The sequence below is a fragment of the Helianthus annuus genome, chromosome 10 (assembly GCF_002127325.2).
Source record: "Helianthus annuus cultivar XRQ/B chromosome 10, HanXRQr2.0-SUNRISE, whole genome shotgun sequence".
In the NCBI taxonomy this organism is placed as follows: domain Eukaryota; kingdom Viridiplantae; phylum Streptophyta; class Magnoliopsida; order Asterales; family Asteraceae; genus Helianthus; species Helianthus annuus.
In genome coordinates, this window is record NC_035442.2 from 152920732 (window position 1) to 152992820 (window position 72089).

The 72089-nt window shown below is 38.6% G+C and overlaps 4 protein-coding genes across 4 annotated transcripts; 2 read left to right on the plus strand and 2 right to left on the minus strand.

Annotated features, from left to right (window-relative positions):
• Positions 1–19265: 19265 nt before the first annotated feature.
• Positions 19266–20569, minus strand: LOC118483167. The gene is made up of 2 exons (XM_035978704.1): positions 20141–20569; positions 19266–19590 (listed from the first exon to the last, which is right to left on the minus strand). Exons 1-2 carry the CDS (start codon positions 20522–20524, stop codon positions 19528–19530), a joined length of 447 nt encoding a protein of 148 aa, XP_035834597.1. The 5' UTR covers positions 20525–20569; the 3' UTR covers positions 19266–19527.
• Positions 20570–27607: 7038 nt separating this feature from the next.
• On the minus strand, positions 27608–29265 carry LOC110885983 (3-ketoacyl-CoA synthase 9). The gene has a single exon (XM_022133728.2). It carries the CDS (start codon positions 29200–29202, stop codon positions 27664–27666), a length of 1539 nt encoding a protein of 512 aa, XP_021989420.1. The 5' UTR covers positions 29203–29265; the 3' UTR covers positions 27608–27663.
• Positions 29266–42106: 12841 nt separating this feature from the next.
• Positions 42107–47028, plus strand: LOC110882835. Its single transcript, XM_022130754.1, has 2 exons — positions 42107–42623; positions 46889–47028. Exons 1-2 carry the CDS (start codon positions 42107–42109, stop codon positions 47026–47028), a joined length of 657 nt encoding a protein of 218 aa, XP_021986446.1.
• Positions 47029–65073: 18045 nt separating this feature from the next.
• LOC110882871 lies at positions 65074–67042 on the plus strand. Its single transcript, XM_022130775.2, has 3 exons — positions 65074–65224; positions 66256–66458; positions 66788–67042. The coding sequence occupies exons 2-3, from the start codon at positions 66273–66275 to the stop codon at positions 66878–66880; spliced, it is 279 nt and encodes a 92-aa protein (XP_021986467.1). The 5' UTR covers positions 65074–65224; positions 66256–66272; the 3' UTR covers positions 66881–67042.
• Positions 67043–72089: the final 5047 nt, after the last annotated feature.

The following is a 72089-nucleotide window of genomic DNA, read 5'->3' on the forward strand; positions in this document are numbered from 1 at the left end:
AAAACATGGGTTTATCCCATCTATTTAAATAAAATCCGATGTTTTCTAAACTCTGATATTTTTCCTAACTCACGGTCCTGATGAAATTTCCGCTGCAATGTTTTTCAAAATAATCACCGGTACCACTGGGACTGCTCATGGCGCCCGGTTCCGTCCAGGATGGGGACGGGGGTCGTGACATTACTGATGTTACATTTATCCAATAATGTATTATTTAGAAGAAGTTACGAACAAATGCCGAATGCACGTCGAAGAGACGCATGTCTTCACGATTGAATAAAACACAAGATGTAAGTTTACCATGTTAAAAGATTGTTATATTACTATGGTTATTAAAGTCACTCTATGACAACAGGTTAAGAAGAAAGGTAAAGTTACTTCTGAGAGAAAGGAGACGGTCAAGAATATGACTAAGGGAAATGCTGCCTTACCTGTCGACACAAGTGATCATATTGGATGTTCTTCATCTGCTCACAAAGTTAAGGTATCTATCCTGGCCACTTAATCAGTATATTTTATATAAACTGTTTTTTTTTTTGTTCATATATTCAACATTCCTTTAATTCACATGTATATGTTACTTTTTCATCAAGGAGAAGAGAGCCGCCAACGTTCAGAAAAAGCTTATCTGTAGAAATAAGATTATAAAGACTACAAAAAAAACGTTCTGGACATCTTCTCGACCCTGAGTTCTTTCATTTTGATCGCAAAGGAAACTATAGGCTGGTATACCGTTTTTTATAACAAACTAATGATTTATGTTTATTTTTCTGACTATTATTTTTTTCCACACAATACATGTAGCGTCTTCCTGTTGAAGTTGCCAGACGAGCAGGTCTTTCTGTTGATCTTCATCCTTTGAAAGTTCAAAATATGGTTGGAGTTGTGGAGGTTTATGATGTTAAGTCGGAGTTAAATGATTTGAAGCCACGTTATGCGTTGGACGGTTGGCGAAAGTTTATGACTGAGAATAAGTTGAGATTTGGTGATATGTTGCACTTCACATACGTGTCTTCGAAACAGAAGATCATATTAAATCAAGTTACCTCAGTTTAACAACGACATTTAAGTATGTTCTGATATCAGATATTATAATTATGAATTTTTTGATGGTGAAATTGTATATTATTAACTTGATGTTTTGCTGCTATGTATAACTAACATGATAAAACACTGTTATTAGCACTTTATGTTTTATATATAGATGATATCATGCTTCTTTTTTGCTAATAGTAACTGCAATTAGTAGAAACTTTGTTTATTAATCGCAAATGTGACATTCTTCTGCATTTATGGGTTTATGAATTCAGAATAATGGATGGATGTATATGACTGTATTTGGCATGATGATGTTGTGTTTCATGTTGTCAAAACTAGGGTTTGAACATTTGTTTGACTTTTGGTCAATAGTTAATGGAAATACAATAACAAACAGTGGTTTAAACATCTGTTTGACTTTTGGTCAATAGTTAATAGAAACCCATGTTAGGTTCAACAGTGTTTTGAAGAGGAAAATAGTGTGAGAAGACAGTAGATCTGATTAAGTTAAACATCTGCTCAGATTTAAACAGATGTTTGGCCTTAAATAGATGTTTGTCCTTTAACAGATGTTTGGCCTTTTATATCAGAGGTTTGGACTTAAACAGATGTTTGTGCTTAAACAGATGTTTGGTCATAAACATATGTTTCACCTTAAACAGATGTTTTGCCTTAAACAGATGTTTGGCCTTCTATATCAGATATTTCGACTTAAACAGATGTTTGGCCATAAACAGATCTGTGGCGTTAAACCAAACATCTGTTTAAGGTCAACATCTGTTTGACTATTGATCAACATCTGATTGACTTTTGGTCAACATCTGTTTTAATTTTGGTCAACATCTCATTTAGTATTCAACAGAACTTTGAATAACTCAATATCTGTTTAATTTGTTGTTTTGTTTTCTTGAATTTTATGTAATTTTGTAAAGTAGTACAAAAACAAACATTTTTAAAAAATCCCAAGTCACCCTATCATTAAAGTAATTTTGTGTCACACCCCAACCGATGGCGGAAACATCGGGATGAGACGAACAAATTGCTCAAAGACATCATAACACTAAATGTGACAATATAATTAAAATTTCATTTATTAAAATTGCAAAGTTTCATACATTGTCATAAAAGGAAATAACAAGCATTAAACATAGTTTATTTCAAAAGTGGGTTTCTAGGCCATCCTATTCATTTCTTCAAATCTTGACTTCCTCACCCTGCAGTATGCATTTAAAATAAAGTCAACAAAAAATGTTGGCGAGTATACAAGTTTGAATATAGTATAATATGTTTGAAATAGTTTAACATGCTCAAATCCACGTGACTACATGAGTTCATATTAACAGTTATACTCGTAACGATGAAATCTATGTGTTCAAACCAAAGTTTAACGCAATTAACATAGCCTAACCCTAAAAGGGTGGTAACATGAGTAACATAGAATAAACCTAACAATACCCATAATATTATGGGAGGGGCGTTTCTCAACCTACAGCGCTGCCATTGTTAGGGGAGGCTTGCAAAGTTAATGAACACACAGTCATAAATGTTTAACAGTAGCATAACGTGATTAACATGAGTCAAATAGATTCACATGAAATGTGGATTGAGGGTGCAAAAATGTTTAACATGGTGTGTTTGATATAGAAATGCATACAGCACCCAAAATGTGATAAAATAGAAAATGGGTCATGTATACTCACCTTAGGTTGCGTTGCGTTTTTATTGGAAAAGATTAAATCAAGAGGTTGCCCAAGAGAATGTGCACAAGAGATTTACCCTATTAATTTTGAGGATTCGTTAAATATTGGGAATGGTTATTAAATAACAAGAACATTTACAAAATAATATTAATAATTCTAGAGTGAAGTAATAATAATATGCCTTATTTTTATATCTTGTATTTAATGCAATAAATGTCAATTTATTTTATAAATAAGTGAGTAAGAATAAATACTGATTTTTATATACTATTAAAATAATATTTCTGATTTTTACTAAAGTATTATAAATATTATTACTAAAATTTTGGATTATATAAATAATAATTCCTGATTATTATGCACTTAAAAATAATAATTCTGTTATATATATAAATATTATAGATTAATAATTCTAAATTAAAATAATAAATCTGATTATTATATATAAAATAATAATTCTAATCTAAATAAAATAGTAAATCTGTTTATTATATAATAATTCTGATTTAGATAAAATAAAATAATAAATCTGATTATGTAAAATAATAAATCTGATTAATAATTCGAATTTAAATAGTAAAATAATAATTCTGTTAATTAATTCTGATTTTATATATAAAATCTGAAAATCTAAAATAATCTGATTATTATAATAATTCTGAATAAAATAGTAAATCTGATTAAATAAAGAATAATAATTCAGATTTTAAATAATAATTTAAATAATAATTCTGAAAATTTAAAAATAAATCTGATTTATTTTGTTGTAAAAATTCTGATTATATATAAAAAAACAGAAATATTAATTCTGTTATAAAATTTCAGATTTAAAAATATATTAATAAATCTGTTTAATAATAATAATAATAATTATATTAATAAATCTGTTTAATAATAATAATTATTCTGAATAAATCTAGTAATAATATATTTGTTTAATATTATTGAATATATCTGATTATTATAAATATAGATGAATAAATAAATAAAGATTATAATAATAATATTAATAATCTAATAATAATAATAATATTAATAATAATAATACTAATAAGTAATAATAATATTAATAATATTAACAATAATATTATCAATTACTGTAAGAAAATAATAACACAAAAAAATATCGAAATAAAAAAAATGTAAAGTCGGAAAAAGGAGAGTACCGGGCCGGTTGCAGGTGGCGGCAGACGGCGGTGGTTGGTGGTTCCCGGCGGCGAAGGTGGTGGTGTAGGATTCCGGCGAAGTCGTGACGGAGACGCGAGCCGGTTACGGTTTGCTTCGGGGATCGGGGTGAAAGGACCGAGCATGAATATTTGGTCGGGTTTATATAGGGATGTCGGACGTCGGTTACGAACAGGAAAGGTCGAGTTTCCGGTCGTCAACCCAACAGTCGGAGATGACGATAGGTTGGGCGGTTTTTTTTTTATTTTTTTTAAATTCTGCGCGTTTAATTTGTGGTTAAATATAATTAGACTTCAAGATATGCCGGATGTGGCATGCCCGGCTGAGTGGTTAGTCGTTTGCTTGTTAAGCGCATGGTCCCGAGTTCGAGCCTTGTTCCGCGCGGTTCAAACCCCCTTTTTTTACTAATAGTTAGTCTGACTAACTGGGTTAGTCACTAACTGAGTTTTCTAACTCAGTTAGTGCTGTCCTTTGATAAAATTAACCTGGTTAGCTGATTTAACCAGGATTTAGCTAACCAGGTTAGTTTAACTAACCAAAATACTCAAAAAAATCATTAAAAATTCAGTTTTAAAATATTTATTTATTTAATTTTAATTATTAGCTTATTTATTTAAAATATTAATAAAATAATATAAAAATTATTTTAACCCAATTTTGATATTTTCACCGAATTAACGTATAAATTCCCGATTTTTGTACGGTTTAGGGTAATCTCTTGGCAATGATGAATTTGAGAGCTGAGATTAAGATGTAATTTCATTGTTTTTACGTGTTTAACATAGTTTATCATGTTTTTAATTGTTTTGACAATACATAGCATTCAAACACAAATATGAATAAAATAATGCACTTTCATTATGATTTCAAGTCTCGAGTACAATTTGGGAATAAAACCAAATACAACAAAGGTACAACTTGCAAAAATAGAAAGTACAAGTAGACTTGCCAAAAATGGAAAGATTGAAAATACGAGGTGTCACAGTCTTCCCTACTTTAGGAGATTTCGTCCTCGAAATCTTAAAGAGAAAGGACTGAACGAAGAGTAAAGTAATGGTCACAACATGGATGTTGAGTGCGAGGAAGTAATAACGAGAAACGTAAAATCAACAGTGATGGACTTGCCATCAGAAATTTTGACTAGGAATGACTTGGGGAGTTTCGAGTGAGTAAAGTTTAACATAGATTCAAATTTAACAAATACAAATCCTTACGCGAGTATCGAGGTAATAGGGTTGTTAAAGAAAAAGCGTACCATCAGTGACTTCGTTGTCGTCTTGGGTTTGCTGTCGTTCTTGATTCCATAGAGGACATTGTGGGCGAAGGTGTGTAGTGTCTCCACACTTGTAGCATGCGCGTACTTTGTTGACTGACTCTTGGTGTTGGAACTTTCGTTTCCTGCCTTCGCTGCCACTTGCTTGGGCTTCAGTGTTAGTGGTAATCTGGTTGGCTATCTTGGTGGATGTTGCAATTTGTTTATCGCGAACGCGATTGTTGTTCATACTTGCCGCGAGGCGATACACATCCTCAATATTACCCAACCTAGCCGCCTCGATGGTATCACGCATCGTAGGAGGCAACCCATTAATATATTTCCGAATGGTGCGTTCTGTGGTCAACACCAAATGAGGCACGATAAAACACAACTGCTTGAACCGGGTAGTGTATGCAAGGTTTTCATCTCCAATTTGTTTGAGAGTCCAGAACTCTTCTTCTAACTTCTGCTGCTCATGAGGAGGGCAGAATTCCTCCATCATAAGCTGTTTGAGTTCTTCCCAAGACAACGCGTAGGCTAGTTCATTGGATCGAATGTTTCTCTCGTTAGTCTACCAGTCTAGTGCCCTGGCTTGGAAGACACCAGTGGCACTTCGAACCTTGAGTTCCTCTGGGCATTCAGTATTTATGAATGTGACCTCTATGCTGTCAAACCATTCCAACATAGCTGTCACACCATCCTTCCCAGTGAAAGTTTTGGGGTTACAGGCAGTGAAGTGTTTGTAGTTGAATGAGACTGGTTTAGGCTGAACTACGCGAGAATCACCAGAATGATTTGGAGTGCTGGAGGCTTGAATCTCAGACACTATCTTTGGCACGATTCTGGCAATCTGATTTGCCATGAACGTCATCATTTTCTTTTTGGAATTAGCCTTGGATTTTCTAGGAGAGTGAGAGAACTGACGAGATGACGACATCTAGAAATTCAAAACAAGAAATGGATGAGACTTTAATCATAATGTTTTTGTTTAGGAAAAATTGATTTCATGTATGCATCACATAGCACATTGTTTTTCACATAAATTGTCAAATAGTTTCACATAGAATAACATAGTATTGCACATAGAGTAACATAATGTTACACATAGAATATCATGTATGATGAAAGCAAGATAAATTTAGTTTGTTTACGATGGAGTAATTATTAATTGTTTTAGATTGCGATAATAACGTGATTCGTGTTTCCAAATTTGAATTGAAGATAACGCTCAAATGTAAATCACATGATAATTGAGATAACATAAAAAGAGATTTATCATAAAAACATGGATTGTCACGGAACGTAACATAAGACTATTCCAAAGTGAATCGGAATCCTTTTCGAATTAAGGAGACGTGCTTTGGCCTAATAGACAAATACTCTCATCGAGGAGCGACTAACGATATTTGTCCTTCCAGTTACTACACGTCCTTAATCGATTGGGAAAATCGAAACTTTGGCGAGATCGAAAATCAAGGAATGGGACTAGTTAACAAGATGCGAGTTTCACCTCTAACTTGATAACATCGTACCCTGATGTGGTTGGTACTCATCCAATGATGAGGGTCCACTAGAATATGAAATGGAAATTCCCATCAAGGTTTGGATGTCACTCCTAACTTGAGGGTAGATTTCGTGCAAAATCAAATTTAAGCTGAATGAAAGTCATCACCAAATATGGGAATCACCCCTGTTTTGATGAATCATTTCGATTGTGTTACATGAGTGTCTTCAAAGCTTCCATGTGTGTATTGTGTTAGCCTTAGGAAAGGCTTGTATATTAGAAGTCCAAAAGAATAGAGGGAAGCAAGGAAGAGAGAAGGGAATATTGTCTTAAACAGCAAATAATGAGAAAGCTCCTAAACTATAGACTAGGCAAAGCAAGGCATTCCTACTTTTCCTAATTCCCTATAGTTATGGCTCTGATACCAATCTGTCACACCCCAACCGATGGCGGAAACATCGGGATGAGACGAACAAATTGCTCAAAGACATCATAACACTAAATGTGACAATATAATTAAAATTTCATTTATTAAAATTGCAAAGTTTCATACATTGTCATAAAAGGAAATAACAAGCATTAAACATAGTTTATTTCAAAAGTGGGTTTCTAGGCCATCCTATTCATTTCTTCAAATCTTGACTTCCTCACCCTGCAGTATGCATTTAAAATAAAGTCAACAAAACATGTTGGCGAGTATACAAGTTTGAATATAGTATAATATGTTTGAAATAGTTTAACATGCTCAAATCCACGTGACTACATGAGTTCATATTAACAGTTATACTCGTAACGATGAAATCTATGTGTTCAAACCAAAGTTTAACGCAATTAACATAGCCTAACCCTAGAAGGGTGGTAACATGAGTAACATAGAATAAACCTAACAACACCCATAATATTATGGGAGGGGCGTTTCTCAACCTACAGCGCTGCCATTGTTAGGGGAGGCTTGCAAAGTTAATGAACACACAGTCATAAATGTTTAACAGTAGCATAACGTGATTAACATGAGTCAAATAGATTCACATGAAATGTGGATTGAGGGTGCAAAAATGTTTAACATAGTGTGTTTGATATAGAAATGCATACAGCACCCAAAATGTGATAAAATAGAAAATGGGTCATGTATACTCACCTTAGGTTGCGTTGCGTTTTTATTGGAAAAGATTAAATCAAGAAGTTGCCCAAGAGAATGTGCACAAGAGATTTACCCTATTAATTTTGAGGATTCGTTAAATATTGGAAATTCAATGGTTATTAAATAACAAGAACATTTACAAAATAATATTAATAATTCTAGAGTGAAGTAATAATAATATGCCTTATTTTTATATCTTGTATTTAATGCAATAAATGTCAATTTATTTTATAAATAAGTGAGTAAGAATAAATACTGATTTTTATATACTATTAAAATAATATTTCTGATTTTTACTAAAGTATTATAAATATTATTACTAAAATTTTGGATTATATAAATAAAAATTCCTGATTATTATGCACTTAAAAATAATATATATATAAATATTACAGATTAATAATTCTGATTTAAAATAATAAATCTGATTATTATATATAAAATAATAATTCTAATCTAAATAAAATAGTAAATCTGTTTATTATATAATAATTCTGATTTAGATAAAATAAAATAATAAATCTGATTATATAAAATAATAAATCTGATTAATAATTCAAATTTAAATAGTAAAATAATAATTCTGTTAATTAATTCTGATTTTATATATAAATTCTGAAAATCTAAAATAATCTGATTATTATAATAATTCTGAATAAAATAGTAAATCTGATTAAATAAAGAATAATAATTCAGATTTTAAATAATAATTTAAATAATAATTCTGAAAATTTAAAAATAAATCTGATTTATTTTGTTGTAAAAATTCTGATTATATATAAAAAAAACAGAAATAATAATTCTGTTATAAAATTTCAGATTTAAAAATATATTAATAAATCTGTTTAATAATAATAATAACAATTATATTAATAAATCTGTTTAATAATAATAATTATTCTGAATAAATCTAGTAATAATATATTTGTTTAATATTATTAAATATATCTGATTATTATAAATATAGATGAATAAATAAATAAAGATTATAATAATAATATTAATAATCTAATAATAATAATAATATTAATAATAATACTAATAAGTAATAATAATATTAATAATATTAACAATAATATTATCAATTACTGTAACAAAATAATAACACAAAAAAAATCGAAATAAAAAAAATGTAAAGCCGGAAAAAGGAGAGTACCGGGCCGGTTGCAGGTGGCGGCAGACGGCGGTGGTTGGTGGTTCCCGGCGGCGAAGGTGGTGGTGTAGGATTCCGGCGAAGTCGTGACGGAGACGCGAGCCGGTTACGGTTTGCTTCGGGGATCGGGGTGAAAGGACCGAGCATGACTATTTGGTCGGGTTTATATAGGGATGTCGGACGTCGGTTACGAACAGGAAAGGTCGAGTTTCCGGTCGTCAACCCAACAGTCGGAGAAGATGATCGGTTGGGCGGTTTTTTTTTTATTTTTTTAAATTCTGCGCATTTAATTTGTGGTTAAATATAATTAGACTTCAAGATATGCCGGATCTGGCATGCCCGGCCGAGTGGTTAGTCGTTTGCTTGTTAAGCGCATGGTCCCGAGTTCGAGCCTTGTTCCGCGCGGTTCAAATCCCCTTTTTTTACTAATAGTGTAGATCCCAAAACGTATCCGGATCACAGTGGTTGGTTGTTTTAGTCCAAAACACCTATTGATTAAGTGTTTGAACTATGAATAGTCAAGAAATGTCAAGAATGAAGATGAAGGTGAAGCTAATGGATTGATGAATACAACTAGTGTTGTATTGAATCCAAACAGAAAGATATAACAATACACAACCTTGGAAATCAGATTAAAGTTCAACAAGAATGTAAACAACACTTCTATTGCACCAAGAGCCAAAAGCTTGAGAATGTTACAATGCTTGGGGTATTTATACTAGAGTCCTGACTAACCAGCAAATTTATAAATTTGCTGGTATCTTAACTACACTAGGTCAGGAATATAACTTCTAGATAATTACAAAAACAACCCCTAAACATTCAAAATGCATACAAACTACAATTAAACTGATCCAGCACAAGTACCAACGATCTCATATGCTCTAACAATATCCCCCCTAGATCGTTGCGTGCTTGTCTTCTCATTCTTCTGCGGTAGTCTTTGGATCTTCAGTAGTAACCGCTGGATCTTCTGTTGTAACCACTGGATCTTCTGTAGTTTGTTTCTCTGGCTCGGTGGGATTTTCTTCCACAATGATCGTTTCTGGTGGTGCGACAACCTCCGTTGATGCTACTGGAGGTTCTTGGTTAATGACAGCTTCACTTGATTTTGGATCCTCCTTGGTGGCCTCATATGTGGATGAGACCGGAGGTGTTGATGTGACTTGAGATTCAGTGGTGGTTGGATTTGCAGTTGAGGCGGAACTTCCTTCCATGGTTTTCTCATGTTTCTTTTTCTTTCGACCTTCTTTCTTTTTCTGCTCTTTTTCTTTTCGCTTCTGTATTTTGTCTACCATGTCGAGCATCTCCCTCTTTAGACTCCAGGCACGTTCCACTGCACGCTGAAACAGTGCTGCCTCTTCAAGATTTGCGTTTCCAGCTCCGACATTGATACGCCTAGCGTTTAACATGGTGAGATCAGAGAGTCCAAATTGAAATACATCCATAGGATCCAGTATTCGAATATCAACATTGTCGTTCGATCTTATCACAGCTTCACCGGTCTGACTGTCGTAGAACCATTTCTTGAAATCCTTAAGTGCCACAGGGATTTCTTCCGGAAGCTTGACTCTGGTGACTACTTTAGCAGGGTTAACAACCCACGTCACCTTTCCCTTGCCTGTTACTGGATCAAACGTAGTTTTGGACACTCGGCGTCTTGGGCGCTGTGGAGCATGATTCGGGAAGTTCTTGTCACATTCGCTTGTAATTAAACGTTCAAAGTCTCTTCCGATGCCCCTGTCACCATGATTGAGCAAATCCAGACGCCCAAGCTCTCTTAAATCCCACCTTGGAAGCGAGAAGAGATCAAACCCAGTTGCGAAATATTGTATCACACCACCCCGTCTCTTTACAACGAACATGCCCCTTAGGTTGTCATACATCCAGCTTATTATTTTCTCAGTCTCTTCCGATTTAGCAACCTTTATCACTTGATGCAGAACAGGGAGCTTTTCTCGTTCTTTTCTGAACCACTCAGGATGTTCAGGAGCGAAGGTCTTGCCATCTTCTTGCTCATATAAAACCTCGTCTTCTAGCCCCCATTCAACGAAGGTTGGTGGCATAATTTCTCGATCTACTTCCTCTTCGTCGCTTTCGTTTCCCTCCAATGCCTTGTCAACCGATTCCAATCTCTTTTTCTTCGCTTCGGCTTCTTTTTCTTTTCGAGCCGTTTCTTCTTGAATGAAAGCTTCAAAATCGAAGATTTCATCAAATGTAAACATCGGCTCAATGTTTGCTTTTTCACATATTCCCCTCATCATTCGATAGAGCTTCTCTAAGCTGGATTGTTGAAATCTGACGAACTTGGCTTGCTTGGCCATGTATTCTTTCATTTCCTTGTTTTTCTTTCTTTGATCCTTGAGTTTCTCTCTTAGGATGTTTGTATCATTGACTTGATTCTTCAACAAGCAAATTTCTTTCGCCACAGAAGGCCCGGTGTCTTTTATGAGCCTATCATACAGATCTTGAAATGGACGTAGCCTTTGTGGAACAACGGGTGGTTTTGAGATTCTGGTGGGTTTGACTGGGGAAACCTTTGAAGTACCCTCGCGAGCATGTGCCTCGTCAGGATCAACAAGAATCTGATCAACGAAGTCATTTAGGTCTTGAACTTCTTCAGGAATTACTTCGGGCATCTCCGAAGAAGATATTTCTTTACGCTTCAGGCTCTTTTCTCGTTTCTCTTTCTCCTGCATTACATGCATGGCTTTTAGATCTTGAATATTTTTGCGTTGCTCTTCAGTTTGTGCCGCCCTGATTGCAGAACTCATTAAACGTTCAGAACCTCCTGTTGTCTTTTTCTTCTTAGGAGGTTCTTCACCTGCAGGTTGCTTGCCCTTTCGTTTTTCTTTGCTACTTCCTTCTTTGGCGGCTGCTTCGGCCTGTGCTTGTGCTGCTCTCTGTTGTTTAGCTTTGACCCCTTCTTTATACTTTTGATATGCAGCTTTCACGATGGGTAGTCTTTCAGCTCTGTACATCCAGTCGTGCAACAAAACCCATTCGTTGGTTTTGATTTCAGTATATTGTCTACTTGTGGGCACGTGGAATTTGTAGGTATTTCCATCGTTTGGAAGGTCTTTTTCCTGATCATTAATGAGCATTTGAATAAATCTCGGGTACATTGCCCAAGTCGCTCCATTTGCATTTTCTCTCATATAATTGAAAATTAATCCAGAGAGATTGAATTTTTGATTTGTGCACAGGCTTAGCATAGCTGCAGACCATTCCAAATTTAAGCCATCAAACCCGCCTTTTCGATGCGCTAGACTTGTCGAAATTACATAAACAATGAACCTCCAATCCTGAGTTAGACCGCCCCTTTTAATCTCCTTCTTATTTCTGAAATCTCCTGCGTATCCCATTCCTTTGAAACCGTCAAGAATATCGTCTTGACTCATGCTTTGTGGTTCATTATCGTTGTCGTTGAGCTTCAGAACTTTACGTACCCTTTCCTCTGTCACTTCCACTCTTTTGTTGCGTACTGTTGAAGAGATTCCTGGTTTGTTGTTTATTGACTCCAGCTTTACGTTTTCCCAGAATTCTCGAATGTGAAGAGGATAGACAGGAACGGAAGTCTCTACTGCATGACCAATTCTGCTATTGCGAACCCATTTCGATACATCTTCAAAGTCAGTTGGTACGTGATCGAGATTTATGCTCTGGTTATGCTTGAGGGTTTTATCCCATTCGAGTACTTTCACCATACTGCACAGAAAAACGAAGCAAGTTAGAGTGTTTGGATGCCAGATAAACTATGTACGAGACAAGAATTTACATAAGACATATATAATTTAAAAAGAAATAAATAAAAAAATGAATATTTACACTAACTTCGCTACCAGACCAGATTGTTTCATCGCTAATGAAGGCCATATACACAGATTACCGGATAGATAAGCCAAATTCGCTGGCGAATTTAACGAAAACGAGGTTTTTGACCCGGAACTGATCTGACAGCGAAGATCATGATCTATCTCGCCATCCGGGCAAGGTAGATCAATGATTCGGTGCTTGAACTCGCGTTCAAGACTTGATATTTACGCTGACTTCGCCAACACATCTGAATTCAATAACTACCGACAAATACGCTATGTTCGCTGGTGAATCGGTTGTGATTTCAAGTCAATACTTCGCTAGCGAACATAGCGAAGGTAGCGTTTCATTAACGGAAATGATTGAACAGCGAGGATAGCGAATTTGATCACTATCCGAGCGAATCAAACCGCTCGCTGATTGCTCGAACTCGCGTTCGAGTCTTTTGGATTTCCCTTAAAATCGCTAACTTCGCTATTACCATAATAATTTCGCTGTGTTCATAAATTTCTTGAAAAACCCTTCTTAAAACTCATGACGGTTCATATCCAATTCATCCTAAGATTACCAGAAAGCCTAAACTTAACAATTTGACAACTACCGGTACCGAAATATATACAGATGCAAGCATAAGCGAAATTCAACATTTCTAAAACCGATTCCATAACCGATTCATTTACAATACCCACAAAAACTAACCCAAACCCTTAACCCAAACAACTTGTTTGAAATCTGCCATGATCTAAAGTTTAAACATGTAATCATTTAAACAAAGAACCGTAAACGTAAACTGAACAAGCAATACATACCTGAATTTCTTTGATAGAATGAAGACTTGTGTTGATGATTATGGTATGAAAAACAGAGTAAAGAAATGAAAAACGGGTGACAGTTGCGATGAAGTGGAGAGGATGAAGTAAAAATTTGAAAATATCACGGTTAAAAGGATATATAAGGGTACGGTCAAAAAGATAACCAGCGAACTTATATGTTCGCTGGTATCTTATCTTCGCCGGCTTATATATATTTTCAAAAAAAAAATTTGGTTTTTTTTTTTTTTTTTTTTTTTGCTTGAGGATTTCCAACGTTCTCGAAAAACGTGCCCGTTTAAGTTTTAAAGCCTGTTTATTTTGGGTTATTTACATTGATGTTAAAATTTGGGCCATTTTGACTCCGAACTTCAACTTTCTTGCATTGCGAGGATTCATTTAACTCAGATTTTCTTGAAATGACTGACGCTTACCGAACTTACCTGCAGAAGATCATACTACCAACACTTGCCACATTCTTTATATATTATTACTATTATATTACTAACCAGGGCACAAGAAAAATTGTCAGTATGTTTGTCCGCTTAAATCCATGCATCCTTCTTTCAACATACCTTCGGAGAGCGTGTTTTATCATGTTTTTGGTAATTTTGACAAGTCTTCGATGGCCCCCACACAAGCTATTGAAAATAGAATCATTACGCCCTCGTGAGTCCCACATCAGGACATACCCCCGCGATCAGGGTATGCACAAAGATTCCTCATAACAGGTGAGTATATTGGATTCATTCTCTTCAACGATAGATCGGAGATCAGGTCTGTACTTTCGTACAACAGAGATTCCAGGAACTATCGAGGGTTAAGATAGATGGTTCGGCAAACAGGTCAGTACCATCGTACAGCAGAGTTGCCTACTGATCTATCAGATAGATTGGCCAAAGATGGCACTTATTATGGATTTTTGGCCAAAAATGGCACTTATTATACAGGGTTTGGCCTCCTTTTTTTTTTTTTTTTTTTTTTTTTTTTTTTTTTTTAATAGGCACTTATTGGTAAGAGAATATCATAGTATTTGCGTCTAGGTCAGTACCACCGTACAGCAGAAGAGCAACTATGATATCCTCCGAATGAAATCCCAATATAAAGACCCGAAATCTCAGATTTTGGCAATCCGTCAACGCAAGATTCAAGACCATTAAGCCATATGCCGCAACGTGTTACCCACTGAGAAGCGTAATGCCTGAGAAAAGCCAGAATTCTTGTGTAGACATTATGTTCAGCTCCCTACCAGCAGTTTACTCGTCGGTGTTGCTGAATCTACCGACACATCGTTGCTTGGTACCCTGATTGTATATTGTATTCTGTTCAAAGAAATGACAAAGTGTTAGCAGTTTTCTATCACTTCCTCTAACAGGAGTCTGACATAAGCGTCGTCTGACATAAGCATCCTGTTTCAAGGATTTTCTGAATATCCCCCCTAAAATTTTCATTTTCGTAAGTCCATTTGCCCGAAAATAAAATTTTAAACAGAAAATCTTTTTGGTAGGCGACGTCCTTCAATATCCGTTTTATTTCCAACAAGCAAAAACGTTATTATTTTATTAATATTTAATTAAAAGTTTTTTTTTTTTTTTTTTTTTTTTTTTTTTTTTTTTTTTTAATCAACACAAGCTTCATTTCCAATCAAGGAAATTGACCATCTCTAACCAGGTTACCAACTGGTTAAACCGAGTTTTGTCAAAAGCTTTCGTAAAGATGTCGGCACGTTGCTGTGTCGTATCCACTGGCACCACTTGAATGTAACCCTTTTCATAAGCGTCTCGAATTGCATGAATGCGGATTTCGATGTGCTTGGTTCTGGAGTGGTGCACGGGATTCTTCACAATTCCCAGACAAGCCTCATTGTCGATGAATATCGGAGTCTTCATGATGTTGATTCCGTAATCCAGCAACTGATTCTGTATCCAGAGAACTTGTGAACAGCAACTGTATGCCGCAGTGTATTCCGCTTGAGCTGTCGACGTGGACACTGTTGTTTGCTTCTTGCTTTGCCATGAAATCAGCCGATTTCCCAGAAATTGACATCCTCCTGAAACCGACCTTCGATCCACTTTGCAACCTGCATGATCGCTGTCAGAATAAGCAATTAAGTCAAAATTACTATCTTTAGGATACCAAAGCCCTAGTTTTGGTGTTCCTTTCAGATAGCGGAAGATGCGCTTTACGGCAATCTCATGGGATTCCTTTGGATTTGTCTGGAAACGAGCGCAAAGACAAACGGCCCACATGATATCAGGTCTGCTTGCTGTCAGATACATCAAAGATCCGATCATTGAGCGATAGAAAGATTTGTTCACCGACTTTCCCTGAGGGTCTAAAGTGAGCTCTGTTTGAGAGGCGAATGGCGTGCTTGCCACCTTGCAGTCATTCATATTATATTTCGAGAGAATGTCCCGAATATATTTAGCTTGATGAATCAGAATTCCATCCTCCCTTTGCTTCACTTCTAAACCCAGAAAGAAGTTCAGTTCTCCCATCATGCTCATTTCAAATTTTGCCTTCATGATAGATTCAAATTCTCTGCACAAGTCCTCGTTTGTTGACCCGAATATGATATCGTCCACATAGATTTGGACTAGCATAACATCTTCCCCTACCTTCTTGGTGAAGAGTGTCATGTCAATCGTTCCTCTGGAATAACCACAATCCAGGAGGTATGTGGACAAAGTTTCATACCAGGCGCGTGGGGCTTGATGTAGGCCGTATAGTGCTTTATCCAGCTTAAAATAGCGCCCTGGAAAATGAGGATCCTCAAACCCAGGAGGCTGACACACGTAAACTTCCTCCTTAACTTTCCCGTACAAAAACGCACTTTTGACATCCATTTGGAAGACCTTGAAGTTTCTGTAGGAAGCATACGCCAGGAATATTCTGATCGCCTCCAATCGAGCGACTGGAGCAAAAACCTCTTCGTAGTCGATCCCTTCTTCTTGCCGAAAACCCTGCACCACCAATCGAGCCTTGTTCTTGATAACCACCCCACGATCATCCATCTTGTTTCGAAAGACCCATTTTGTACCGATAGGAAACTTTCCTTCAGGTAGATCTACGAGTTCCCACACTTTGAGTTTCCTGAATTGAGACAATTCTTCTTGCATCGCTTGAACCCAGCTGGAGTCTTGAATAGCGTCTTCGATGTCACGTGGAACTGATTGTGAAAGAAAGGCTGCGAAGAGACCTTTGTTGATGCTAGCTGACTGCCCTCGAGTACGTACTCCTTCTTCCACTGCGCCGATTACATTTTCAAGAGGATGATTTTTGTTTGTCTTGTAACCTGCATTTGTCAGAGATTCGATTTGCTGCGGAAGGTTGGTGAAGTGTTCGTCGACATAGATTATTGGCGGATCATCGTCTTGAGTTGGCTCATTCACATTTGCCTGTGAAGAAGAAGCACCATTTTCTTGGGTGTTCTCAGGCGAAGTGTGACCATTTGATTCATTCACAGCCATAATCGGATCAGCAGATGATGGAGATAATCGAGTGGTGAAAGGAGTGAAACCAATGTCAGACGAGTCAAACAAGGGTTCAACTTGAACGTCTTCAACTGGCTCAGGGTCAGACACCGGTTCCGGAATTTCAAAGTTATTGAAGATCACACTCACATCATAGAACCAGTCAGGAGTGCTTCCAGTGTTGGTGTAATTTCCTTCTTGAAAGTCCACATAGTACGATTCAATCACCATCTTTGTTCGTTTGTTGTAGACACGGTAAGCCTTCTGAGTGGATGAATACCCCATGAAGTAGCAGATATCACCCACAGCTTCAAACTTGACGAGATTTTCTTGAGTGTTCAACAGAGTGCACGAACATCCGAATGGCCTGAAGAAATCTATAAGAGGCTTTCTTTTGAAGAGAAGCTCGTATGCTGTCTTTCCATGAGGTTTCACGATGAGCACCCTGTTCAGAACGTAGCATGCTGTGTTAACTGCTTCAGCCCAGAAGATAATTGGAAGCTTGGAGTCCACCAGCATGGTTCTTGCAGCTTCAATCAACGTTCTGTTCTTGCGTTCAGCGACTCCATTTTGCTGAGGAGTTCTGGCTGCACTGTACTGCAGATGAATTCCTTTTTCTGCGCATAATGATATGAAGGTCTGATTTTTGAATTCAGACCCGTTGTCGCTTCTTATGGACTTCACTTTCCGTTTGGTTACGTTCTCTATCAAGGGAATGAATGCCTTCAATATTTCAGCAGTCTCGCTCTTTGCTTCAAGAAAATACACCCACGAAAAACGAGAGAAATCATCTGTTACAACCAAACAATAAGAGCTTTTAGCAAGACTTTTAACACTGATAGGACCAAAAAGATCCATGTGCAGTAACTGAAGTGGTGCAGAAATCGTGTTCACTGCTTTGGTTTTGTGAGGTTTCTTATGCTGTTTTCCCTGGGCGCATGCAATACATTTTTCAGAAAATGGAAATTCTTTAATCGGAAGACCTCTAACTAAGTTTAACTTAGATAGTTTATTCATATTTTTGAAATTGACATGGCCCAGTCGTCTATGCCAAAGCAGTGACTCCGATTCTGAAGCTTTAGAGATAAGGCATGTTAGATTGTCATTTGTCTTGGCATTCTTCATGTTGAGCACATATGTGTTGTTCTGTCTTGGAGCAGTAAGCATGATCATTTCTGCAGGAACAACATAACCCGGCTTCAGGAACAGGCATTCCATGTCATTGAACAGCACTGAGATTCCTTTATCACACACTTGAGAGACGCTCATGAGATTATAGCATAACTCTGGAACATAGTTGACATTTTCCAGCGTGAGAGCTTCGGATACTACATCGCCTACTCCAACAATCTTTCCTCCCTTTTCGTCTCCGGCAAAGGACACGAAGTCGCCGTCAATAAAGCGGAAGTTCTTCAATAGTTCTTTTAACCCCGTCATGTGTCTTGAGCATCCGCTGTCGACGTGCCAGATGTATTCCATGAGCATTCGAAGCCATTTCTGGAGCTTATTCTGATATATACAAATATACAAATATACAGATTAGTTTGATTTAGGAACCCAAATCTGTTTCATTTCAAATCTATCGTGGTTTTGACCCACTTTGACCTCTTTTTGTTTCCAAAGATACGCAGTTGAATCAACCAGATTTTTAACAGATTTCTTAAGATAATTTAGTTGCTGCGTGACGTTTGTAATAAAATCATGTTCTGGTTTAGGAAACTTTTTGGTTTTACAATGTTTCGCTGTATGTCCTAAATGACCACAGCGAAAACATCTTTTATGTCTGGGTCTTTTGGTGTGAGAAGATGATGTATGTGATGAGAGTCTTGAATTTTTTGCTTTCTTCATTTTCTTGTCCACTCTGCTTTCATCTTCGGGAAATTCTTCATCACTGTCTGAATCGAGTGAGCTTTCAGACGTGTCGTCTTTGCTTGAATTTTGTTCTTCACTTGCTTCATAACTTGAACATTCGAAGCTTTCATCACTTGTTGCTTGATCTTCAGTTGAGATTTCTGACTGCGAACTTTCTGATGTCTGTTCATCTTCTGTGGCAATGTCGCTTGATTCTACATTATCTTGATCTTCAGTAGCTTTCTTTTCTGATTCTGTCATACCTGTTCTGGAAGGAATAAATTCGGGAATTTCCTTTGTAAGGAATTTTCCAAAGCTATTCCTTTTTAATTCTGGCACAAATACAGGAGATTCACAAGCAACATTATCATCACGACACGCATAATTCAAACCATGACATTCAGACACATAAGGTTCATGATCACGGGTCTCAAATGTAGGCACATGGCCCTTACAGTCATCCACAGATTTAGTTTTAGGCACTTGGCCATTACAGTCATCCATCCTACTTAAACTATTACATTCATCCTTAACATTGTTTTTAGAACAATTCCAGACGAACCAGTTAACGGTGGAATAACTGTCGCCTGAATAACCAATTCCTATTTTTGACCCTCCGCAGTCTCCATCATCATCGCACACATCTTCTTTACACTCAATGGAATCTGCATCGCTTTTAGAACAGTTAGCAGTTGTCTCATTTTCATAAAATTCATTTTGTTCAACTGAGGCCTTTTCATTTATGAGATCATTTTCGGGATGAGGAGTAGGCATAGGCACGTAGTTTTTGCTGTGAGGCGGAAAGAAAAGTTTTCTTTCATTTCCGTGCCTATCCTTATAACCAATCCCGTCTTTCACAAACGTTGGTCGTTGGCAATTTTTGATGTCAGTAAAGGCCTTTTGACTGACATTCCATTTATCTATTATAATCTGGAGTTTGTTCTTTTCATTTAACGCTTTTTCTAACCTTTCAGTTAGATCATTTATGATAAAATCTTTTCTAAACACAAATTCTTTAAGAGTTTGCATTTCAGCCAAAGTTGAGTTCAACTTTCTCTGATATGCAGCCTCATTTTGTTTAAGCTCATTATTAATTTTCAAAGCTTTGTCCTTTTGCCTTTCAAACTCCAGATTTAGGAATTTATAATGTGCCACGACATCAACGCATGCTTCGGAGCATAACTTCTCCTTGAAACTAAGTGGAATACTATTTACCAAGTCTCTGTCAGCCTTCTCTTTTGATGCATCTGCTTTCATGGCTGTAGCTTGAACCTTATCCTTTCCTTTCTCAGCATCTTTTTCAGCTTTATCACCAGACTCCACTGAAGGCAGAATACCTTTCAATCCCTGGTCAGCATCATTGTTTCCAGTTGGGATTCCCGTTGTCTGCTTCTCAAAGTGTTTTGCAGATGATTCACTAGAGATTTTGGCCATCAGTGCTTTGTTGACTTGTTCCTTAGCTTCAGTGATCTCTTCGCTCCAGTCATAGTCTTCAACAACCAAAGCCTTCGGTGTGCTGGGAGAAGCGTTGCTTTTGTTCTCTTCGGCAGTGATCTGTTTAGCAGCTGGAGTAGCTTCACTGTTTCCCTCTTTCAACATCGGACAGTCACGCTTGAAGTGTCCAAGATTCTTACAATTGTAGCACCTCAGCTTAGACTTGTCAAAACCAGCTTTTCCAAGACCTAATCGCTTGCCTGTCTTGTCTTGAAACTTCTTCAATCTCAGAGTGATCATGGCCATTTGCCATTTCAGATCCATCTCTTCCATATCATCTGGATCAACCTGATACATGTCTTCGGCAGTAAACATTTCCTTCCTCAATTCCCCAGACATTAGGGCTTCATAGCTGCTTAGGAAAGTGTTGAAGAGTGCCACATTCTCGGTTGAAACTTTCAGTGCTTGAGTATCGACAGTGATCGTTTTCTCGACAACTTGTGGGGCTTTAGATGCGCTTGCGGAAGCATTTCCATAAATTAGATCAGAAGCTTGTGGAGTAATGCCCCCTGAAGCGAGAAACGCTACATTCTTCAGTCCTGCTGAAGGTTGAGTTGCTTTAGGTTGATATCCAGCAGTGTTCATCTCTCTCTTGTTTACGTCCATTTCAAATGCCCTTAGAGTGTTGATCAGATCTGTCAGAGTAACAGGATTAGGATTGTTGAGGAATTCCTTCTTGATCATCATACACTGCAAGCTCCATTCCTTGGGGAGCGAGTCAAGCAATTTCTTTATTGCAGCACGATTGGTTACAGGATTTCCAGCTTTCTTCATTTTGGTCATCATGTTTAGGAAGCGGCTAATGTGATCAGACAAGCTCTCTCCACGGACTCCGCAGAACATGTCGTATTGCTTCTGCACCATATCTCTCTTGCTTTCGATCAGTTCTTCATTTCCCTCATAGTACTCGATCAATGCATTCCAGAGTGCATTAGCAGTTCGGTGCTCTTCAAACATGTTGCAGTCGTTTGTTGATAAAGCCATGGTCAAAGCGGCGTGTGCACGACGATCACGTTGAATGAGGGCCTTGTCTTCGTCAGTGAAGGTGGTAGCATCGTTGTTAGGAACCACCGTATCTCCTCTAACTACCGTAGGAACGTGAGGTCCGGCCGTAACGGAGAGCCACAGATTGTAATCCGTATACTCGAAGAACGATTGAATGCGAGTTTTCCAAGTGCTAAAATCTTCCGCTCCTTTCAACTTTGGTGGGCGAGTGGTGGTTCCAGTTTCAAGTTCCGCTTGAGCGATTGGACTTAGTTGATTTAGCGACATTTTTCTTAGTTTTTGAGGAATGTGTGCTGAAACAGGTTTTAATTCGCTGAGAAACCAGTTAAAATCGCCGTCGAGCGATGTAGATTATGATCTCTGAGAACTTGTTCGCTGTCTTCGCTGATCTGATATCTGGCTAGTTCGCTGTCTTCGCTGTCGAGATGCTAGATCCTGCACGAACAACTACGCTGTCTACGCTGACAAATCAAACATCAAACGAAGTTAGATTATAATTGCCGGAAACCGTGATAGGAACGCTGTGATTCGCTAGCACGGTTCTCGAAGTCGCCTTCGATAAAATCGCTAATGGGTCAAATGATGCTATATCGCTGATGATCAGCAAATTTGCTCGAACGATAGTCGGCTAACTTGCTGATTATGCGATGAAACAGACAACGATTCAGACAAGATCGCTATCTTCGCTACGTTTAATGATTATCTTCGCTATATTCAAACTTATCGTCGCTGTGTTCAAAAATATCGTCGCTGTATTCAAAAATATCGTCGCTGTATTCAAAAATTTATCGCTATATTCAAGTTAACTTCGCCAACCAGAGGGTTTATCACGAACTAAAACCCTCTAATCACTCAAAAACAGCCCAAAAACCATGTTTAAATGCATCAAAATGACCAAAATGACTCACTAACCAAGTATTAACAACAACCTATTCATTAAACACACCAAATCAATCCATTTTAAGCCCAAAAATTTTAAAAACCTTGAAACTTTGAAAAACCTTCAAAAGCAATGAAAAATCTTAACAAGAACACAACAACCAAGAGCACAAAGGCTCTGATACCAAATTGTAGATCCCAAAACGTATCCGGATCACAGTGGTTGGTTGTTTTAGTCCAAAACACCTATTGATTAAGTGTTTGAACTATGAATAGTCAAGAAATGTCAAGAATGAAGATGAAGGTGAAGCTAATGGATTGATGAATACAACTAGTGTTGTATTGAATCCAAACAGAAAGATATAACAATACACAACCTTGGAAATCAGATTAAAGTTCAACAAGAATGTAAACAACACTTCTATTGCACCAAGAGCCAAAAGCTTGAGAATGTTACAATGCTTGGGGTATTTATACTAGAGTCCTGACTAACCAGCAAATTTATAAATTTGCTGGTATCTTAACTACACTAGGTCAGGAATATAACTTCTAGATAATTACAAAAACAACCCCTAAACATTCAAAATGCATACAAACTACAATTAAACTGATCCAGCACAAGTACCAACGATCTCATGTCTGACTAACTGGGTTAGTCACTAACTGAGTTTTCTAACTCAGTTAGTGCTGTTCTTTGATAAAATTAACCTGGTTAGCTGATTTAACCAGGATTTAGCTAACCAGATTAGTTTAACTAACCAAAATACTCAAAAATCATTAAAAATTCAGTTTTAAAATATTTATTTATTTAATTTTAATTATTAGCTTATTTATTTAAAATATTAATAAAATAATATAAAAATTATTTTAACCCAATTTTGATATTTTCACCGAATTAACGTATAAATTCCCGATTTTTATACGGTTTAGGGTAATCTCTTGGCAATGATGAATTTGAGAGCTGAGATTAAGATGTAATTTCACTGTTTTTACGTGTTTAACATAGTTTATCATGTTTTTAATTGTTTTGACAATACATAGCATTCAAACACAAATATGAATAAAATAATTCACTTTCATTATGATTTCAAGTCTCGAGTACAATTTAGGAATAAAACCAAATACCACAAAGGTACAGCTTGCAAAAATAGAAAGTACAAGTAGACTTGCCAAAAATGGAAAGATTGAAAAAACGAGGTGTCACATTTTGTAAAGTAGTTTGCTCTCAACATAATTGAATTGTTGTTGAATAAAGCTATTAATCATTAATTTATATCAATTTTGTAAGTCTGCAGTAATTATTTTTTTTACTCTCTGTCAATATATGTTATGCATGGTTTTCTAAGAAACGACCCGTGTTTGCACACGGGTCTTACCGCTAGTACTATATAATAAAAGAAACCATTTTTGGTACACTTGTCATATCATCATATTAGGCCATGTTTTATAGATAAATATTATTTTAATTTAATATTTTCTAATTAATTAAAGGTAATCCTTCTACTAAATATTATTTAGTTTAATTTCTTATGGATAATTATTATTTAGTTTAATCTCTTACTCATTTATAATATTATTTATTTAACTAATAGAGTAAATTACGATTTTGGTCCCTGTGGTTATATCACTTTTACTCTTTTAGCCCAAAAAGATTTTTTAACATCTGAGCCTTAACGTCTTTTTTTCTAATCTTTTTGGCCTCTAACGTCTTTGTTCTAACCCTTTTAGCCCCTAACATTTAATGGATGGGGTTAATGTTAGGGGACAAAAAGGTTAGAAAAAAAGACGTTGGGGGCTCAGATGTTAATTAAATTCTTTTTTGGGCTAAAGGGTAAAAGTGATATAACAATAGGGGTCAAAATCGTAATTTACTCTAACTAATATTATTTATCATTTATACATTTATGGAGTTTTAAATAATGGGTTAAATTTATTGAGACTTCATTAACAAATTTTACTAAAACATTAATGTGTGACACATGTCGTTTATTGTAGGTATTTATTTTATGATTTTCTCGCCTCACTTCCAAACTTATCTTATATTAATTAAATAAATAAATGAATAATGAGCTAATATTAAGTTTTATCCTACTTTAAATTTCGAATACCATTCTTCTATTTTTCTTATAAAATATTATCTGAAATTGTAAATTGTTAATTTAAAACATTTTAAATAAAACAAATTATTTATCACGAAAACCAAACTTTGTATTAATATATTAAATATTTTTATTTTCACTATACAAAATTATATTTACTAACTTTTTTTATTATTTGGTATATAAAATTACATTTATTTAACTCGTGTAATAAATGAGGTTTTTTAAAGATGTATTATTTTATTATTTGGTAAACAAAATTACATTTATTCAACCCATGTAATACATGTGGTTTTAAAGATATAATTTTTTTATTTGGTATATAAAACTATATTAATTCAACCTGTACAGTATGGTTCTTATATATATAACTTTTTTATTATTTAATATATAAAATCATATTTATTCAACCCGTGCAATAACGGAAGATTTTAAAGATATAATATTTTATTATTTAGTATATAAATTTATTTACTCAACCCGTATAATACACGGGGTTATAACCTAGTTAAATAATAAAAGGTTATATCTTTATGAACCCCGTATATTATACGGGTTAAATAAATGTAATTTTATATATCAAATAATAAAAACAAGTTATATCTTTAAAAACCACGTGTATTACACAGATTAAATAAATGTAATTTTGTATACTAAATACTAAAAACGTCGTATCTTTAAGAAACCCGTGTATAATCGGGTTGAATAAATCTACCAAATAATAAAAAAAAATACATCCTTAAAAACCCCGTATATTACACGTGTTGAATAGATATAAAGAGAGTTATATCTTTAAAAACCATGTGTATTACACAGATTAAATAAATGTAATTTTGTATATTAAATACTCAAAACGTCGTATCTTTAAAAAACCCGTGTATAGTCGGGTTGAAAAGTCTAGCAAATAATAAAAGAATATATCCTTAAAAACCCCGTGTATTACACGTGCTGAATAAATCTAATTTTACATAGCAAATGATAAAAAGTTATATTTTAAAAAACTTCATATATTACACGGGTTATATAAATGTAACATTGTATAGTAAATAATAAAAAAAAGTTATATTTTTTAAAAACCTCGTATTTTATACAAGTTGAATAAATATAATTTTGTATACCAAATAATATAAAAAGTTCTATTTTTAATAAATTTGGATATCATTTAATATTAATTTATTATTTATATATTTAATATAAGATAAGTAGGAAAGAGAGGTGTTTGTTTTAAAAATATATTAAATTAACAATTTAGATTTGAGGATAATATTTCATTAAAGTATGATAAGATTTAATATTAATTTATTATTTATTTAGTTAATATAATATAAGTATAAATTTGAGGATACCTTTAATGAATGACACGTATCCAAAAGTTGGTTTCTTTTATTATAGTAGATAGATTAATCAAAACGTGTTTAAAACAAAAACAAGATGAATTAGACTTCGTGCTTGAAATTGTGTGATTAGAATAACAAAAGCTGTAAAAACTTGAAAGAAAATGGATGAAACTTGTACCATATGATATGCTTCCTGGTCGGTCCTTGAAGCATTTCGTCAGCCTGATTTGTAGGGACGATCCGAGTCGAGCCGGGGCAAGTTTGGACTCGGCTCAATTGTAAACCGAGTTGACTCGACTCGGCTCGAATTTGAAACCGAGCTGAAAATCTTAAGCTTGAGCTTGACTTGATTTTTAACCAAGCCGGCTTGGCTTGGCTCGATTAGGCTCGAATTTAAAAATGTATATTAATACATAACTTTCAAAATTAAATAGTCTAAGATATTATTTAGGGGGTGTTTGGCCTAGCTTTTTTAACAAAGCTTATAGCTTTTTTTAGCTTTTTTTACAAAATAAGCTTTGTTTGGTGTTTGGTTTAGCTTTTTAAGCTTATGCTTATTAGCTTATATAAGCTAATTTGAAGAAGCTTATTTGATAATGGTTTTTTAGCTTATTTGAAGAAGCTTCTTTGTGTAAGGGCAAATGATATAAAATAAGCTATCAGCTAATCCAAACACTTACAAAGAGCTTATCAAATGATAGAAAATAAGCTATAAGATAGTTTAAAATATAAGCATAAGCCAAAAAATAAAAGCTAGGCCAAACACCCCCTTAATAGTATAAAGGGACATATCCAAAATAAGTTCACCCTACTATATTACAAGCAAAAATTAAGTTCAATTAAATACAAAAAAAAAAAAAATTAATCTCGACGAATACAATATAAATTCATTAAACATCATAATCAACCACAAATATGTCATATATGTATTAGTGCACTCCTAAATACCTGCAAATAATAACTAATTTTCTATAATACATTATATTTATATTAAAATAAAGCGTATTAAAAATAAAATAATCCGAGCTAACAAACAAGCCAAACTGAGCCAAATTAATATGGCTCGTTACGAACCGAGCCGAGCTAGGCTCAATTTCTAACCGAGCCGAGCCGATTCGCCTCAGTTTCAAATCAAGCCATATCGAACGAGCTTTTTTCGAGCTAAATCTGAGCGAGCTTTTTTCGAGCTAAATCTGAGCGAGCTTTTTTCGAGCTAAATTCGAGCGAGCTTTTTTCGAGCTAAATTCGAGCAAGCTTCAAACAAACTCTGAGCCATAAGCTTTTTCGACAGTCCTAGGATGGGACGGTATCCCAAACATTCCATCAATACCACCTCCTGTTTTTTCCGATTGCTGTAGTCTGTAAGACAAACTCGTAAGAGAAGGGTGTGAAATATGTATTAGTCAAGAGATATTCGTGTTTAACAGTGACCTCAACCAACACTAATGAATTAGTTTAGTCGTTTTCTTGAGCCAAGAATAACGTTGAAGACTGTAGTTCAAATCATTTTTATGTTTATGTAATGTTTTTTTTTTTTTTTTATTTCTTGTAATTAATTTTACAAGTGGTTGAATAAAACAAAAGTATAAAAGTGGTTGATGACTGTAGTAAGTTTTCAGCAAAGAATAAAACTAAAACAAAAGTATAACAATGGGTTTTCAGCAAAGAATAAACAAAAGTAATAAGTATAACAGTGGGTTAAATAATGAATATTTTACTTTAGAACGATCGAGATAGTATGGATTCGTCAAAATAAAACACACACATGACATTGTTCCCCTATTTATCGCCACATAACCAAAATCTTTCAAACATTAACACTACTTCATAAATACATCCAAATCTAAAACCAAATATATTCATAAATCTCCATTTTAATATTATTATATGATATAATAATACCAAATTAAATCAACAACCAAGACTAAAACACCATTTCAATAGGATAGTTATCAACACAATCATTCCAAGGATTATGAACCGACGGTTTAACACTCCGAACCGCTTCCCAAACCGCACTATTACACTTAAACCCGCTTCCAAACGCAATCTGCCAAACCCGGTTCCCTTTCTTCATCCTCCCTTTAGCCTCCGTGTAAGCCAACTCATACCATATCGAACTCGAAGACGTGTTCCCGAACCGGTGCAACGTCATTCTCGACGGTTCAACATGCTCCTGAGTCAACTGCAAGTTCTTCTCCATCTCATCAATAACCGCCCGACCACCAGCATGAATACAAAAATGATCAAACGCCATTTTAAAATCCGGCAAGTAGGGTTTAATCTTCCAGTTTATGATTTTTCTAGCAACAAGATTAACGAAAAACAATAGCTGCTCGCTTATTGGAAGTACTAGTGGACCTAGGGTTGTAATATTTGTTTTCAAAGCACCCGCTACGACCGACATTAAATCTTTTGAAAGAGAAACTCCGGTGTTACCATCGGGGTCTTGTTCCTGGTACACGCAGCGATACGCTGTGTTGTCGAAGCCGTAGTGTGTCCGGACAACGTGGAGGAGTTTGTATTTCGACCGGTTTTTGTCGCTGGAGTTGTTGGATAACAAAACAGCTGCGCAACCGACTCTGAACAGACAGTTAGGTATCAGCATTGACTTTTTGTTACCGAAATACCAGTTTTGAGTGATGTTTTCTGTGCTCACGACCAGTGCGTAAGTGTTTCGGTGAACTTGTAGCATATCTTTTGCTAGATCTACAGCGATTACGCCCGCACTGCATCCCATACCACTGAGATTAAACGTTTTGATGTTTCCTCGAAGTTTGTATTTGTTAACTATCATGGAAGATAGTGAAGGTGTTGGATTAAAAAGGCTGCAATTCACCACTAATATTCCGATATCTTTAGGGTTTACTTTTGTTGATTTGAGTAGATCATCTATGGCTCCGAACATTACTAATTCAGCTTCTTCTCTTGCAGTAACCATAGATGGTTCCGCTGGGATCGCGTGTAGGGCTGCGGGGAGGTAGGTTTCCTCCCCGAGGCCGGAGCGTTCCAGGATCTTACGTTGGAACTCCAACGAAGATTCGTTGAATGCTCCGTGAATTTTGGAGTGTTCCATGAACACTTGGTATGGGACTTTGAGGTGGGCTGGTGGACGGTAGCAAGAATAGTCAACGAGGTAAACGGGTCGGGGTCGGGTCATACGGTAGGTGGTGAATCCGATTATGGTGATGAAAGTTATGGTGGTGACTAGGATGAGGTGGTATTGGAGGTGGTTGTAGAGGTTGATGACGTCATGGTGGTTGAGTTGGGTGGCGTGGACGGCGGTGACGGCGATGAGAGGGAGGAGACAGAGGGTTAATAGATGGGTGATTAAGTAATGGTAGCCTAATTTCACGTATTTTAGTTTGACATTTGCGTGAAAATCTGGGAGTTTTCGTGGGGGTTGTTGGATCTCGATTGTGGCGGTGCTGGTGGCCAGGGGACGGTGGGAGGCGGTGGCCATACGGCGGAGATGGAAAAGAGTTTTGAGGGTGGTGATGGGAAGGAAAATGTCATATACATGGAAGACTTAGACTGTGTTCCGAGTTAAATTAAAGAGAGAAAAGAAAGGATTCTTTCATTTTCTTTTCTCTTCTCTCCGGTTCTTTCCAAATTGGAAAGATTAATTTTAAACAAAAGATCTCTCATTTTCTCTTCTTTTCTCTCCTTTAATGAAACTCTGGAACATAACTAAAAATTATTTCCTTCCAAATCTTTTCTTTTCTCTCCTTTAATGAAACTCGGGAACATAGCGTTAAAGAGGGGTTTGATTTCATATTCTTCCTACCAAACAAATAGTGTGATATTTGACATTTTCTTAATTTCTTTGAATTAAAACAGGAAGTTAATATTCACACATAATTTATCCCGCCTCCTAGCCCAGTTGGGTATTCCCACTTGGGTTAAGTTGGGCCGGCTTCCTCCTTGGAGGTCGCCGGTTCGACTCCCGGCTGCGGCATACGGGGGGTGGGAGTCCCAATGATGGATCGTTCCTACCGAGGTATGGTGCGGTCCTGAGGGCAACCCGGTTTTACCCAGTTGTTACCCCAGCGAGTCTCTCGTGTGGGGGCAGTATGGTTTCCGGGCGGAAGTCAGCTTGCGCAACGGCCGGCGCCTGATCGAACATCGCCTCCGTAAGAGCGGGGCTGACGGGGAAATGTCTTTGATATGACCCCAGAGACCAATTCGGTCTTGTACAGAGAAAATCTCCTTCCAAAAAAAATATTCACACATAATTACATAATTAAAACAGGAAGTTAGTGATTTTTCCAGAGTGTTTGTGTAGTTCGGTTAAGGTTACATGTATATTGGGTGGTTTAATGGCAAAGGGGGATTCAAGGCTTTTGGATGTAGTACTTATTGTATTAATCTTTTCACAACAATAAATTTTGATCACATTCATAGTATTTGTTTGCATAAGACCATGTGTAGTGGTAAATCAATATAATGCCCCTACCATGGGGCGTTTTGCGACACGTGTCATCCCAGTCAGCATGAGGCATTATAGTATAAAGTGGTGTAGTGGGGCATTATTCCAATAACGCCCATGCAATCATTTCCCAATTATTTTTTTTAATTTAAAACATAAAAAAATACAATACTAAAAAATTAAAAACAGAAAATAAAAATAAAGAAAATAAAAATACAGAAAATAAAAAACAGAAAATAAAATACAGAAATTAAAAAAAATACAATACTAAAAAATTACTTTAGGGCCTAATGTTTCAAAACAGAAAATAATAAAGTTTAAAAGTATAGGGGCCTAAGTGTCAATATCAAAGTTTTAAAAAAAAAACCTTTCTTCTTCTTCATGCCCTTCTTCTTCCCTTCTGCAAACCCAGAAAATCCGGCCAAAAATCCGACAAAAAATCCGGCCACAACCCCATCTCTCTCTCTAAACCCACATGTCCTCAATTGATTGGGCATTCAAACCATGGTTCAGCGTTTTAATAAACACGCCGGAGCCATTTTTTTTCAAAAAAAACGCCCGGTAACGCCGCATGTAACGGAGGTGCGGGCGTTTTCCGGCGTTTTTTTTGAAGTTTTTTTAAAAAATACGCCCCATTACGGGGGGACTAAGAGAGAGAAAAGAAATGGTTAACAATCCCCCTAACAAAGAAGAAATTGATTTTGAACAATTACGAAATCAAAGTGTAGAAGAACAAACCAAAGGATTATCGATTATCTAACAAGAAATTAAGAAATTAAATCAGCTAAAAAAATTATATCATAATATCGATTATGGATTTAGTAAGGAAGGTGGGTGTGGGGGGCGTCACCCCACCACCTCAGACTTCATAGTGTCTAAGGGGCTCCATCGTCCACACCGCCACAATTAAGGTGGGGGAGGGGGGGCATCATCCTTCCGCCACGGCGCCACCATGTTAACGAGCAGGGGGGGGGGGCTCCATCGAATTTGATTGGCTTTAAAGGGGAGCGCTATAAAGCCCCTAGCCACACCCTCCACACCCTTCAAGTTAAAGGAAAGGGCTTTAAAGCCCTTGTGTGACGTGGCGGTGATCTGACGCTGAGGTGACGGTGATAAAGCCCCTAGCCACACCCTCTAGCCTAATAACACATAACCAAATGAATCCACACGGGGGGGGGGGGGGATTGCGGGTTGGGCCTTGCGGGTTGTTTGCTACTAGGCAACCTTTGATTTTCTATTCTTAAAAATATAGTTTTTTCCATTCATGTAACATTAAATTTTCAGTTGTGTTTGGTTTGAAGCCATCATTTAAAGAACATAAAAAAGAAAAAGTTAACTTCTATGCGTATACTGTTAGACACATTAATGTTTTAAAACGTGTTTTTATGTTTTTTTTAGAAAGACAGTAAAGTCACTTAAATAAATAAAGAGTGTTGATATTGGTACACTATTCTACTCTCTCTCTCTCTCTATAGAAAGAAAAAGGGTGAAATAAAATTTTAAGGTGTACTAATAAGAGATGAACCTAAATTATAAATAAACTAGTAAGGGTCTGTTTGATATGTGGTAATGGAATGGACGAAGGAATGGAATGGACAAGGTAATGGAATGGACGAGGGAATGCAATGGATCATTACCATTCCATATCTTGTTCGGTTATCATGTGAATGGAATGAATTATTATTGTGTATTGTTTAGTAGGCAAGAAAAACGGAGTAATAAAATTTGCGGTGATTGGTGGTGGTGGTCGGTGGTAGTGATTTTAGGTGGTTATAGGTGGCGGTGGTGGGTGTCGACGACGACGATGGGTAATGGTGGCGGCGGCGAGTGGCGGTGCGGTTTGAAGAATTCTAGAGAAACATTACAAGTCAAAGGAGAACATTACATGATCTCTATAAAAACCATAAGTTAGCAAAAAAGAAAAAAGAAAAAGAAAACATTGTATCACCATTTGTTGGCAGCCGTGTTTGAAGAATTCTTTGGGACTTCCAAAACTTTTTCCACAAGTCCACAGTAGTTAAACTAAATAAATTACAAATCATCCCCAAATGGACATTGTGATGATTAAGTGATGTTATTTAGAACAAAATTATGAGTTTAAATTTTGTAAAATGTATGTGTTAGTGTATTTATCATATAAAATCTAGAAATTGTTATTAAAACAAGACAAATTTCAAGTCGTTATTATATGTATTTGATGAGTTAACAAGATTCGGTAATTTTTATTGATGTGATATTCATATAAAACGTCACTTTTATCATAAAATTGACATAAATAACTAACTAGAAAAAATATTTTTTTAGGGTGTTCGTATTCTTACACCTCTCTTCTTTATGACGATTCTGTCTCTCTTTATATATACAGAATATAAGATATAAAGGTGTAAAAATAAAATGACAATTTTTTAAGAGCAACTTATTACATATATAAATACAACTTCATATTGCATTTGCAAGAATTTAAACTCATAACATATGGTCATTTACTATACCATTAGACCACAAGGTCATAGGTAATTAGGAGTTATAAATTATTAGTTATATGTAATAACAAAATTTTGTAAATTAAAGAAAAAAGACTTTGCCTTTCAAAAAAAAAAAAAAGACTTCAATTATTCACGCACCATTATATTTTTTTTTTCACTCTATCTCTCTATGTATATATAGAAAGAGATATGTATATATAGAAAGAGATAGGGGTTGGGTTTATGAATATTAACTCTTAAGAGGTAGGGTTTATGAATATTAACTCTCAAGAAAAAAAAGTTAACAAATAAAATACCTATATATTTTTTTTTTTTTGAAATAGGCGATTTTATTAGAAGGAAAGAACAACAGGAACACATAGCCTTAGCAAGTTGCTAAGGCATTAGTTCAGGTACAGCAAGAATCAAACCAAATACAGCAACTACAAAACTTAGATAAAAACTTAGAGAGTTATTTAAAACAATTAAAACTGCACCATTCTTCCCACTCCAGTTCCGATTTTCCAGCTCTAGCTTTGACCCATAGAAACGATATTGCTTTGATGTCCCCAACCGCTCTTGAAACATTTGTTGTCCTCCCATTAAAAATCAAATTATTTCTGATCCGCCATATACTCCAACATGTTGCCGCAATAATGAGATATATCGCCTTCTTTTTCTCTTGTGACGAACTATGAGAGTCAATATGTTCCATTAATCCTACGACGCTCAAAAGATATCTCGGGAGGGGTATTTTGACCCATAACGAGATCGCCGTCCAGACTAACTGAGCATATTGACATGAAACCAATAAATGATCAATCGATTCAGTAGCCAAACCACATAATGCACATGAGACCGAAGGAATATGGATGTTTCTTAAAGCCAATGCATCTCTAGTCGGTACTCGATCCAGCACCGCTCTCCATAGGAAGCAATTTATTTTCTTCGGTACCCAGCTCAGCCATTTAAGAACACGTGTCTCCGGGATCAAGTTCATTCCATCCAGTTCCGACCGCAAGCTGCTCACTTTGAATTCTTCTTGTTTATCTTCTTGTTTCCAAAGCCACATGTCTGATTTCTTTTTTATTTTTATACCTTCTAGTAGTTTAATGCACTCAGCCCATGTTTCAGCCGTGTCTGTATGCATTGCCAGCGACTCGCCGCCCCAATTCCACAATATTACCCCATTTATAAGACTGTATTTTTGCTGAACCAAGCAGTGTTTATCTGTTTGTGTCTTTGCAGCAAAAAGACCCGGAAATCTATCTTTTAACGAGAAATCGCCTACCCACTTATCTAACCAAAAGAAGATCTTGTCCCCACAGCCCATTTTCACTTCCATCCTATCTTGTACGTCTGAGAGCTTGAGATTCGACCCCCTTCCTAACTGCACTATATTTTTCCACACCCCACTTATCGAGTTTTTTATTGGAATGGTCGTAAAAGAGCGTCCCCCACTATGTATCGCCATTACAACTTTCGCCCAGAGATGTGATCTTTCATTTCTAAACTTCACAATCCATTTAACCATCATAGCTTTGTTCATCGAAGCCAAACTACCAATCCCTAACCCTCCTTGTTTTTTCGGAGCCACCACTTTGAACCAAGGTACCCAAGCCATCTTATTTTTATCAATACCACCCCCCCATAGGAATTTCCGCCTTACCTTTTCCAAATATTTAATGATATGTAAAGGTGCACTAAATAAGGAAAAATAGTAAGTTGGTAGATTACCTAAAACCGCTTTCACAAGAGTCGTGCGTCCGCCAAATGATAGTGTTCGCGCCTTCCACATTGAGAGTTTGCTTTCAAATCTTTCAATAACCGGTTTCCAATTTTTCACCAAACCCATATTAGATCCAACCGGAAGACCTAAATATGTGAACGGTAACGAACCTTTTTCACACCCAAGAATCGAAGACATATGTAAGATCTCTTCATTCCCCACACCCACTCCAAAAACTTTACTTTTTGAGAAATTTACTTTTAGACCCGAGGATAAGTGAAAACACCTCAAAAGCCTAGCAAGGTTGTGAAAGTTTTCTTCTGACCATTCTCCCACAAATAATGCATCATCTGCATATAAAAGATGTGAGACCCTTGGGCCCTCTCCCGGTGTTGTGACTCCTTTAAAAATTCCTAGCTGAACCGCACTTTCTGTGGCAATATGCAAGGCCTCCATTGCCAATATGAACAAAAGTGGAGATAACGGGTCACCCTGTCTGACCCCTTTTTGAATTTCAAATTCCAAGGTTGGTGACCCATTTACCAAGACTGATGTTCTGGCCGTTTTTAATAATCCCATCATCCATTTCCTCCAAAGAGCCGGAAATCCCATTTGAGATAAGACCGAATCCAAGAAACTCCAACTTATCGAGTCAAATGCTTTCTCGAAATCCACCTTTAGTAGCATCAATTTCTTTTTACTACATTTTGCCCACGAGATAAGTTCATTCATGATCAACGGGCCTTCCATTATACTTCTCCCTTCAATGTATGCCGTTTGTACATCACTAATCAAAAAATCCATTACCTTTTTGAGTCTACTCGATAGAATTTTCGTCACCACCTTTGAGATACAACCGATCAGATTGATTGGTCTGAAATTGTTGATAGTTTGGGGATTATTTGATTTGGGGATGAGTGAAATGAAACTTGAATTACACCCACGATTCAGCTTGCCATGAACATAGAAATATTCAAGTGTCGACTCAAAATCCTTTTCGAACAAATCCCAGAAATTCTTTATGAATTTGAAAGTGAACCCATCAGGGCCCGGTGTTTTATCTCCCCCACAGCACCATACCGCTTCTTTAATTTCCTCCTTTGAGAATCTTTTAACTAACATGGCGGACTGATCCAAAGTTAATATCTTGAATCCATTGTTACTGAACGTCGGTCTGTTAGACTCTTTTTCAGTAAATATGGACTCATAGTATTTTTTAATGCTTCCTTTAAGTTCGTCTGGTTGTGATATCCACATCCCGTCAAAGTTCAGCCCATTAATTCTGTTGTTCTTCCGATGTCCGTTAATAACACCATGGAAGAAGGCTGAGTTCTCATCCCCATCTACTGCCCATTTAACCTTTGCCCTCTGTTTGAGATCTTCCATCCTGTTATTTTCCAACTCGTTCAACCTTTTGAGCCACGAGTCCCTTTCATCTATCTCCATTTCCGATAGTGCTACCGATTCTGCTCTCAAATCCATGTCATCTACCTTTTTTTGGAGCTCCTTTATCACTTTGCAATCTCTATTTCTTATCTTCTCACACCAAGGTTTTAATACTACTTTGACTGCCTTTAACTTTGCTGCTAATGCTTTATCTGGTGGAAAGAAGTCCTTGACTCCCTCGTACGCTTTTTTGACAATATCCGCCAGCCCATCTTCCTTTATCCAAGAGTTAAAGAAGCGAAATGGTGGTATACCAAAAAACACATCAGAACATAGCAAAAGTAGTGGTCTGTGATCAGATTTGAACCTTGGTAGCCCCAGAAATTTAGCCGACGGCCACAAAGATAGAAAGGAGAAACAGACCAGTACCCGATCGATTTTGCTGAACCTCATACCATCATCTGTCACGTATGTAAACGTACACCCTAACATAGAATACTCCACCAAACCTGCTTCGTTGATAAAGAAATTAAAGTCTTCGGCCTCTTGTTTATTGAATCTCGAGTTTTTTCTTTCAGTTGGTTCCCTGACACAGTTGAAATCTCCTAGGAAGATCCACGATCCCGAAAAAGATCTCATCAAAACAATTAAGTCTGCCCAGAGTTGTTTTTTTTGATTCTGATCGTGGGGTGCATATATGTTAACAACCGAGATCTCTCCTTTCCCATTACAAAGTTCTCCCATGGTAGCTAGAAAGTGTCTACTTTTTACTGTCGTCTTTTTTGTAAACATCCCAGGGTCCCAAATACTTAGTAGACCACCCGATCTGCCTGTGGCTTCAATTGAGTCAAATTCAAACGGAGTATTATCCCAAAAATTACTAACCAGAATGTTCGAAGAGTTGGACATCTGCGTTTCTTGAATAGCGATAAAACCAAGCTTGTTATTCCTTTTCAGATTCCTTATGTGCTCCGCCTTGCTGGAGTCACCTGCCCCCCTAATATTTGCTGTAATGAAATTCATTTAGAATAAATTGTCGCCTGTGCTTCTTCAATTTGACCCTTGATCCTCTGGTCATAGCCCGAAACCCTAAACCCAATCGCCTCGCCCACCTTTATTGTCGATTCCACCTCTTCCCCAATTGGGTCTTGATTTGTGATTCTGGTGTTTGCAACCTCACATTCTCCCCTGCCAGTCGACTGATTTCCACCTCCATTTGTCGATTTACTTTTGCTTTTTGAGGATTCATGGTTTCTTCCAAGCCAAAGAGCATCCTTCATCTTCATCGAAGGAAAATTTTGTTTCTTCTTTTTGTGCCCTAATTTCTGCATCGAATGAGGAGGCTGAGCATCTCTATTATCGTTACTTTCATTCTGCTGTGAGGAGCACGGTTTATTGTTCAGGTCAAAATTTCTTTGTTGTTGTTGTTCCTGGGCCACCTGATTGATAATGTCCATTAAGTTAAAAGGGTCCGACTCATTATCATTATTATCCTTGTCATTGTCTTCATTGGGCTTTTTAACCGGAGTATCTGCCACAACTTCATCCATATTAAACAAATTATGTAGGCCCAAACTTGATTTGGGCTCCTTGCTGGGCCTTAAGTGATGCTCTGGTGGCGGTGGAGGAGTGACACAAGGGTCAGCCGCACTATTCAATGTTGAGTCATCATTATGTCTATTCCCCATATCACAACAGCCAGCTTCGGAACCCACATCCCCATCCTTCATGTCCGCCGTTTTTTTCAATATTGCATTTGTGTTTTCAAGATCCCCCTTTTTTTTGTGCGACTCTTCCTCTTCCGACACTGATGTTTCATTGTCTGCCCGTTCAGTCGTTGGTGTTCTGTTTCCCCATTCCGGTGACCGGCCGTCGTCCTCCCACATGTTCCATGTTACATCTGCCTCCGAGATCCATATTTCTACAGGTTCCCCGTCCCATATGAAGAACTTTCAGGGTGATAAAATTCTTTTTTTATCCGTCGGCAAAGTAACGAATCATGGGTGAAATTCCGTGACAAAAGTCGGGTGTAAATAAAAGATATCACCGGTGAATAAAAATTGTATTTCTGTTGGTGAATTTTATGTTGGAAATTTTGTGAAAATAATATTTTTCACAAATATAGAAAAATGATTTTTTCCTATTTTGGACTAGAAATAAATATAATAAAATGAGCGGGTTTTATGTATTTATTTGTGGGTTTGTGTTCTATGTTGTAAGAGCTTCGCAACGAACTAAACCACGTCCAAAATGGAGTTAAGATGAATGAGATATCGATGCTCAAAGTTTGGTGTTTGAAACTTGAATGCTGAAATAAGTGGGAAAGTGGCACCTTTTCCCACATCGGATGAGAAATTGAACTTAAAGGGGTATTTAAGTGGGATCTCTCCATCCTTATTGTGGAGCACCCTAACCCGCACTCGCACACGCGCGCATGGCTTGGGCGATGAGGCGCAATGTGACGCTTTGATGGCGCACGCTCGCATCGCCGCGAGCCGCTTGAGAGCCGCCTTTGTATTTTTAACCGCGTGCACGTGGTGGAACAAGGGCTGCAAGGACCAGGTGGTTGGTAACGTGGGATGAATGCGCATGACCCTGGTGGGTCCGCGCGCAGTGGCGCATGACGTGGCAGTCATGCGCGCAAGTACACATGGCACAAAGGCGCGCGGTTGCGCGCAATGTTTTCATAACCGGACCGGAAGACGAACCGGATGCCTTACTGGTCCACTGGTCGGACCGGTCCGACCGGTCGAACCAGATTTAAGGACCGGATAATCTAACACATAACATAAATAAAATTATTAATATGGAGAATACAGTAAAGTATGTTTTATAACTTAAAAATCTTTAATGTATATAGTTTGGTATTTATATAATATCAATTTGAAACGCATGTTGGCATCAAGGGTTGTATTATATGTTCATGGGTTGTACTTAACCTATGTTGATATCAAGGGTTGTACCATAAGTTTGATGAGTTGTACTTATATTTTTGTTCTTTTATCTTTAAAATGTAAAACATATAAAGTGATTGGTTAGAATCACTTTTAACCCATACAAATTTTTTGTATTATGTTTTGGTGAAATTTAATTTTGCGAGTTAACATGCTACAACGTGCGTGTATGATTCAATGTTTTTACGCGTAGTTTTCCTATACAACAAGCCGTCACAACGCGCGGTTCTAGAATAACTTAGTTATTGTTTCCTATGTTTTACATTTAGAGTGATTGGTTCAACATTGTTTCATCGTCTACTTTTCGTTTGGTTTTATATTTCATTTTTTATTTCTTTTTTTACACGAACCTTTTTGGTGTTGATGGTCGTTCACGGTGATATAATATTGGAGCTACTTAGCACGGTTTTACGCCTCCACCACAACATGGGGGTATATAATTTGCAACATATTTATGCATTATGATTTGTCACATAATTCTTAGTGGGTTGTATCCACTAAAGAAAAAATTGTATTTCATTTAAGTACTATAAATAATTTTGTGAGTTAACACGGCGCAACGTGCGTGTGTGGTTAATTGATTTTACGTCGTTTATTTTTTCCGTTTGACAGGTTAATCGTAACGCTCGGATCCTAGATCGACTTAGTTATTTTTTTATATGTTTTACGTTTCGTTTTAATTTATTCGTATTAACACGCTGCAACTTCATTGTTGGTGGTCGCTGATAGTAATGTGGCATTGGTGTTCGACCATGCCGCAACACGGGGGTCGTTAATACTAGTTGTTTTTTAAATTAATCATGGTTCCATACAATTTAATACTAGTTATAGATGTATAAATTTAAAGTGTATTAAAAAGTCTAAGCCATATCTAAAATAAAATAATATCTACAAATCAGATTTATTATCCATATTTTGTAAAAGAAGGTCATATCCCGGGCATTATATTAATCTAGTGTGTTGAGGCCTTTAAAAAAAGCCCACACAAGGAAAATTAGGTTTTTAAGTGTTTAACCTATTCCTCTTTTCAGTAGCCGACTTCTCCATCATCTTCATCATATCTTCATTCTACATCTTAGAATTCTAATTTTCCATAACCACACTCCATACTACATGGCTCCACTCTTCTTTTGCTTTTCTTTCTAAAGATGCAAGCTAAAGATTTTCATAAAAGGAAGATTCGATTTTAAATTGATGAAGATTCGATTTTAAAGCTGACCGGCCCGACCAGACCATACGTGACCCAACGGCCCGACCGCCGGCTCTCGGCCCGATCACCGGGCGAATGCTGAAACGGTTTAACAAGCAGAACCGGCCCGGTGTGCACTCCGGAACCCGGCCGGACTGGTCCGACCGGCCGGCCCGGTCCGGTTTTTAAAACATTGGTTGCGCACATGGTGCATGGGCACTGAGGTGACGTGCGCGGCGCACCTAAGTGAGCCAAAACGGCGCGACTGTGTGGCGTGCTCGTAGAGGCTACCAGGTGACGTGGCGCACGCGCGTAGGTGCGCATGAGACTAAGGCGCACGCGCGCATGGCAGTGAGCCAAATGGACGCACCGCGAATGAGCGTGCAGACCTGCACGCACGCACCAAGGCGGCTTGCGCGCGCGCGCGCAGAAGCTTGCAGCAGTAGTTAATGCAGTGCAGTTACGGTTCAGCATTCGAAACTGACGAAGTTAATGCGTTTGACTGAGAATTTAATGACGAATTAAAGTGCATTGAAGACGTTTAATGCAGCTTAATTCACCCATTAAATTCGTTTTTCAGTTTCTTCAAGTTTAACTAGTATAAATAGGGTGGTACCCCTGTTGAAGAACGACACCAAATTAACCAGCTCTAATTTTTCTCTCTCACAGAATTCTTCATCTTCTCTCAAGAAGCAAGGTACACCTTCGGGTTGGAGTTAAGACCGGCAGTGCAACTGCTTGCGGCTGTTGTATCCTGGAAACAAACGTGTTCTCCTGGGAGACACGAAATTTGTTTTAAGGGACCCGTGTCTAACACGATCCTCAGCCAAGAACAGTTTCGTCTGTTCGAGTTTTCTATTCTTGTATTTCTATTTTTCAGTTGTAATTGTATTGTACTTCTATTTTATTCTGTAATTGTTTCTGTTGTTCAAGTTAATAAAGTATTTTTATTTATTTTACACGAACGGATTCCTACAATCTTAAAACAAATTTTTTAAAACACCGTTCGTGTAGAATCTCAAACATATTCTGCTGTGAATTCAAACCAGTTTTGAATTCATACAGTTGTGTTTTTAAAAAACAGATTTTCTTCCTGTTTTGATTCAAAGTAGCGACTTTGTCAAAACAGATTCTGCTTCTACTCCTTTCTGTCGCTGAAGTTCTAAAAATCCTACTGTTGTAGTCTTCAAAGTTAGACTTAGAAGCTACACGGCTGAATTTTTTGAACTCCTAATAATAATAAAGTAGCGTCCTTATTATTTTGAAAACAGAATTTAACTTGTTTTCTTGAAACTTTTCAGAATGTCGACTGAAAATGTGAACACGAGCAACACTAATGTTGTCGTTGGAACCCCTGCCAACACTGTGAGAGCGTCCACGGTGGCAAATCATGCTGAACGACCTGAGAAGTTCTCGGGTCTCCACTTCAAAAGGTGGCAACAGAAGATGTTCTTCTACTTGACCACCATGAACCTTGCGAGGTTCTTGACTGAAACCGCTCCCCAACCTGCGGAAGGGGAGACCGATGCTCAGGCTCTGAGCGCGGTAGAGGCGTGGAAGCATTCGGACTTTATATGTCGAGGCTATGTTCTCAACGGTCTCTCGGATGCACTGTATAATGTGTACTATAATATCAAGACTTCCAAAGAATTATGGGAGTCCTTGGATAAAACGTACAAAACGGAGGATGCGGGAACAAAGAAATTTGTTGTCGCCCGTTTCTTGGACTTCAAGATGGTTAATAACAAGACTGTTATGAACCAAGTCCAAGAGTTACAGATTATACTTCATGACATCCACGCTGAGGGTATGGTACTCAGCGAGACGTTTCAAGTGGCAGCCATGATTGAGAAATTACCTCCTACTTGGTTGGATTTTAAGAATTATCTTAAACACAAGTGGAAGGAAATGACGATTGAGGAACTTGTCGTCCGTCTTCGTACAGAAGAGGACAACAGGGTGGCCCAAAAAGGCATCATTTTGCAAGCTTCGACTAAGGCAAACATGGTGGAAGTTGGGGAGTCCTCAAAGGGCAAGAAGGGCAAGGGTAAAAACAACAACAAAGGGAAAGCAAAGGTCAACAACCTTGGACCTAAAAAGGGGGTTGTGAAAAAAAAAGTCTGCGCCTTTCCAAGGTACTTGGTACAATTGTAACGAGACGGGGCACCGTGCTAACCAATGCAAGAAACTTAAGCGTGAGCGTGAGCGTGCGCACATGGTTGATGAGGATGGTATGCCTCTGATTGAAATGATAACCGAGGAAGCGGCTATGATTGAAGAAGTCAACGCGATGGGTGAAAACCCAAAAGGATGGTTCGTTGACACGGGTGCAACCCGCCATGTTTGTGGAGATAAGGCTCTTTTCTCTACATTCAAGGAAGCGTCGGGTGAAGAAAAGCTTTATATGGGAAATAAAGTTACCGCAAGCATCAAGGGGGAAGGCACTGTCATCCTGAAGATAACGTCTGGCAAGGAGCTTACTTTGACCAACGTGCTTTATGTCCCAGAGATAAGGAAGAATCTCGTGTCGGGATGGATGCTCAACAAGTTTGGATTTCGTCTAGTGTTTGAATCGGACAATTTTGTTCTTTCTAGACGTGGAATGTTTGTTGGAAAGGGCTATGCCCTTAATGGAATGTTTAAAATGAATGTAATGGTTGTGAACCAAAACAAGAAAATGAATGAAAGTTGTTCTTCTACTTACATGATTGAGTCTTCTAATGTTTGGCATGGTAGACTAGGACATGTAAATTTTAATTCATTACGACGTTTAATTAAATTAAACTTAATACCAACATTCCATATCGAGTCCAATCACAAATGCGAGACATGTGTTGAATCCAAACTTACGAGATCATCGTTTAAATCGGTTGAACGAATAACCGAACCCCTTGATTTAATTCATACCGATGTGTGTGATTTAAAAGCGGTTCCCACGCGTGGAGGAAATAAGTACTTCATCACGTTTATTGATGATTGTACGAAATATTGCTACGTGTATTTACTTAAGAGTAAAGACGAAGCAATAGAAAAGTTTATCTTGTACAAAAATGAAGTTGAGAATCAACTTAAAAAGAAGATAAAAGCTTTGAGAAGCGATCGAGGAGGTGAATATGTTGCACCTTTTGCGGATTTATGCGCAAAAAGTGGCATTGTACATGAGTGTACACCTCCTTATTCTCCACAATCAAACGGCGTTGCGGAACGAAAGAACCGCACATTGAAAGAAATGATGAATGCCATGTTGATAAGCTTGGGAGTGAACCGAGAAATGTGGGGGGACGCCATTCTCTCGGCCAACTATCTTTTGAACAAGATACCTTTGAAAAATAGGGACGAAACTCCATATGAGTTATGGAGAAAAAGGAAGCCTTCGTACAAATAATGGAAAGTGTGGGGGTGCCTAGCTAAGGTGATTATACCACATCCTAAGGCTCTTAGGATAGGACCCAAAACTGTTGATTACATTTTCATTGGATATGCACATCAAAGTAGTGCGCATCGTTTTCTTGTACATGAGTCCAAGAATCCCGATGTACATAAACACACTATCATGGAGGTAAATCCTAACATCGTCTCATATTTTGAAAATGTGTTTCCTATGTTAGGACAAACACATGCGACTTCATCAACGGTGGCTAATGAAGCAGGTCCAAGTTCATCTACATGGTTAGATGAACCAGGTCCAAGTTCATCTACATGGGTAGATGAAGCAGGTCCGAGTTCGTTTACGAGGTTAGATAAAACTCATGAACGACCCGAGGTCGAGGAGGGTGAGCTTAGACGAAGTAAACGACAAAGGGTTGAAAAATCCTTTGGCCTAGACTTCATGAGCTATATGGTTGAGGGTGAGCCCAATACTTACCGCGAAGCGGTTACCTCCGCGGAAGGACCTCAATGGCAAGAAGCAATTAAGAATGAAATTGATTCTATATTGCAAAATCATACTTGGGAGTTAGTAGATCTTCCACCTGGTTGCAAACCACTTGGATATCGATGGATATTCAAAAGGAAGATGAAAGCTGACGGAAGTATTGATAAATACAAGGAAAGGTTAGTGATCAAAGGATTTAGACAAAAGGAGGGTCTAGATTACTTTGATACTTACTCGCCTGTTACGCGAATAACCTCTATAAGATTGGTTCTTGCAATTGCGGCTCTAAGAAATTTGGAAGTTCACCAAATGGATGTAAAGACCGTATTTCTAAATGGCGATTTAGAAAAAGAAATTTACATGGAACAACCCGAGGGTTTTTCCGCCCCTGGTAACGAGGGCAAAGTATGTAAATTGGTCAAGTCTTTGTATGGCTTGAAGCAAGCTCCAAAACAATGGCACCAAAAGTTTGATCAAGTCATGGTTGACAATGGTTTCAAAATAAATGAGTGCGACAAGTGTGTTTATTTTAAAGACACACCAAGAGGTTATGTGATTTTATGTCTTTATGTAGACGATATTCTTATCATTGGGAGTGATGATAAAATGATCAACTCAACGAAAGACATGTTGAAAGCGAGGTTTGACATGAAAGACATGGGTCTCGCGGATGTGATTCTTGGAGTTAAAATCACTAGAACCCAAAATGGTCTTGTGTTGAGTCAATCTCACTACGTGGACAAGATCCTTGGGAAATTCAATTCGGATGATACGAGTGTAGCTCGAACTCCAATTGATAACACCCAACGCCTAAGGAAGAATAGAGGCGAGAGTGTTTCTCAGTTAGAGTACTCAAGGATCATTGGTAGTCTCATGTATCTAATGACATGTACTAGACCCGACTTAGCATATGCAGTAAGCAGGCTAAGTAGATACACCAGTAATCCGAGCGAGGATCATTGGAAAGCTATCACGAGGGTGCTTAGATACATAAGATACAGAAGAGACTATGGATTGCATTATACCCGTGATCCAGAAGTGATCGAAGGATACACTAACGCAAACTGGATATCGGATATAAAGGATCACAGATCCACAAGTGGTCACGTGTTTACACTTGCGGGCGTGGCTATAGCTTGGAAGTCTTCCAAGCAAACGGTTATAGCGAGATCCACGATGGAATCCGAATTCGTCGTTTAAGATAAAAGCAGGGAAGAGGCGGAGTGGCTACGTCAATTTGTGGAAGATATTCCAAGATGGCCAAAGCCGTTGACGGCGATCTGCATAGATTGTGACAATCAGTCTGCTCTTGCTAGAGCACAAAGTATGATGTACAATGGCAGATCAAGGCACATTCGACGTAGACACAACACGGTACGACAACTTATCTCAACGGGTGTTATCTCAGTTGACTACGTGAGGTCAAATGAGAACATTGCGGACCCGTTAACAAAAGGCTTAAGCACAGATAAGGTATATAGGTTGTCAAGAGGAATGGGACTAAAGCCCATAGATGAAAGGAATATGAGGAAAACCTAACCTAGTTGACTGGAGATCCCAAGATCTAGGTTCAATAGGCAAACTTAATCATAAACCCAAAGGGAGTCACTGTGGGGGGTGCCCCAAAATCAATAAAGGGAGTTGTATACTTCCTAGTCCATTCCAATCAGTGACATGAAGGAAAGGGTAAGCATGTTGAGGTTAAGGATTTTGAGGAAATCCAAATTAACCATGATGCTTTTAATAATTCAGAGAAATCACCTATGTTAGAGAGAAGTGGGGTCGCTTCGAATGGATTTGTGGGGAGGCGAAAATCCTAGAGCTCTCGCAGAACCAGGAACGTGTTCCATGACCATGAACGGACACAACCATGAGGTCTTGACTCGACTAGGGAGAGTATTGTGTGAATGTATATTGTCGCCTACATAAATGGGGGATTGTTCAAGGACACCACGTCTACAAGACCCTAGGAGGCTAAGTATGCTTCACAAAAGAAGGTTCAAAGGTTACACCTACCTATCTTCCAATGCTCAACTGTTGAACGTGTATCGTTGAAACTTGTTAGATCGATTTCTATTCATGTAAGGGATTGTTGGAAATTTTGTGAAAAAAGCATTTTTTCACAAATATAGGAAAATGATTTTTTCCTATTTTGGACAAGAAATAAATATAACAAAATGAGCGGGTTTTATGTATTTATTTGTGGGTTTGTGTTCTATGTTGGAAGATCTTCGCAACGAACTAAACCACGTCCAAAAGGGAGCTAAGATGAATGAGATATCGATGCTCAAAGTTTGGTGTTTGAAACTTGAATGCTGAAATAAGTGGGAAAGTGGCACCTAGTCCCACATCGGATGAGAGATGGAACTTAAAGGGGTATTTAAGTGGGATCTCTCCATCCTTATTGTTTCATGGAAGCACTCACTAGTGTACTCGCATAGGGTGCGGAGCACCCTAACTCGCACTCGCACACGCACTCGTACACGCGCGCGCGCGTGGCGTGGGCGATGAGGCACAATGTGGCGCTTTGATGGCGCACTTTCCACTTCGCACGCTCGCATCGCCGCGAGCCGCTTGAGAGCCGCCTTTGTATTTTTTACCGCGTGCGCGTGGTGGAGAAAGGGCTGCAAGGACCAGGTGGTTGGTAATGTGGGATGTATGCGCATGACCCTGGTGGGTCCGCGCAGTGGCGCACGACGTGGCAGTCATGAGCGCGAGTACACATGGCAAGAAGGCGCGCGGTTGCGCGCATGGTGCATGGGCACTGAGGTGACGTGCGCGGCGCACCTAAGTGAGCCAAAATGGCGCGACTGTGTGGCGTGCTCGTAGAGGCTACCAGGTGACGTGGCGCACGCGTGCAGGTGCGCATGGGACTGAGGCGCACGTGCGCATGGCAGTGAGCCAAATGGACGCACCGCGCATGAGCGTGCAGACCTGCACGCGCGCACCAGAGTGTCTTGCGCGCGCGCGCAGAAGCTTCCAGCAGTAGCTAATGCAGTGCAGTTACGATTCAGCATTTGAAACTAACGAAGTTAATGCGTTTGACTGAGAATTTAATGACGAATTAAAGTGCATTGAAGACGTTTAATGCAGTTTAATTCACCCATTAAATTCGTTTTTAAGTTTCTTCAAGTCCAGCTAGTATAAATAGGGTGGTACCTCTGTTGAAGAACGACACCAAATTAACCAGCTCTAATCTTTCTCTCTCACAGAATTCTTCATCTTCTCTCAAGGAGCAAGGTACACCTTCGGGTTGGAGTTAAGACCGGCAGTGCAACTGCTTGCGGCTGTTGTATCCTGGAAACAAACGTGTTCTCCTAGGAGACACGAAATTTGTTTTAAGGGACCCGTGTCTAACACGAACCTCAGCTAAGAACAGTTTCGTCTGTTCGAGTTTTCTGTTCTTGTATTTCTATTTTTCAGTTGTAATTGTGTCACACCCCCAAAATCCACCTGCGGAGTATCACCGCTTGGAGGCGTGACATGACCAGGATCAAGCCACCAATCATATTGAACATGTAATTAAATAGTAAAAGTTATCCATCAACACGAAAGGTGTTTATCAAAACCAACATAAGTAAATGTAGCGGAAGCATTAACGTGAAAACCCCAAACATAAGTATTAATGTACGAAAAGTAATAAGTGTTTGTTCATGATCCAATCCCCACAACGACCTGCTCCTCCTTGTGCAAGCTCCTTAAATACCTAAGGTCCTGCAAGGCATGCAGCAGAGAGTCAACAACTAGTTGAGCGAGTTCACAGAAAGTAAGTTCAGTAATAGTATTAGTGTGAGTCGTATTAAGTTCGTTCATTGTTCATGTATAGTATTGATTTCCATCGCGGGCCCTTTCGGCATGTATGCGAAGATCTGGGTTAATACTCCCAAATATCCTAGACTATGTATATTTGTATCGCGGCCACCCTGGCATAACTTGCGAAGATTTATTCTCTATAGTTCGCAGCTTCCCCGAAGCATGTGTGCGAAGATCAGTCATAATTATCGCAGCCAACCCTTGGCGTGTGTGCGAAGATCAGTTCAAGTAGGTATACTAGTCTAGCCGTATCTTATCATTTACCATCCTCACCCTGAGGACTTATATCATTAGGTTCCATTAACTAGGTACGCACGAAATAATCATCCAATCCCATTCCCACCCTGGGAACCCCATGCCTTGGCTGTGTGAACTCACCTTGGGTTGCTCGGCAGATACACAAAGAGGTTTCTTGAACTAAAGTGGTCAACCACGTCCTAACAGGGTTACCATACAAGTCAGGTTTGGTTCAAGTAATGCACGTATGAATCATAGCAAACACATATAGCATGTAGACAGTCAAAGCATATCATAATCACACTTGTGCGTCTCGGATGGTTGGGCCATTGAGCTTGTGCGAGCCCAACCATCTTGTGCGATATAAATCTAGGCCCAAACAGTTCCCGGCCCAATTAATTAATACCTTAGTCTTGTGCGAACCCTTTGGGTTATGCGATCCAAACTAGCCCAACCCAACATAACACCCGGCCCAACAACATAATTAAACAAACAATCTCATGCGGTCCAGTTAGCCTTGTGCGATCAAGGCACATTGTGCGAGTGGGCACTTGGGCTGTCCGGCCCAGCAGTTTGTGCGATTGTGTGTGTATGTGTGGCCCAATAAAGCATGTGCGATCCAAGGAACTTGTGCGATCCAGTGAGGGCTTGTACGATCCAGCTGCCTTGTGTGATCCGAGAGATCTTGTGCGACAGGCAGCCTTGTGCGATCCGAAGCCTTGTACGTGTGGGCCTCTTGTACGATCAAGAGACCTTGTGCGATTTGTTTAATTATCCGGATATCAAGCAATCGGTTACAACTAATAACAGTTTCCAATTTTGCATCAATCAATCAACAAAATCAAAGATTCTATCCCAACCCTTAATCGATCAAACAAGCATAATCTATCACAAATTCATATGAACCCTAACCTAAACATATGAACAATTTAACAAGCATGAAACCGATTTATGAACATTGGTTCTCGAAACAGCAAGGTAAGATCCGATTTGCATGAACATCAACAACAATCAAACCTCATAAATCCACAAGCAAGGCATAGCAACATCAAATCGGTTCTAGCTTAACATCTCATGTACAATCCTAATCGATTTAGTCTAGCATGGAACCATATCATCAATTCAACAAGGAAAAACAATAACAACATACTAACCGATTAGAATCAAGCAGAGAGGGAGAGATCCAATTGAAAGAAAGATCTTCGATTGCCAAAGGAATGCTTGCCGTCGGTTTCGTGAGGGAGAAAGAGAGCTAGGGTTCTTGTGTGTGTTAGGGTGTTTGGTAAAAATGTGAGATGGTAATCACCTCTCAAGTGTATACGAGTAGGAGATGGGCCGAACCCAACTCGGCAGCCTATGGGTCCGCGTACAAGCCACACGGCCCAAAGAGGTTTGTGCGATCAAGCGGTGTGGTGTGTTGTGCGGTTCGGGTTGTGTGCTTAACATACATACACGTAACACATATAGCACATAATAACATAACATTCACATAAAATTCACTTTCATAAAAGTCACATATCGTACACATACGTTACATCAAAGTACAAGGATTGGTTTGGAAATACGAGTTGTCACATTATCCCCTACTAAAAAGAAATTTCGTCCCGAAATTTGGTATGCACTTACTGAGGAAGCTAGGTAAGTTCAATCGTTCATTCACTGATTTTCCTGGGGTGTCACATCCTCCCCCCGTTGATCTGGAATTTCGTCCCGAAATTCCGAAGTAGTAGCTTCAGCCTCAGTAGTGGTTGCATTGGTTCCGAATAACTGGGGGTACTTTTCTGTCATCCTGTCTTCGCGTTCCCAGGTGTACTCTGGGCCACGTTTGGAGTTCCAACGAACTCGAACAAGAGGGATTCTCTTGTTTTTGAGGACCTTCACATCCCGGTCCGCGATTTCAACAGGTTCCTCGACGAACTGCAACCGCTCGTCGATAGTGAGTTCTTTGAAAGGAATGATAAGGGTCTCATCTGACAGGCACTTCTTCAGATTCGACACGTGAAAGACGTTGTGAACTGCACCGAGTTCAGCTGGTAGGTTTAGCTTGTAGGCCACCTTGCCTATTTTCTCAATGATCTCGAACGGTCCGACATACCGCGGATTTAGTTTTCCCCGTTTGCCAAAACGAACCACACCCTTCCAGGGTGAGACTTTAAGTAAAACCCGGTCCCCGACCTGAAATTCCAATGGCTTTCTACGCTTGTCCGCGTAGGCTTTCTGACGGTCGCGTGCTGCCGCCATGCGTTGTCGTATTTGTGCAATCTTTTCTGTGGCGTCCACTACAATCTCTGGACCCGTGATCTGGCTATCCCCCACCTCTGCCCAACAGAGAGGTGACCGGCATTTACGTCCGTACAATGCCTCGAATGGAGCGGCTTGAATGCTGGTGTGATAACTATTATTATACGAGAACTCCACCAAAGGGAGGTGCTTTTCCCAGCCGTTGTCGAAGTCTATAACGCATGCCCTAAGCATGTCTTCAAGAGTTTGAATCGTTCGCTCAGACTGCCCATCCGTCTGAGGATGATATGCTGTGCTCATGTCCAATCGTGAGCCGAAAGATTTGTGCATTGCTTGCCATAGCTCTGACGTGAATCGTGCATCCCGATCCGAAATGATGGAGGTGGGCACCCCGTGCCCCGAAACAACTTCTTTAAGGTAGATGTCTGCGAGAGTGGAGAACTTATCCGTTTCCTTTATAGCTAGGAAGTGTGCAGACTTGGTGAGTCGATCCACGATCACCCATATGGTATCATTCCCACGCTGAGATCTAGGTAGGCCTGTAACGAAATCCATGGAAATTTCTTCCCATTTCCATTGCGTTATCGTGGGTTGCTGAAGTAGACCCGCTGGTTTCTGGTATTCGACCTTGACTCTCGCACAGGTCAAGCATTTGCCGACATAAGTAGCAATGTGGGCCTTCATGCTAGGCCACCAATAAGTAGTTCTGATGTCGTGGTACATCTTATCCGACCCTGGATGTACCGAGTAGCGAGACTTGTGAGCTTCATCCATTACAAGTTCGCGTAGACCGCCATAAAGTGGGACCCAAATACGCCCCGTTACATAGTAGGCGCCGTCTGCCTTCTGTTCTAATCGTTGCCTTGAGCCGCGTAGGGATTCAACCCTGACGTTCTCTGGTTTCAATGCTTCTGCCTGAGCATTTCGTATTTGTGCAGGAAGGCTAGACTGAATCGTAAGCTGTAGCGCTCGCACGCGCCGAGGTAAAGTGTCTTTCCGACTGAGGGCGTCAGCCACAACATTGGCCTTGCCTGGGTGATACTTGATAGCGCATTCGTAATCGTTCAGTAACTCGACCCATCGCCGTTGACGCATGTTCAAATCCTTCTGCTTAAGGATATGCTCGAGACTCCTGTGATCGGTGTAAATCGTGCACCTGGTACCGTACAGGTAGTGTCGCCATATCTTAAGCGCGAAAACTACAGCTCCCAGCTCTAAATCGTGCGTCGTGTAGTTCCGTTCGTGAATCTTGAGTTGGCGTGAAGCGTAAGCAATAACCTTGTCGCGCTGCATTAACACACATCCAAGACCCTGGATGGATGCATCACAATATACTACGAAATCGTCCGTGCCCTCTGGCAATGAGAGGATAGGTGCACTGCAAAGTCTATCCTTTAGGTGCTGGAAAGCAGTCTCCTGGGGCTCTCCCCAGCGATAGGTGACACCCTTCTGTGTTAGTAGCGTAAGCGGCTGAGCAATCTTTAAAAAGTTTTTAATAAACCGTCTGTAGTAACTCGCCAAACCCAAGAATTGGCGTATTTCCGTTGGCGTACGTGGTGCAGGCCAGTTCCTGATCGAGTCTACCTTGGATGGATCAACATGGATCCCATCCTTGTTCACTATGTGGCCTAGAAAGTGGACTTCACGAAGCCAGAAGTCGCATTTCGAAAACTTAGCGTACAGTTGTTCCTTCCGTAGGAGTTCCAAAATAAGGCGTAGGTGCTGCTCGTGCTCCTCCTGACTCTTGGAGTAGATCAGAATGTCGTCGATGAAGACAATGACGAACTTGTCAAGATAGGGTTTGCACACCCTGTTCATAAGGTCCATAAATACGGCAGGCGCTTTCGTTAACCCGAACGGCATGACAAGAAACTCGTAGTGACCGTAGCGAGTTCTAAATGCTGTCTTGGAGACGTCCTCCTCTCGGAATCTCAGCTGATGATAACCAGACCTCAAGTCTATCTTGGAGTAATAACACGACCCTTGCAACTAGTCGAATAAGTCGTCTATGCGTGGAAGAGGATAACGGTTCTTCACCGTCACCTTGTTCAGTTCACGGTAGTCGATGCACATCCTGAAAGTGCCATCCTTCTTTTTCACGAAAAGTACTGGAGCTCCCCAAGGCGAAGAGCTTGGACGAATGAAGCCCTTTTCCAAGAGCTCTTGTAGTTGCTTTGACAGTTCCTCCAACTCTGATGGAGCTAGACGATATGGTGCGCGAGCTATGGGTGCTGCTCCTGGAGCGAGCTCGATTTGAAATTCGACCTGACGATGTGGCGGTAAACCAGGTAAATCTTCAGGAAACACCTGAGGGTAGTCGCGAACAATCGGAATATCCTCCAGTTTCTTTTCCTTCACTGATGCGTCGGTAACGAGTGCCAAGATTGCGGTGTGACCCTTCCGCAGACACTTCTGAGCCTTCAAGAAAGAGATGATGCCTACCACTGCACCACTCTTGTCTCCTTGAACTTCGAGAGGTTCTTGACCAGAACGTGGAATACGAACGATCTTCTCACTGCATAAGATCTCTGCCTGATGTTGGGACAACCAATCCATCCCAATAACGATATCGAAGCTTCCCAAGACTATGGGAATAAGGTCGATGGAGAAGGTTTGACCGGCTAAGACAATACTACAACCCCTGACTATATGCGTGGCTTCTAAACTCTTACCATTAGCTAGTTCTACGACGTGTTTGGTGTTTAGGGGTGTTGGTGTACGTTTTAACAATTTACTGGCTTTCACAGAAATATAACTTGTATCCGCACCCGAATCAAATAAGACAGTAACATAAATATCGTTGAGGAGAAACTTACCCATAACCACATTGGGATCGTTCATTGCATCTCCTCGTCCTAACACGAAAGCTCGACCCCTTGCCTCGTTGCCATTGTTGTTGTTGTTTCCCCCGTTGTTGTTGTTCCCATTGCCCTGATTGTTGTTGTTGCGGTTTTGGTTCTGGTTCAACTGAGGACAATCGCGTTTGTAATGACCTTCTGCCCCACACTGGAAACATCCCCGATTTCCACGCTGTGGTTGCTGCTGCTGTGGGTTTTGAGGAACCGGTGGCGGAAGTTGTTGATTCTGGTTCGCAGGTCGTGAGCTCCTGCAATCTTTGGCTTCATGCCCTAGCTTGAGACATCTCTGACAACGTTCTTTGCGACACCTTCCACTGTGGTGCCTGTTACACTTGTTGCATAGTGGGTGAACTCCCCGGTATCCACCCTGCCCCTGACTGCCAGATGATTGCTGACTCGAATTCTGGTAGTCATTCGTTCTGCGCTGCTGTGCTTGAGACTGAATGGAAACTGATCCCCTGCTGGAATCCCCATCCCATTTCCGTTTGTTGTCGTTGGGTGTAGCAGAAGTAGCAGCTGGAGTAGTAGTTGCACTGACGCGTTTAGGCAACTTGTTCTGTTCTACTGCCTGATCTGTGAGTCGATGAGCAAGACGCTGGATGTCTTGGATGTTGTCGAGGTTTGCCGATGTAACATGGCTCTGGATCTTTGGCGCAAGTCCCTTGAGATACAACTCAATGCGCTTCACTGGAGGGTCCACCTTAGTTGGACACAGAATAGCCAGTTCGTTTGACCGCTTTGTATAGGCTTCAATCTCTGACCCCGTCATTTTCAAGTGATAAAGCTCATTCTCCAACTTGTGGATGTCATCACGCGTGCAGTATTCCCTCTTAATGAGTTCCTTGAAATCATTCCAGGGTGTGGCGTTAGCAGCTGCCAACCCTAAAATCTGAACTTGGGCGTTCCACCAAGTTAGTGCTATTCCTTCTAGCGTGCCAGTGGCGTATTTCACCCTGCGAGCCTCAGGGCATTCACACATCTCGAACACTGACTCTAGCTTCTCAAACCAGTGGAGGAGTCCCACTGCCCCCTCTGTGCCGCTGAAAGTACTTGGACGACAGTCCATGAAGTTCTTGAAAGTGCAGACAGGTTGTTGCGCGTGTTGACCTATCGTGTATGAATAGGGCGGAGTTAAATACAAGAGTGAATGCAGGATCTAAGGATCCTAGTGTGAATCTAAACTGCAGGGTATACTACCTGCTTGAGCAGCTGCAAGTGCCGCAGCAACTTGAGCTTGAACGAGAGCCTCTAGCTGGGCTTGAGTCATGTTAATTCATCCAGACATGATCTTCATAGTAAAAGTAGCGTAAGTGAGAATGGTTCGCGAGTAGGGCGATGACAGAAAAGTGTAAGCACGTAGGTATTCTCATGTAATAAAGTCATGTGTATCTAAACGTAATGCGAGCAAAGTTCTATATAGTTCTAGCATGCAGGTAATAATCATAAACCTTATTACCTAGGATGTCGAGTCTTGCACGTGGAGCGAAGCGTCGTTGTGGATCGTTGAGAGCACTGTTCTGGTTATAGTCTGGTTTTAATAAAACGTTTTCCCATATTAAAACCAAGTTCTCTATAACCAATGGCTCTGATACCAATCTGTCACACCCCCAAAATCCACCTGCGGAGTATCACCGCTTGGAGGCGTGACATGACCAGGATCAAGCCACCAATCATATTGAACATGTAATTAAATAGTAAAAGTTATCCATCAACACGAAAGGTGTTTATCAAAACCAACATAAGTAAATGTAGCGGAAGCATTAACGTGAAAACCCCAAACATAAGTATTAATGTACGAAAAGTAATAAGTGTTTGTTCACGATCCAATCCCCACAACGACCTGCTCCTCCTTGTGCAAGCTCCTTAAGTACCTAAGGTCCTGCAAGGCATGCAGCAGAGAGTCAACAACTAGTTGAGCGAGTTCACAGAAAGTAAGTTCAGTAATAGTATTAGTGTGAGTCGTATTAAGTTCGTTCATTGTTCATATATAGTATTGATTTCCATCGCGGGCCCTTTCGGCATGTATGCGAAGATCTGGGTTAATACTCCCAAATATCCTAGACTATGTATATTTGTATCGCGGCCACCCTGGCATAACTTGCGAAGATTTATTCTCTATAGTTCGCAGCTTCCCCGAAGCATGTGTGCGAAGATCAGTCATAATTATCGCAGCCAACCCTTGGCGTGTGTGCGAAGATCAGTTCAAGTAGGTATACTAGTCTAGCCGTATCTTATCATTTACCATCCTCACCCTGAGGACTTATATCATTAGGTTCCATTAACTAGGTACGCACGAAATAATCATCCAATCCCATTCCCACCCTGGGAACCCCATGCCTTGGCTGTGTGAACTCACCTTGGGTTGCTCGGCAGATACACAAAGAGGTTTCTTGAACTAAAGTGGTCAACCACGTCCTAACAGGGTTACCATACAAGTCAGGTTTGGTTCAAGTAATGCACGTATGAATCATAACAAACACGTATAGCACGTAGACAGTCAAAGCATATCATAATCACACTTGTGCGTCTCGGATGGTTGGGCCGTTGAGCTTGTGCGAGCCCAACCATCTTGTGCGATATAAATCTAGGCCCAAACAGTTCCCGGCCCAATTAATTAATACCTTAGTCTTGTGCGAACCCTTTGGGTTGTGCGATCCAAACTAGCCCAACCCAACATAACACCCGGCCCAACAACATAATTAAACAAACAATCTCATGCGGTCCAGTTAGCCTTGTGCGATCAAGGCACATTGTGCGAGTGGGCACTTGGGCTGTCCGGCCCAGCAGTTTGTGCGATTGTGTGTGTATGTGCGGCCCAATAGAGCATGTGCGATCCAAGGAACTTGTGCGATCCAGTGAGGGCTTGTACGATCCAGCTGCCTTGTGTGATCCGAGAGATCTTGTGCGACAGGCAGCCTTGTGCGATCCGAAGCCTTGTACGTGTGGGCCTCTTGTACGATCAAGAGACCTTGTGCGATTTGTTTAATTATCCGGATATCAAGCAATCGGTTACAACTAATAACAGTTTCCAATTTTGCATCAATCAATCAACAAAATCAAAGATTCTATCCCAACCCTTAATCGATCAAACAAGCATAATCTATCACAAATTCATATGAACCCTAACCTAAACATATGAACAATTTAACAAGCATGAAACTGATTTATGAACATTGGTTCTCGAAACAGCAAGGTAAGATCCGATTTGCATGAACATCAACAACAATCAAACCTCATAAATCCACAAGCAAGGCATAGCAACATCAAATCGGTTCTAGCTTAACATCTCATGCACAATCCTAATCGATTTAGTCTAGCATGGAACCATATCATCAATTCAACAAGGAAAAACAATAACAACATACTAATCGATTAGAATCAAGCAGAGAGGGAGAGATCCAATTGAAAGAAAGATCTTCGATTGCCAAAGGAATGCTTGCCGTCGGTTTCGTGAGGGAGAAAGAGAGCTAGGGTTCTTGTGTGTGTTAGGGTGTTTGGTAAAAATGTGAGATGGTAATCACCTCTCAAGTGTATACGAGTAGGAGATGGGCCGAACCCAACTCGGCAGCCTATGGGTCCGCGTACAAGCCACACGGCCCAAAGAGGTTTGTGCGATCAAGCGGTGTGGTGTGTTGTGCGGTTCGGGTTGTGTGCTTAACATACATACACGTAACACATATAGCACATAATAACATAACATTCACATAAAATTCACTTTCATAAAAGTCACATATCGTACACATACGTTACATCAAAGTACAAGGATTGGTTTGGAAATACGAGTTGTCACATTATCCCCTACTAAAAAGAAATTTCGTCCCGAAATTTGGTATGCACTTACTGAGGAAGTTAGGTAAGTTCAATCGTTCGTTCACTGATTTTCCTGGGATGTCACAAATTGTATTGTACTTCTATTTTATTCTGTAATTGTTTCTGTTGTTTAAGTTAATAAAGTATTATAAACTATAAATTAGCAACTAAATCTTGCTTTATGGACTTGTACCCCATGCATGAGGAGATTTTCAAAAAAAAAGTTTATTTTTCATTTCTAATCCAATACTTTCCTTCTTTTGCTATTAAACTCTAGCACTTTTTTATTTTCATCTTTGGCCCTCATAAGTTTCATCTTTCACAAATTATTCATTTTACGTGTGTGTGGGGTTCATCGTTTTTTGGTATATTTTTTCCTATTTGACAGGTTCGTCGCAACACTTTTATTTTTCCCCGTTCGACTTACTTATTCTATTCAACGTTTTAAGTTTCGGTCTAATTTCTTCGTATCAACACACAACAACGGGCGTGCGTGGTTCAAAGATTTTACGTCTGCTTTTCGTTTGGAGCTATTTTTTCCCTTATTTATTTATTTTATTTTTACGAACTTTTCCGAGTTTACCGCTATACTTATTTATTCAACGGGTCGCTGGCAATGGTGTGGCATTGGTTCCACTTGGCACGGTTTTACGAACCTTTTTAACCTATTAAGTTTTATTACCTATAAGTTGTTTCGAGTTTACCGCTATACTTTCTTTACTTAAAAAAAACTATTTTTTTTGCGTGCATATTTTTATTTACGTGTCGGTGTAAATGTGATTTGATCTATGTATTGACGTAAAGTTTTCTGGAAAACAAGTCAGGTCAAATTTAATACTTTTTCATTCAAAAAAACCATTTTTTACGTGCATATTTTTATGTACTATAAATTTGAGTTGGTCTACGTTTCAATTTGGGAGATGAGTCATGACAAATATAATATGTATTCGTGCGTATCTTATGTATGTTTCGTAAATTTTGTTTCGAACCATGTGGAGTCAAATTGCAGTTTCTATTCTATGTATGAGTCGGGTCACATATCAATTCGATTTACTTTACGTTTTGATCCAATTGTAATGCTTATATAGTTTACTTCGGGTTCAATCCGATACATCAAAACGCCCGTTTCCATACGGTTAATGCATCACAAGACGTTTGGAATAATCCATTCAATGTTTGCGATGTTCTCGCGCCGCAATGCGCGCGGGTGTTATTGCTAGTTTTTATTTATTTTACACGAATGGATTCCTACATTTTAATCGATTAAAAGATGTTTTAAAGTAGCTAATTAGCTATCTCTATGAAAATTAGGCCGTACATCCAATTTCCAAATGTGTTTTATTTTGGTTAATCAAGCTTCGTCTTTTTTAGATAAACTAATTATTATAATAATATGTATTTGTTCAGCAATACGTCACTGAACCAATTATCTAGAAGAAAATAAAGTATTACTAAATAAAATACTTTTTTTAAACATGTGTATCCCACCTATGCGGAAAAATATGTTTACGAGAATAAGTATTGGCCAACCAATATAAATAAAAACTTATTTTGATAATGATAAAGGTATAAAAATATATTATTTAATTGAAAAGAAGAGACAAAATGTAGTGTATTTCAATGTAATTTAGGGTGAAAAAATGGTGAAATGGATGTGAATGCTCTAAGGGTGCACGGGGACGGGATGGGGCGGTAAACTAATGTTGGGACCTTGTTTACCGTGAGAGGGAAGGGTGGATCGGTGATTGTTTACCGCATGGAGTGAGGCACTTTTGACCGTTGGCTACTTTCAAACTAATCACAATGTTTTTCTTTTGTTTTTTTATATTAAAAAGAAAATAGTTTACCTTTCGGCCTCTGTTTAAGTGAAGTGACTAATCCTTATGTTTTAGTGCAAATGTGCAAGAGATGATTTAGACTGGAGGGTATGGTGATAGAGGATGAGCCGCCACGTCATCCGTCACGTCACCGAAAGTGAGGATGGGTCTAAAGGGAATGGACCAAGGGGTGGGGGATGAGCCCCTTTATGTATATATATGTTTGTATGTATAGGTATATGTGAGAGAAGGAGGCACGGCGAGATCGTCGTGTGGGAGCCGGTTGGGACGAGCCGGGCTGAGGGGGGCGGTGTGGGGGATCGGCGCCGGGCCAGGCCGGGCCTAAGCCGGCTCCCATACCCTTTAGTCTTAGAGATGTGAATTGACATGACAAGAGATGATTGGGTGGGTGAAGAGTTTACCTCTCATCAAGAGATGACCATCTTATGTAATTAATGTTTTTAATTTATTTTTATTTGTTTTTTTTAATCAAAATCATGAAATTATAAATTAGAAATACTAATATAGCGTAAGATTCATTGGGGACCCTAAAAAGTGGGAACCGAGGAATTGTGCATATAAAATGTTAAATATATATCTTAAAAATTCAACTTAACATGTTAAAAAAATTTTTAATTTTTTTCAGTGTTTTTTTATAAAGACATGTAGAAGCTATTCAAATAAAAAAACATTTTTGTAAAAAAAACTAACCTTTTTTAGCTGTTTTTTAAATCTTTTTTAAATTGTTAGTTTTTGATTTTTTTAATTAAAAAGGCTTCTACATGTATTTGTAAGAAAACACGTCGAAAAAATAAAGAAAATGATGTTAACATGTTAAGTTGAATTTTTAAAATGTTAAATTCATGGTTTCCCGGTTCCTCCAATGAACCCTCCCCTACTAATATATTTTCATGTAGATATATTTTAAAAATATTTCAGATTCTTCATTATATACTATAACATTTTGAAGTTGCAAATATAGTAGATTTTTTAAGTTTCCCATATTCACCACAAAAATTGTCATGATTTTTATTTAGCTAACATCTTTTTTGCCAATCAAGAAAAAGTCGCTTATGACACAGGCGTTTTACTATTCAATTAATTCATTTGGTTATTTTGATAACATAATTAGTTGAAATATATTTTGTTTTCCTTATATAACTTTTTAAATAGTTGTTTAATAAAATTTTAAACTAACCAACATTCACGCTAGGGACTATCTGAGAACGAATATGCAAAAGTTGGGGACTATAGCTATAATTTTAAAAGTGTATGGACAATAGGTGAAAACGGAGCAAACCACAGGGATTATATGGACACTTTTCTCTAAAGTTGATTTAAAACTGAGTCTGGTCAAATTTGACAAACCTTTTTGGGGGTTTTCTGTTTCGGTTGGTATAGTGAGCGCTAGAATTATAACGAGCCGAAACAAAATCAACCAAATTTCCGAGGCGTTGTGTGGAACCAAGTTGGCTCTAATATAACATATATTTTTTTTGTTTCCTCTTTTGGTTGTTATTGCAAGTGTCTAAATCATAACGAGCCGAAATAAAACCGACCGAACGTAACGAGCCAAAACGAAATCGACCGAATACCCGCCACGTAGCGCGGGCAACCCTGCTAATTAATAAACAAGGTGCATGTTTAATATATGTTCAACTTTTAATAATGAATTATAGTAATAATGTATAATGCATGAAAAATAATCACATACATAGAATGAAGTAAAAGATTCAGTTAAAAGCAATATACAAAGTATATGGTTATCCATTATTAAGCAATTCTGTAATAAATATTACTTTTATATCTATGTTTAATAAAATTATTACATAATAAACAATTCACAGATCTGGGTAGATATTTAACTAGGGCTGTAAATGAACCGAACGTTCAGCGAACAGTTCGTGAACCGTTCGGCTGGAAGTTCGTTTATGTTCGTTCGATTAGCTTAACGAACGAACACGAACAAAAAATTTCATTCGGTTAGCTTAGCGAACGAACACGAACACAGGTTTCGTTCATTCGACTGCGTTCGTGAACGTTCGGTAATATGTTTGTTTACGTTTGTTCATGTCCGTTCGTTCATGTTCGTTTGATTATATCAAAAATAATAAATAATAAATCTTTTATCTAAACATATTGAAAACTTGAAACCCTGTCTTTTTCTAAATTAGCTAAAATTTGGACACTCGAAGACATTTTTTTTGAGATAATTATGTCTAGGTTAGTTAACCTTGATTTATCATTTAGTGGTGTAGTAGACTTCTTGTGTTTTGATTTATCATTTGATGGTTGTATTTAACTAGTTATATCCAATGTTTAAGGATAACAATGTTTTTTTATTTTTTATTTTCAAGTTAAATGTTCGTTTACATTCGTTGTTATTTGCTTGCGTTCGTTTGTGTTCGAGACCAGTGTTCACGAACTGTTCGTGAACAACTGAATTTCCTTAATGAACGAACACGAACATAAACTTATGTTCGGTATGCGTTCATGAACAGTTCACGAACATATTAATTTACTTAACGAACGAACACGAACATTGTCTTGTTCGTGGTTGTTCGGTTCGTTTACCGCTCTATATTTAAGTGTCACATGTATTAACGTGTTTGAATGTGATTTCAAATAATTAATATCTGTACCTAAAACATAAAATAAAATTAAATGTGAAGATAAATTACTTGCATGTTTTAGCGTTATGCACATGGGGTGTTGCATGCATATTCACGGCCTTTCACTAAATGGTCGACTAGATTCCAAAATAAACATCAACTAGGAAGTTCTATTTGCTCGATAGAACGGAAAACCTATATATACACACACATATATAGGGAGAAGATCATGCGAGAACCACTTCTTATTGCGAGAACTAATGTGAACACAACCAAAAATGCCTAAAAATAGCTAAAATCACACAAATTTTTTTTTAATATTTTTTATATAAAAATCGCTACTTTTCGAAGCAAAAAAAAATTAAAAAAAAAAATTTTAAAAAAAAAAAAAATTTTTTTTTGACCACTAAAAGTAGCGATTTGAGCATAAAAAATATTAAAAAATATATATATATATATATATTTTTTTTAGATTTTTGTAGGTTTTTTGAGGTTTAGTTTTTAGCATTTTAGCTTGTGGAGGGGGGGGGGGGGAGGGGGGGTTGGGTTTAGGTTTTGGGGGGTTGGGGGGGGGGTAGGTTTTTTTTATGTTTTTTGGGGGGTTTTAGTTTTTAGCATTTAGCTTGGGGGGGGGGGGGGAGGGCGTTTAGGTTTTTTTTTTTTTTTTGAGGGGGGGGGGTTAGGTTTTTTTTTTTTAGGTTTTTTTAACTATTTTAGGTTATGTTCACATTGGTTCTCGCGGTTCTCGTAATAAATGGAGTTCTCGCATGAGCCCCTCCCTATATATATATATATATGTAAGGATAATAAGAGAAGTCCACCCTATTAGAGAAACATTCTGACCACACATTTCCCTAATCTTTTTGTAATATACATATATGTAGTTTAAAATTGACTATATACATATATGTATATTGTCAAATCTTGAATCATTACACATATGTATATAGTCAATTTTAAACTATACATATGGGTATATTACGAAAAGCTTAAAGAAAATATATGGTCCAGAATGATTCTCAAGTTTCTCAAATAGTCTAGTTATTCTCACACAATACTAATAATGATTCATACAAGTTCAATCACGAGATTACACAATGTTTATCAAACCAAAATGCATATAGGAGACCCTAGACACTCACAATCTTTACACCCGTGGATGATTATAAAAAAAAGCTAGCCAAGCATGGTGGATGATGTCATCTCCAAAGCCATTGATTTCGGTATGGATTCTTCAATCTAATGTTGAAAACTTTCCAAAAACTCCCCTAAAAGCTACCAAAATGATCTAAGAACAAGATAATTCGAAATTGGAGAGACATTAAAAACCAGTCAAAATGAGTTGTTACAGAAGTTAAACGCGCATTAAAGGACCCGAAACCTATCCCACTGTCGCTGATACCAGCAGTGGAGACGCCGACCAACCTCTCTAATGCCAAAAAGTGTTGTCGGACACCTTTTGGTGGCCTCACTCAACACCGACTTTGGATTTCGCACCTGGTTTTCGCTCGTTTGACCCGTTCCGCGTCTCCAGTTCGTCCATATTCGATCCTAATGCTCCAGAAAGCCTCCCAAACACACCTTAAACCTGTCAAGGCCTAGAAAACACAAACCATCTCAAAGTAGGCATTTTAAGAGTATATTTCACATAATTTAGCAAAAATAAACGAGTTAAGACTTGGACTTTTACCAACCATCACCTATCAACATTGGACTGAGCCTAAAATATCTGCATTGATAATAACTAGTAGGTTTTGTCCACGTGATGCAGCATGGAGTCGGTCGGTATCGGTTCAGTTCGTTATGTAGAGGAATTCAATCGGTGTCGATTTGATTCATTACGATATTGGTAGGGTGCTGACACTCAATTCAAAGTCATGATATGCCTAAAAGATGTGTTTTACTTTGAGAACCATAAAAACGAATACTAGTGTTGGTTCCAATAATAACTATACCGAGACCGATGTTGGTCTAGGTTCGGGTTGTCACGGTACTATTTTTAATAAAACTCTTTTTTTGAACAAAGTTCATACATGAACGGTGAAAAATAATTATTAATCACAGTCGCATATTTAGCTTTGTAACATAAATGAATACGGGTTATCAGAGAAAAATCAAACTGAATAAAAAATTAAATGGATTAAAGCGTATATATTGATACCAGTTACGATAATAACAGTATCAATATTGGCGTTGTTTGGTAAGTATTGGTTTCGTTCATAATGTTACCATATGGCATCGACACTTGATCTGGTATACGATATTGAAAATGAATCTATTTCCAACACAACCTCGTTTTCAATAAAACTTATAAAATCAAACACACCTACGTATTTAATTAAAAAAATTGATATGTTACGTGATTAATAAAAAATGATATGTTACATGATTAATAGTGTCTATGGGTGAGCGATAACTGAATCGTTAACTGAAACCGAACGAAACTGATGAAATCGAACAAATCAACCAAAAATTGCATTAACTGATAATCTTTTTTCATATCTATGTAGTTCATGTATTTCATTATTTATACCTTTATTTCATGTATTTATATTTCCATTTTAAGTACTTATACACCAATTTCATATATTTAAACCTTAATTTCTTGTATTTCTAAGAAAACTTTTTAACCCAAGTTTGATTTTGGCTATTAACCGAAACTAAATGAACCAAACCAAAAACGTTAATCTAACCGAATAAACCGAAATTATTAACCAAAACCGATTGTTTAATAAATAGACTAACCGATAACTTTAATTTTGATTACAGTATATGTGTTTCCTACCGCATCACGCGGGCATCATTCTAGCAACTATTCTCAACATATACAATAACAAGTTTTGCTGACGTCAGGGAATAGTGTTGCACTTTGACTTTTTGTTTTTTTTTTTAATTTTTCATATAATAGTTATTTATAGGTGATGTCAAATTACAATTTTATCCCAGGTGTAAAATTACGATTTCGCCCTCGATTCAAAATAAAATCTTGCTTTTGCCCCTTGCTTAAATTTACGATTTTGCCCTTAGTTAAAAAATACAATTTTGCCTCCAGTTCAAAATAAAAATATGGTTTTGCCCTCAGCTAGAGTCCTGCCAAATTATGATTTGGTTCCCAGTTTAAAATTATGATTTTGCCCCCAACTAAAAATTACGATTTTGCCCGTAGCTAAAATATTACGATTTTGCCCCCATTTCAAAATAAAAAAAAATGGTTTTCCTCTCAGTTCAAAATATTATTTTACCTCCATTTTAAAATTACGATTTTACCTCCGCTAAAAATTGCAATCTTGCCATCGTTTTTTTTCCTTTGGCAAAACCATGGTAGTGTTTTATTTTACTTTGTTGATTTAATTTTGTTTTTATTCATGCCAAACAGCTGCCTAACACTCGCTAATTGGTCCTGACAAATTATTGTTTTGCCCCCAACTCTAAGTTACACGCTTGTCATCGTTTTAGTTAATTTTTTTTTTTATCATAACTATGGTACTGTTTTTCTTTAATTGGTTAACTTGATATGTCTTTTTTATATCGTTTTATAGGTAGCATGTATAACTAACCGACATAAAGGCGTACATGTTATTAACCTAAGAAATAGTCGGTTTAGCGCCCCGCAACGCGTGCGGCGCATAACTCTAGCTGCCTAACACTGGCTCATTAGTCCTGAAAAATTACAGTTTTCCCTGAGCCCAAAATTACGGTTTTATCATCGTTTTTTTTTTTCATAGCAAAGTTATAATAGTCTTTTTTTTAATTGATTGAGAGTTATTCGGCCATTGCCCCGCAACGCGGGCAGGGCATCTACTAGTTAACTAATATAACGTTAAAAAAAACTAATACAACTACTATTTACAAGCCCTTTGGATTAGTGGTCCATTTCACTTTCTGGCCCAAGTAAAGATATGCATCCTAAGGGTCCGGCCCGGTACGGTCTAACCGTATCACAGCTTACCCGAAACGCCGTCGTATACAATCAGCTTTTCTTGAACCAAAAGTAAAACCTAAGAAAGCTGAAGTCTGAAGACTGGTTCACCAGATAAAACACCAAACGTTGAATTCATCTGTTTGAATAAGGTATGTCTCTTAACAACAATGGCTAGTTGAAGGAATTTGGTATTTTAGGATCGTTGATATGTTGACAAAAAACCTTAGGTATATTTAATTTGACAAACGGGAAAGTTTGAATGATTAATCGGAAAATTTAGCGAATTAACAGTCTTCAGAATGTGAATGTATCATCGTCTCCCTCCTTGTGCCTTTAGAATTCCAGAATCCAAAAATTAGATATAGAGTTAAGTGCCATCTCCACCATGTGGTTTGTTCACTTTTGCAGCAAAAGTAGAGGGGGCAATCTTGACCCAAAGCCTTTCAAATGGGTCAATTTGGGTTGCTTTTAAAATTATATGGGTTGATTTGGGTAAGATATTTTAACTAATTGGGTCATAATGTCATTTTAAAATTCACTTTTGCTATTTAAGGTCAAATTTTAAAATCGCACCGTTTTCCTCCCTGATATTTTGGAAACATGTCATTTTAGTCCAAAAAATAACCACTATTAAAAAATTTAGTTAGCTTAGGGGTAAAATTCGGTTGTTTCTAAGCAGCTGGTTACGGGTTCGATCCCGGCCAACTGCAATTTTGACTGTGGTTACCCTTAAGCTAACTGAATTTATTTAAGTGTGGTTATTTTTTTGGGCTGAAATGGCAATTTTCCAAAATGTCAGGGAGGAAAATGGTGCAATTTTGAAATTTGACCTGAAATGACAAAAGTGAACAAACCACACGTAAATGGCACTTAACTCATATAGAGTTAATGGCACTTAATAGTAAATTTGTAGATTATTCTATTACCCAAGCACATAAGAAAATAAAAATAAAAAGAGTATTTACGGGTTTGGTTCGGGTAAACGAATATGCATAGTTTTGATAATCAGGCCGGGTGTCAACTAATACCATACCAGTCTCATACCTGAGAAAGTTTCAAAAATGATCCTATACCCGAACGAACACATGTCCTAAATGTTTTGGGTTTACCCGTCAGATTCGGGTTCGTTTGCCAAGTTGAAATGCCCGGTGTTTATTACGAAGTGTTCTTTTTCCTACAGATCAAGATAAAAGAACAATGGCAACAGAAAAGAGTCAACAATCTACTCCATCTGCTTCTGTTTCTGCTCCGGTGGCGGCATCATGTAGAAGGAAGAAATCGGAAGATGCAAGTTTCTTACAGGATGTGAAAGATCACATTGATGAGTTCATACATGCTTCCACGGATGAACATAAAACATGCTTCCAAAAGACCATTCTAAAGGTTTGTTTTTCAAATACAGATACTATACTCCTACAAACACAATTGTTCAATGATTTAACATGGTTTAAAAAAGCGTGAGGCCTACAGTGAGGTGCGCGTCTATGTATAACCAAATAAGCTTTATTTACAACTAGAAGTTGCGTATCTCTCAGCTGTTTTATATATCAAGTAGCCCTTTCATAATTTTTTCATACTTTGGTGCATCCAAACCTCATTGGACCCAATTTTGGCCTATAACAACATGAGGCGAACCTTTATGCGCCTGATGTGTTTTCCTTGAGGCGTGCCTTTTTAAACCAATATGCTTAATATTTTGATGTGTGTTGTAGATGTTTGGAATGTCTAAGGTGGTTGCACAAACAAGTGCTGATAACACGGGAGTTGAGAGTTCATTGTCCCTGCAAACAGTTGTTTCTGATTAACGAATTACCTTAAATTGTTGCAACATGCTCTTTGTGCTTTAAATTGGTTATTTACATATGATATGAGATGTACATGAGAGGAAATAAGTCCAGTATATATGTATCCACAGTTACATTTCAGTGACAGCTTATGGGAAATTCTGAGATTATTGATATGGCAAACACCATAACTCCAGACCACTAGGTCATGGGTATCTTATCTAGAATTAATTGTATTAACAATGTAATTAACTTCTCATTTATTCTAGGGTTGTTCACGAGCCGAGCTAGGGCAAGCTCAGCCTCGGCTCAATTAGAAACTGAGCCAACTCAGATCACTCGAATTTCAAACCGAGCTAAAAACTCGGATTTAAAAAGAAAATTTAATATATAACTTTCAAAATTCAGTAGTATCAAATATCATTTAATTGTTTAAATAAGCATATCCAAAATAAGTTTAACCTAATACGTTACAATCATAAATCAAGTTCAACCAAATACATCATAAGTTTTAAATTTCAATGAAATACAAAATAAGTTAACTAGCATCCTAATCAACCCCAAATATGCCTAAATATCTGCAAATAATAACCAACTTTTTTTTTCAGTGGCAATGATTCTGTATTTCATTCCAATCATCAGGACAAATTACATAAGGATAGTAGGTAGACGAGCAACAAATTGCGTCACTATCCCCTTCTGATTAGAAAACCCTAATCTACTAAAAACAAAGCCTCGCCCCCGAGGGGTCGAAAAATTGATGTGGACCACACGCTGAACTCTAGGCAAGAACCGAACTGCCTCCGGCGTCAAGGAGCCGAACGTGTCAAACGCCAGGGGGACAAAGGCATGTTGATTATCCTTACAAGCTTTCGCGTGCTTGTCCATATTCTTTGACTCTGCTTTCAGTACCGCTTGCCCCGCCACAAACCCATTTTCCCGGAACCCGACTAGGGGGGATACACCTGTGAGATCGACACAAGCATGTTTCCCGCCCTCGCAACCAAAAACTAGCACGTCAGCCGGGCGTCGGGTGGACCTCCATTTTACCGGGTCTGTAAGAAAATTAATCAGTGCCTCTTTCTTTGCCGAGATCCCTGCTCATCTGAGAATATCCATTAGCGTGTCTCGAACAAAGTCATGGCGATACTTAAACCCCGACAACTCTCTATAGTGTAAGCATGCTCCCCATATTTATCCAGGCATGCTTTACGGCAGACTTGGCAAGTTTCATCATTCGGGAACATGGGGATCATCAGACGGTACTTAAGGATTGACCGGTACTCCACCGCTGACATACGTTGACCCAGACCTTCAATAGGAATAACAGTTAATATACCTGAGCGTGAGGCCTCTATAGGCATTCAATGACGGCTTTCTGACGGGGAGCAAATGGAAATCTTCTCCCAAACTTTGTGCGATTCGACAACAAAGGGCATTCGCCAAAGTTTTCCATGGCATTTTGCGGGCGGTGGGCGTTCGCCAAAGTTTTCTGCGGCTTTCTGGAACTACAGGATCCGCCACTGGAGTTCACCAAAAACCGCCCCCCATACGACAATGTCTTCTATTGCCTCCCGAATACCTTTATTAAAACATGAAACAACATCATCCACAAAGGGGGGTGACAAGTTCGCAAACCAAATAACAACTTTGCAACCCCCATACAAGATCTAAGTAAAAAGAGTTCGCTTTGAGGATCCCGCAACAAAGGAAGGTGTCCCATAATGTCAACAGCTCGCGTTGCCCTCTTAGCCGCTAGACCACTAATAAAACTGGCATCACGGCTGACTGCCCTTCCTAGCAGTTTGACACCTCTCTCCGGCCTCCCAATCTCACTGGGGAAAAGCCCTGGCCGGACCTTCACCCCGTTGCATGTTGGCCAAAATACTTCAGTTTTTCTAATATTAAGCCATAGCCCCAAGGCTTGTCACACCCCAACCGATGGCGGAATCATCGGGGCGCGGCACTGAGCGAAACAGATTGTTCAGAAGTTTCCACAACAACTATCATACAATTCAGTTATATAACACGTCCCATACCGTGTCCCAAATAATAACAAGTTATCATAGAAATCAACCAAACAATATGGGAACTGTTCCGACAACTCATGTTCTTAATTATTACAGACCGAATGTAAATATTGTTTTAAGACCTCTAGACGGCTATCCGTAAACCTTACTGACTACAGGTGCCAGTACAAGATCTACAGATAATTATGGCCCTGGAACAGATACGTGGACACTGTCCTAAGGTCACAGGCTCCTAGAAGCTTATTATTGCCTCGCTTCCCTAGCACGCTAGTAGCTTAAACACCTGTCACATACGTTAAAATAAAAGTCAATACATATAATGTAAAGGTGAGTACACAAGTTTGATATAGCATATAGAGTTCGAATAGTTTACGCATAACCAAGCACGTACACAAGGGCAAACGATGCATGTAATTTATCAACATGGGACCATTGATACCAATGACTTCGAGTTGACTGTCCGAGACAGTTCGCAATACATGATTACCACCGTAATCCATGCAAGTATTGTCCTTAGCAACCCCCGTGGGAACGGGTGCTGAGTCCAAACTATAGTACTATGTTGCTAAAGCAGGTAGATAGCACTCCACGTGTAAACATAATAAACAGCAATCATTTAGACAAGTAATACATGCAAGTAGGTTAGCGTTCAAATAGTTTGTGTTGTTTGTGATTTTGATAGATTACGTATGTAACACCCAAAAGTGCTGAAAGCAAAAAGGGATCGAGTATACTCACAGTGATTGATCGTGGATTGAAGGGAGCACTGAGAATAGGTTAGCCTGAATAGTTCGATAACACAACGATGAGTAACGCGGAAAAGTAAACAATGTACTTGGGTCGAGTAGACCGTTCGATCGGACAGCAGTTCGATCGAGTGGGCTGTTCGATTGGTTGGAAAGTCCGTTCGAACATCCATTCGATCGGCTGGCTGGCTCGATCGGCTGGTTCCTTCAAGTGGATTGTTTCTTCCTTTGATGTGAAGGACGTGTTTGTGTATGATGGTTTGTACTACCTTTCAAGTTGGCCGATCGAACAGCTGTTCGATCGGTTAGCCCAATCGATCGGTTAGCATTGCAATGTTTTCAAATATGTCACTCGATCGGCTGGCATGTTCGATCGGGTGACATTCCAATGTTTCGAAAAGTCTAAGTGTTTTGAAGTGTAGTATTTCATGATTCGAGTAGTAATGATTACAATCGAGTGGTGTAGTCGATCGAACAGTACCTCGTCAATACTACACTTTGTGAGTTGGTGGTTCTAAGTGCTAGTCGATCGGTTAGCCTAGCCGATCGGCTGGCATAGTCGTTCGGTTGGGCTGTTCGATCGAACAGCCTAGCCGTTCGGCCAGCTTCTGACATGGTTAGCCGTTCACCTATCACTTGGTTATTCCCGTTAGTTGTTGATGTTTTAGAGATGTTTTGACTACGAGTTGAACCACAAAACTGAAGTCCCTACTTAGTCTACCGACTCGAGCAGGAATCACCCAAACCCGGTCAGAGACGGTTTGGAACCCAAGTTTAACGTTTAACCCGGAATCGGTATATCTCTCGGTAGAATCCGAATCTTGAACCATGTGTTTGTTTAGATCGATTGTAAATCGGTTCAAGTCCCGTTTTCACCCTTTTTGAGTGTAAAAGAGTTGAAAGATAGATGAAAACCCATCTTCCAATCCTTTTCCACCGTGAAATGTTAAGATCCTTGGAAGATTTTAGGTTATTTATGTGGAAATCGGTTAGATCTAGCTTGTTTATGGTTGAATGAAGTCAAGAACATGAAGTTCTTGATGAACACCAAGAACACCATGATGACATCACTCAAGAACACCTAGATCTTGGTGATTTCATGGATGAAATTCAGATTTTGAAAGATAGAAAGATGGAGAATCGATTAATGAACAAAAACGTACAAGGATTAGAGCAAAATACTTACCGGTTTGAGAGAAATCTGGGATTTAGTGAGAAGAAGAGGCTGGTCGGTCAGAGCTTTTCCAAAAGTGGAAAGCTTGACAAGGACAGCCCTATTTATAGGCTTCCAAAAGAGGAAAGGGTCAGCTGATCGAACAGCATCCCTGATCGAACAGCACTCCTGATCGAACAGCCTGTTCGATCGGCTAGCCTGTTCGATCAGGTTGCCCTGTTCGATCGGCTAGCCTGTTCGATCAGGTTGTCCTGTTCGATCGGCTTGCCTGGTTTTTAGTGTTTCGCGACGATTTTTGATATTTCGAGTTCGATGAACGATGATTTGAGAATGATAGAATTCCTAATCAAATTACTTTTAGTTCCAACTACCATATCTAACATACAAGCATCCTTACAACCATTTCGGGTTCGATTTGATTCACCTTTGAGTCTTGATTGATTTGATTGATTCACCACACACTTCAACATAAAAGTAAACATGCACAAGTAACACATAAGGCACACACACACACGTATAAAAGTACTAAAATCCCCACACTTGAGTTCGATGATTGATTTGATTAGCTTGATTATTGATTGACTAGCTTTATTGCATTGTTACTTCCTACCATTTACAGTCGGTCGTTGATTCACAGTTCGATTATCGGTCGGTTAGTTTGATTATACAACACTTACTCCAAATAATACGGAAATCAAAATGAAACTAAAATGAAATTAATCTTTATTAATCTTTAATTCCAATAACAGTCAACACTTGACTTTGACTTTGACTTTTGGAAAACACGGGGTGTTACAAGGCTGGACCCTCCGAACCGATGATGTTAAGAGCTTTAGCAACCTGAACAACGTTTCTGATAATCGTCCGGTCATCCAACTACTAAGCATGGAAGGGGAGTATGCAGTTTTCCTGCACCTGAAGCACTAAGGGGTGTAAGGCTAGGGCAAAAAGCAAAGGTCCCAAGGGATCCCCTTACTGGACCCCCGTGAATGCCCCGATGCGGTCATTCCCCATGTATAGCCTAGCAGGTTAGGCATACAAAAATTGAACCCACGGGAATATGGAGGGGCAATGGTGATGGACCTCGTGAAGCAAAACCGAACGCTCAACTAAGTTGAAAGCGTTGGAAAAATTAACTGTAAGCATGGCCAGCGAGCCATCTGAATGAAAGGAATTAAGGAACCTGTTAACGCTGTGTAGCACCGCCTCCGCCCCATTGGGACCCCCACCCCAAATTGATAGTCCCCCAAGTACTTAACAGCTTCTTCCCCAACTTTCTT

Bases quoted from the DNA above. Each gene is read 5' to 3' on its own strand.
- LOC118483167 (XM_035978704.1), bottom strand. From the start codon at position 20,524: ATGTTGAAAGAGGGAAACAGTGAAGCTACTCCAGCTGCTAAACAGATC. The intron at 19,591-20,140 runs GTAAATAGTATT...AAAGCGATGCAG, and splicing joins AGAAGGCTGACAGAGACTTG to ATTCCATTGAGTGTAAAGAA.
- LOC110885983 (XM_022133728.2), bottom strand. From the start codon at position 29,202: ATGGCCACCGCCTCCCACCGTCCCCTGGCCACCAGCACCGCCACAATC.
- LOC110882835 (XM_022130754.1), top strand. From the start codon at position 42,107: ATGGTTGATGAGGATGGTATGCCTCTGATTGAAATGATAACCGAGGAA. The intron at 42,624-46,888 runs GTAGACTAGGAC...TTCGTTTTTAAG, and splicing joins GTCTTCTAATGTTTGGCATG to TTTCTTCAAGTCCAGCTAGT.
- LOC110882871 (XM_022130775.2), top strand. From the start codon at position 66,273: ATGGCAACAGAAAAGAGTCAACAATCTACTCCATCTGCTTCTGTTTCT. The intron at 66,459-66,787 runs GTTTGTTTTTCA...TGTGTGTTGTAG, and splicing joins TCCAAAAGACCATTCTAAAG to ATGTTTGGAATGTCTAAGGT.